General features: G+C 30.8%; 1 protein-coding gene across 1 annotated transcript; it reads right to left on the bottom strand.

Moving 5' to 3' along the window:
- Nucleotides 1–1,659: 1,659 nt before the first annotated feature.
- On the bottom strand, nucleotides 1,660–34,629 carry LOC140446357 (uncharacterized). Its single transcript, XM_072538899.1, has 2 exons — nucleotides 34,539–34,629; nucleotides 1,660–2,384 (listed from the first exon to the last, which is right to left on the bottom strand). Exons 1-2 carry the CDS (start codon nucleotides 34,627–34,629, stop codon nucleotides 1,660–1,662), a joined length of 816 nt encoding a protein of 271 aa, XP_072395000.1.
- Nucleotides 34,630–51,110: the final 16,481 nt, after the last annotated feature.

The following is a 51,110-nucleotide window of genomic DNA, read 5'->3' as shown; positions in this document are numbered from 1 at the left end:
TGCAGAGGAAATACGAAAAAAGTTTCCTCTTGTAAATACCATGATATCCAGTGTCAAAAAAGTATTTCTTAAATCTCCTATAAGAATTCAACATTATAAAGAAATGCTACCTAACATTCCTCTTCCACCACAACCTATTTTAACGCGATGGGGAACATGGTTAGAAGCAGCTAATTTTTATGCAGATCATTTTGTTAAAATAAAGAACATAATTGATACGTTAACAGATGAAAGTTCCCAATCTCTTTTTGATTCTAAACAAACTTTTCAGAGTAACTTGCTTCAACAAGAACTTTCATTTATAACATCAAATTTTAGTTTTGTTCAAAAAACAATTACTCAGTTAGAATCACCAAAACTGTCATTGTTCGAAAGTACAGCATTAATAAAAGAATTTGCGTCATGTTGTCGGAACGTTAGAAATAATATTGGAAAAGATATTTTAAAAAAATTTGAAGCTACTATGGAAAAAAATAAAGGTTACCATATTCTTTTTGAAGTAGTCAGTGTTCTAGCTGGAAATATTTCGGAAACAATTAATTTAGAACCAAATGTTTTGGTTAGTTTGAAAAATGCTCCCGTTACATCAGTTGATGTTGAACGAAGTTTTTCCATATATAAATATATGTACTCAGACAGAAGCCACAAGTTTTTGTTAGAAAATTTTGAACACCACTTGGTCATTTAATGTTACCATAATTCTAAATAAGTTTATTCATACTTAAAAATGATGTAGTTACTTAAAATAAATGTAAATCTTAATGAATAGTAGGAAATATTGAGATATGTACACTTTTTTTTTTAAATAAAATTGTTACTGTTTTACGATTTTTTTATTTATTTGTATGCATATTTTTAAAATATTTGCATATTTTCGGGTAAACACGTGCATATTTATGCGAATATTTTCTACATTTTTATTTGCATATTTGCCGAAGTCTAACAATAAGTATCTGTAATAATCACTATGACCTATTACACTAGTTATAACAATATATTATTTGTATTATATAACTTATCTCTCTCGAGTCGAGGTAACGAATCATCAAAACAAAAAAAGAGGCTCGCCTTGAAAAACATGACCGTTTGAATACTCGGTGTTCCACGTTATCAAGCGGAACCTACAATATAGGGTGTACAGATATATTTGACTGCATTCGACCATCCTGACCATCGATCGTCCTCGATCGATATGCTGAAGACTGGAAAATTATGTTGTAGTCAAAATTAGTGTTTCCCATAGACCTAACAAATATGCATGTAGATTGTGATTTACGTACTATGTTATATAAATCAGAAATTTATATAGATATCGTTTATATCTGATAAATCAGAAATTTATTCATGTCATACAAATCAAATATTTAAATAAATTTATAATAAATAAATCAGAAATTTATTGATGTCATATAAATCAGATATTTATATGGAAGTTTTACTGAGTAAATTAGAAATTTATTCTTGTCATATAAATCAGATATTTATATATAGATATAGCAGTTGTATTGAATAAATCAAAAAGTTATTCCAGTCATATAAATCATATATTAAGCAAAAAAGAGAACCATAATTGAATCTAATATTGAATTCATAGTGATGTTTCCTCGAATAGTTTTACTAATCAAGTCAGATACTTGAAGAAAAAAAATCTTACCTTAACTAAGATTTTTGAAATTCGACTAATTTGATATTTTCGCTACCTATGACGGCTTTATAAGGTCTTTGACTTCTGGTAGAATGAACATCTTTGACTCTGTATCGATCGTTCGGAAGAACTTCCACTATTCGAAATGATCCTCTATATTTGTCTAACAGTTTCTTACTTTCACCATTATTTGCAGGAAAATTTGTTACTTTAGTAATAACCAAATCGCCGACCATATATTCGATAGCTGCTCTACGTTTTTTGTTAAATTCTTCATTTTGCTTAGCCCTATTATTTTCAGGTTTTTGAGCAACTTCTTTTCTCAACGAAGTAACATCTATCAATGTTGATTCGTCGTCACTGACGTATCTTTCTTCGTCCATTCGGAGTTTATAACCGAAAAACAATTCTGATGGCGTGGTTTGAATTATTCTGTATTTGGTGCTGGCTGTACGCTTGTGAGTTTTATATCCCATAAATGTGTATCTAACGTAGTGTATCCCCGTAGTGGCTAACACATCTAACACTGTCTTGTTGGCTGTTTCTACTTGCCCATTTCCTCTAGCCATACCGACTGCCGTGGTGAATACCCTTATATCCCTTTTCTCTGTATATTCTGAAAAATGTTTTGATACAAAAGCTTTGCCAGCATCAGTAATGATCCTCTTCGGATTACCAAATAATATAAAAATTTCATCTAATGTATTTAAAATATGTTGGGTCGATGTGTCAGTTACTGCTGTTAAATAAATAAATTTTGTATTATGCATCTATAATAACTAGACTTCGGCAAATATGCAAATAAAAATGTAGAAAATATGCGCATAAATATGCACGTGTTTACCCGAAAATATGCAAATATTTTACAAAATATGCATACAAATAAATAAAAAAATCGTAAAATAGTAACAATTTTATTTAAAAAAAAAGTGTACATAACTAAATATTTCCTACTATTCATTAAGATGTACATTTATTTTAAGTAACTACATCATTTTTAAGTATGTATAAACTTATTTAGAATTATGGTAACAATAAATGACCAAGTGGTGTTCAAAATTTTCTAACAAAAACTTGTGGCTTCTGTCTGAGTACATATATAATGGAAATTATATATGGAAAAACTTCGTTCAACATCAACTGATGTAACGGGAGCATTTTTCAAACTAACCAAAACATTTGGTTCTAAATTAATTGTTTCCGAAATATTTCCAGCTAGAACACTGACTACTTCAGAAAGAATATGGTAACCTTTATTTTTTTCCATAGTAGCTTTAAATTTTTTTAAAATATCTTTTCCAATATTACCTCTAACGTTCCGACAACATGACGCAAATTCTTTTATTAATGCTGTACTTTCGAACAATGGCAGTTTTGGTGATTCTAACTGAGTAATTGTTGTTTGAACAAAACTAAAATTTGATTTTATAAATGAAAGTTCTTGTTGAAGCAAGTTACTCTGACAAGTTTGTTTAGAATCCAAAAGAGACTGGGAACTTTCATCTGTTAACGTATCAATTATGTTCTTTATTTTAACAAAATGATCTGCATAAAAATTAGCTGCTTCTAACCATGTTCCCCATCGCGTTAAAATAGGTTGTGGTGGAAGAGGAATGGTAGGTAGCATTTCTTTATAAAGTTGAATTCTTATAGGAGATTTAAGAAATACTTTTTTGACACTGGATATCATGGTATTTACAAGAGGAAACTTTTTTCGTATTTCCTCTGCAACTCTGTTTAATCCATGCGCTACACAAGTAACATGTATTAAATCTGGGAAAAAATATTTTTAAATTTTGTCCTGCTTTCACCATATAAGGAGCAGCATCCGATAAAATAAGCAGTAATTTATTAGAAGGAATAGTTGTCGGAAGAAAAAAAGTTGCTAATGTTTCTTGTATAAAACGCGAAATGGTTAAAGCATTTGTTTTCTCAAGTGGCTGGCATGAAATAAGATGAGATTTTGGTAAGGTATCTTCTTTAAGAACACCAATCAATAAATGAGCAATATACTTTCCTGAGGAATCAGTGGTTTCGTCTACAGATATGTAAAAATAATTATCTGCAATTTCTTCCTTAATATTAATTAACACCGACGAGTATAGAACGTTCACATTATTTCTTCTTAGAGACCGATCACTTGGAACATTAAGTTTGCAATATTTTTTTAGAAACGAACTAAAATTTACATTTGCTAATTTTGAAAGCGGTATGTTTGCAGACACTAATGCGCGACACAAGTCTTCATTAAAAGTTTCTTGCTCATCTAATTTTTTTGAAGTAGATTGGAAACATTTAGCCATTGAAGTTTGATGTTTTCCTCCTATTTTTCCTTTTTTGCAATGTGTGAAGCAGTTCTCACATGTTGGTCTATCTGAAATTTCTTCTCACATGCTATCTATAAATAAAAATAAAAACCTTTATTTTAACCCAACCTTTAAAATATAAAAATATACAAGGTGTTTTTGGTTAATCAAATAACTGGTTTGGAAAAAAAAACACTCGCTAAGTGTTTTAAATGCAGTATTAATCCACAAATTAGTTTTTGTTACTAACCATTAGTACATCATATAACTTATTTTAAAATTCAAAAAAAGTTTTTTTTTGTTAATTCAATTACAATAAAAATAATTGTGTTTTAGAATAGCTGACTTCATAAAAAAAAGTAAAGGTGAAAAATTTTTCTAAATACACACCATTGTATTGTACCATGGACAATTTTTTCTCGCTAAAGGAAGCTATTTTTCATTTAAAAACAACCTACGAGTACTAAATTTCAAGTAAATACGTTTATTGGTTTTAAAGTTATTGTTGTTATTAACTAAAAGAATTTAATTTTTTTTAATTTTAACACCCTGTATCTCGAAAAGTAAATAAGTTTGACCCCTCATTAACTATATCGTTTTGTTCAATTTTTCGAGAAGTATCTACAGTCAAACGTTGTAAGTGTCATTTGGAAACACCCTGTATGTATGAAATATTAGATATTTAATAGAAAATATTAGATACTTACAATTTTGCGACAGACTGAACAGTAGATTTTTCCCATATCCATAGACAGCTCTTTATAAGGTTTAATCCAAGTTGAAGCACTGGTTGTTTTAGGCATTATAAAATCACAATCTTCCTTTTTGTTACGCACAACGAGTGTTTACGCTTTGAATATCAAAACAAAAATGATTTACAAATCTGAGCATCAAATTAGAAATGTTTAGGTACCTAATTCAATAAACTGGGAGATTTTGGAAAATCCCTAAATTAGGAACAAAACTATTAGCCGTTTACCTGCTGTTAAGATACAATAAATTGTAGATAGATTTGGGGATTAGATCATAAAATGCAAATGAGCGAACCCTTAGCGATTATCCAATAACTGAATGCCTAAGTGACCGAGACTTTCTAAGAATGTGGAGGGCTACTTAAATTGATCTTCTTTGAAATTATAAATGTTTTGTACCTGTAGAGATTACGTACTTAGATCATTTCTTGATTAAAATGACTACAAAATTTTATACAAGAATTGAAATAAATTGGTATGTTTAAAAATTTTCAAATACAGTATAAAAATCTGAACTTTTATGCACTTTATGCAAACTTTTATACAAATATGCCAAAATATGAAATATTTGCATAAAATATGCACAATATGCAAAATATGCAATATGCATATTTGCCGAAGTCTAATAATAACCAATAAATATTTATTGTTTTTTTTTGTAGTTACGAAAGGACCAAGATGGTCCATATGTAAAGTATAATGGGGTCTGGCAAATTTTGGAATCGAGTGGAGACAACCAGGTTTTTTGCCTCCTGCGTGTTTAGGGTAGAGATTGTGGAGGCACGTTTGAACGTATTTTTGGACAAATCGGCGTATTTTTGGAAATCAATACCGTTCTTTGATTCTCTCCAATGTTTTATGTAAAGCAAAGTGGCCAATATCGTCATGATTTGCTTTGACTATTTGCCACCTACATTATTTTGGAACTACCCATCTTCCGCCATAAGCTGTTAATTTGTATACCTTGTTTCCTTGTAAATCATAATCTAGAAAAATATCTTTATTGCTTGCTTTGTCTCCTGATAATAAGACGTTTCGAATTTGTGAAATATCATTATCCGTGAGTTGCGCTTCACGAAGGTAATCATTTTAAAAAATTGCTGAAACGTTGTGCACTTCGGTTTCATTGTTTTGTGAATTTTATTTTTCAAAATTTCTGCTCAATGCATCAACACGCTGAAGTTGGTTTCTGGATTTATGTTTTGATTCAAATGAAAAATCTTGTAGCTAAAGAATCCACCTTGCAATTGGGGGAACAATTGTTTGTTTCAATAAAGCGTTTTTCACAGAGTTGCAATCCGTAATGACTGTGAATTGTCTGCATGCTAGATAATATCGGTATCTATCTAGAGTTTTTACTATTGACAATAATTCCAAATTTCTGTGTAATTATTCCTGCAAATCCGTCTCTGCTAGCATCAGTGTACACTATGGTTTCATGGTAATAGTTAGGACTGGTTCAGATATAATAAATGTTTTTAAACTTTCCATAATTTTCGTCCCGTTTTCTGTCCAACACCATTTACTTCATTTTTTTAATAGTTTCGTCAATTTGCTTGTCTTTCTGGCATAATCTGGAATAAATTTTCTGAAGAAACGCAGAAGACCCAAAAATTGTCGTAAATGATGCTGATTTTCAGGACATGGAAAGTTTTTGACAGACTGAATTTTGTACTTGCTAGGTGAAATTTTATTGAAATTTATTTCATAACCCAAATAACTAATATGTGTTTGTGAAAATGTAGATTTTGATAATTTAAGAGTTGAATTGTATTTGCTTAATAATTCTCAAACTTTATCCACTAATTCTAACCCTTGTTCAACTGTTTCTAATGGAATTAAAATGTCATCTAGATACGGGATAATTTTGTATTGTCTTTTTTTTTATTGGCATAGACTAGGTGTCAATCAGCCAGTTACAACATGACTAATACCTCTAACATAAAAATTTTATGACTGTAAAGTCCATAAAAATAATATCAATAACGAAGAGCTGAATAATATGCTTTAAGAGCTAAAATTAAAATAAGATACAAGTTAAATATATCATCTTTTTACCTAAAGATTCAACATCATCAGTGTGTTCAAAAAACGGTACACATAATATAATTCAAAACTCTTTTTTTTATTATCTCCTTTTATCTATATTTACATACAAACAAGATGATGAGGTTCTCAGAGTTCCACAGCAAACTCTTGAGTAGCTATCTACTCACTCCGACAGCTGCTTTGCTATGGACTGTCCAAGTTATATTTTTTTGATAGTTGACACTACAAGACTATTTTGGTACTTGACAGAAATTTTACTAATGCATTATAAATTCTCTGTTTCATCCTTATATTTTTGGCATTTGAAAAAAATATGATTAAAATCATCTTTTTTGCCATAATTTTGAAAAAGATCACTTTTGAGAACATGAATTTTATGTAGATGTGTGGGATAACAGGCTTGGCCAAATCTAAGACGTGTTACAGTTGTGATTTATTTTCTTGAATAATTATATGGCTGGAACCACCTTTTATTCAGTATTTGATTTTGTATACTGCAGTATCTAGAAGGGTTGGTATAAGTATTCTGTGACCAACATTCTTCGTTCCAAATATTGAGGTATTTCATTCTAATATAAACTACTGCATCAGAAAAACTTACAGGTAGTTTATTGGCCAAATCATTTTTTACACTTTTTTGCCAGCATGTGGATACTCGTTATATTCAAGACCGATATGTGCCTTAACCCATACAAAATTAATGTTTTTGTTAACTTTTTGCAGTTCTAAAATCTATTTTTTAATTGAATATATGATATAATTGGAAGAATAACTTTTGTATTTAGCCAAAACCAAGGAATTTAAAACAGACAGGGAGTCCGATATAATTATTGCAGAATCAATTGTAGACTGTGATAAAAATGTCAACGCTTCAATTTAGCACTAAATATAAAAAAAATATTATCCAGTTTGTAGGAATAATTAATACTTTTTGAGGGAATATAAAAAGCACATCCCACACCATCCTTGGAATTCGAAGCATCAATATACAGTGATTAGTGTCTTAACATCCAGCTTTTTAACGTAAGAGATAGAAAACACAGTTACCTTGGGAAATAAAAAGAGATGAAACTCGTAGAGGTGGGAAATAATCGGTAGAAACCTATAATTTACATTACATTACATTACCACTATCGATAGTCTCACACCTTTAGACGTTAGCTTCGAGCTAAATCACCTCGGTCATAATTATTATGTGTAACGTCGTATGTGTGACGTATTTCCATTTTTTAATTTCCCATAAAGTAAAAACTGATTGACCGCAATAAAGCAAAAATGTGAATAAAATAATTTAATTAATAGTGATTATTTAATCTAAAGTTTTAAATTATTAACCAAGAATAATTTCTACTATGATTAGAGGAGTTTTATACACTCTTGTCACAGAGTAATTATCAATCCTGCGTGGCTTAGTGGTAAGAATTCGACACTGCGATACAGACGTCGCAGACGATTAGAGTCAACCCACATTGTGGTTTTCTTTTTTTTTTTAATAATTTGAAATTATGCAGAGATCGTTTTGCTTTGAATCACTAAACATTTATGTCACTCGTTACTAGTATTAGAGGTGTTTAAAGATAAACATAAATATCTTATTGAAAAAACAGTATCGTTGTACTTCGAAAATAAAGTAAAAATTCTTCAAAATTAAAACAACGTTTAAAGAATGTTTAAATAAGTAAAAATTCTACAAAAATAAACTGTACAGAGAACAGAGAACTGTAAATCTACCTGTACAGAGGAATTGATATTAACTTGGTGTGAATTGAACCCCAATCTTCTTGTCAATAGACCACGTCTCTAACTATTACACCAATTCCACATACAATAATTGTTTTCGGACAGAACATAATTACCTTTAATTCAGTCAGATATTTCAGTTGAGTTATTTTTATTATTAAATAAATTTAAGATTTATAATTTAAAATCGCTACTAATTAATGTTTTTTACTATAATATATCTTAATTTATTCAATCATTTATTCTAACATCAAAAATTATTAAAACAAAATATTTTCGAGGTCACCCGTATAATTATGACTGAAGTAAAATAGCCACATCTAAAAATTAGCTTTATCTCGTACTATCTCACAACTTAATCTGTCTTCTATCCTTTCCGCTATTTGGCCGGGTGGTAAGACACTCATCACTGTATACTGCCACAGATTCCTCGAAGCTTGCAAGTATTGAGTATAATAAGTTAATGTTAATGCGAAAATTATCGCTATATGAAGGTTTTACAATCTTTATATTTAGAAACAATCAATTGTAACCATAAAGTTCTAACAAAGTTGAGCTGGGATCATATAAGTCACTAAGGATATCTTGAGTAGATTGAAGTGCGATACACAGTAGTGGAGAATTTTTCTTCGACCAATATTTATTTGTCAGATCTTGTTCATGGACTGCAAGGAACTGTCATCTGTGATTTAAATTAGGCTCAATAGCTTCTACATGAAGAGATTCGACTAGACTTGTTTTCATGGCATCAAGACGGAGTCATGGCAACGTTAGACTGAGTTATGCAAGATATTTATTTTGTTTAAAATCTGTGAACTAGCAGAGCCGTACAAGATACATCCATAATAAAATATGGACCTGGTATAGGAACGATAGAATAGTAAGGCGGTTTTAACGCCAGCTCCCCACCAAGTCTTAGTAACAATTTTTAAGAAATTTAAACCCTTTATACATCGGCCTAACATGTAATTAATATGCATTTTCCATGTCAATTTTCTATCAAGTACCATGTCAAGATATTTGACGGAGCCTTTAATGGAGAAATTATATGAACCTAGGACAATGTGACTTAATTTAGGTATGTCGTGTCTACTGAAAACACAAACTTCAGACTTGAAGTAGGAAATCTGAAAACCATTTATTGTTAACCATTCATGAACCACACCAAAGGTGTCTTTGAGAGAAGCCATAGTGGTATTAAATTTCTTATTTTCAGTATATATCCAGAGGTCATCTGCATACTATACTATTTTAAAAGGAATGTGAATTAAACTTAATCGATGTAAATCAGCAGTATACAAATTAAAGAGAAAAGGGCTTAAAACTGAGCCTTGTGGAAATCCGTTGTTGTTATTTCTTGGACCTACAATTGTGTTATCAAAATTTCTTAAAAATATTTTTCTATTAGTATAGAACTTAATAATAATGTTGACTACCTGATTTGGAATATGAAATAATTTCAACATCTTGTCTCTTAAAATGGTGAGGCATATATTATCATACGCACTTTCTACGTCTATAAAAAGCGCAGAAAGGTAATTGTTTCTGCCAAAATTATTGTCTACCACAAGAGCACTAAAAGCATCTAGAGAACCAACCCATTTTTTAAAAGAGAACTGGTTTTGACAATCTAATTTATTATAACTTATCCACCATTCTAGTTTTACTTTGATAATTCTTTCCAAAGTCTTCAAAACACACGACATCAAAGAGATTGGCCCATATGATTGTACCAAGTTCGGATTTTTGTTTGGTTTAAGGATTGATATGACAATAACAGTTCTTAATATATCAATTTCTATTGTATTGACTTAATGGTTGAAAAATTTCAGTCATTATTTGCTGAAATACGGCAGGTGCATTGCATAAGCCAAATAGAGGGCGTAAGTATTCAAAATGTCTTTCCGGTGCATTAAATGCGGAGTATGGTATTGAATATTTTGACATGCGCAGTTGGTGATAGCCAGCAGCTAGTCGAGTGTCGTAAAATATTTGCAATCTGACAAGTTGTCAATTATGTCTTCTATTACTATTATTGATATTGGTATTATTTTTGTAATTTTATTTAACTGTCAAAAATCAGTTACCAATTTTCTCTTACCATCTTTCTTATCTATCAAAAATGAAGGACTGTAGTATGAAGAACTTTTTCTTATTATTTGAGCTTCTAGTAATTGATTGATAATATCTTTATACACTTTCTTGTCAGCTTCTGCAACTCGATAAGGTTTATGTTTTACTATTTGCGAATTGATTAAAGTAAATATGTGTCTTCACGGATATAAACTAACATTTATGGGCGTATACGCAATAAATAACGATGCACTAGCCAACGTAAAAGACGCATTTTTTAAACAGCTTCAGAAGAAATATCGAAAATAAGTCAATCGCGGGAAATAGTATTAATGGAGGATATTAACAGTAGAGTAGGAAAAAAAGATGCGGATGAAATAGTAGGAAAATACGGAGAAGACACCACGAACAACAATGGTGAAAGATTCATATATTTATGCAACCAGAATCAACTCAGAATCTTAAATGGATACTTTCCACATAAACTGATACACAGCTATACATGGACTCAGGAAACACGAAACATAAAATCAATAATCGATTATTTTGTAACAAAACAAAAAACCCGACTAAGAGCACAAGATGTAAGAGTTCAGAGAAGCGCAACATGCGGTAGCGATCACTATCTATTACTTTCAAAAATACACTTCCCAATCCGAAGACAACAGAGAGAAACACGCATAGACATAAACACAACAGAAAAGATACAGGAACGAAGATACAACATCAGAAGCCTAGATGAAGAAAGTACCCAAGACTTATTTAAAAATAGATTGGATAAGAAGCTACAAATTCCCGCCCCCAAGAATATCGTCCAGCTATATAAACATATAAAAAACTGTCTACACGAAGCAGCATTTAAAGCAATGGGATACTACATAAAACCCAAGGTAAACAAACCATACTGGTGGGATAACGAAATAGAGGAAAAAATAAAATGTAGAAGACAATTATAATACCAACAATATTTAAGTTATAAATCATTACAAAACAAAATATCGACATCTCTAAGAAGAAGAACGAGTCTTGGGAAAGAAACTGCCAATGAATAAATACTTATCTAGGAGGAACCAGAAGCACAGAAAGCTGGAAACTGATAAAAAAATTGACAAAAGAAAAGAATAAAGAAGTAATACAGAGCATAAAACCTGAAGACTGGGAAGAGTATTTCAACGGACTTTTGGTAGAGAATAGAGTCGAATTTCAGGAACATAGAAATCAAAACCAAGATAGAATTTCAATAGTTGGCTCGCCAATAAGATTAACAACAGAGGAAATTAAAAATGTATGTAAACAGCTGAAGAGGAACAGAGCACCCGGACCAGGAGATAAACCCGGAGAATTGTTTAAGTACGGAACGAACAAATTGTACGAATGCCTTCGACAACTTTTTCAAGAATGCAGAAACACAAGCGAAATCCCTACGGAATAAAAGATATCATACCTCAGTACTATACATAAAAAGGGTGATAAAAATAATTGTGAAAATTACAGAGGAATAGCTGTAACCGGATCTATGAGTCGAATATATGGAAAGGTGTTAAAGAACCGAATCGAGAGAGAATACTTAGATTATGAAGCAGAAGAACAAGCAGGATTTCGTACGGGTCGATCCACTATTGACCACATTTTCTCCTTAACCCAGATAATAGAAAAAAAGATGGCAAGGAATCAAGAGATTCATATGTTGTTCGTCGACCTACGGAAAGCCTACGACAGCGTTCCACTGAAGAAGCTGTGGCAATCAATGGAAAGCACGAATATTAACATAGAATTAATAAAAGCCGTCAAAGTGCTATACAACCAACCAATAACAAAGATAAAAGCAGGGACACAAATAACAACAGGATTTATAACATCAAAAGGAATAAAACAAGGATGTTGCTTGTCTCCCACTTTATTTAAAATATACCTCGAAGGTGCAAACAAAAATGCAGGACAATGGGGATACTGCTCACCAATACTATGGTATATACGTTTAACTTTGCAGACGATCAAGTAAAAATGCCGAATATGACGATTTAAACTATATGGCACGAAAATTAATTGAAAAGTATGATATATGGGGTCTAGAAGTAAATAAAAAGAAAACCGAATACCTGTGCATTGGAGCAGAACAAAAAGATCTCATATTGGACGATAACACTACGATAAAGCACTGCTGTGACTACACGGGCTACACATTATCACAATATTAAACACCATTTTATAGGACCAATCCATCAGCAAAGAAAGTAAAAAGAGGATATATAAGACTATAGTAAAAAGTATCACTTTATACAGCTGTGAGGTATGGCCACTGAAAGAAAGAACACTGTCAACGCTGAAAGCGACGGAAATGGATTTTTGGAGAAGAGCCGCAGGAAGATCTAGAAAAGAAAGGATTACCAACGAACGCATTAGAGAAATAATGGGAATCAAACGAACAATCACAGATGACCTAACAACAAAACAACTTATCTGGTTCGGACACATACAAAGAATGGACGAACAACGAATGCCAAAAGAAATACTAAAGTGGCAACCAGAAGGAAAGAGAAAACGAGGTAGACCGAGAATAAGTTGGAGCGAAGGAATAAATAAAGAACTGAGAGAGAGGGCCATAGAAGAAGATCTATGGAACAACCGGTCTAAGTGGCCATTGGAAGTCGAAAAACGGCGGAGAACGTTATAAACCGACAAGTAGTAGTAGCAGTATTTGCGAATTTGTTAATTTAATCTTCATAGACATTGATGTTGTAGTTTTGAAACGGCTTAAAGATGTGAAGAAACAATTTTTATATTTGTTTAATATAAACTGTAAATTTAGCTTTTCGACATTAGTTAAATTACCAGTTGTAACATGGTTCGAAAAATCTTTCTTATACTCAAACGTTAAAGCACAGAATACTAATCACAACCAGAAGCGAAACGGAGGGCTTTTCGCAATCCAAATTTCTTTGCGCATGTGCGAAATCCGCCATGTTTTAAGTAGTTTTGATGTCTTGTTTGTTTATTTATTGAGAAGTGTTTGGTGTTTGTTTTTTAATAGTTAGTATAATTAATTTAGTTAGTTATTTAGTTAGTTATTTAGTTAGTTAGTTAGTTATTTAGTTAGTTATTTAGTTAGTTAGTTATTTAGTTAGTTAGTTAATTTAATATAATTGTGAAATAAACTTATTGTGATGGCTGCACCAAAGGAAGGATTTTATTGTGTTGTTCGGGGGGCCCCTCGAAAACTGGTGAAGAAATTAGTCTCTTTTCAATACCGACTGATCGTAACAGGTAAACAAATTAAATTTTAAATTCAAACGTATTACAAATGTTGTCTGAATGTTTATATTTTAGTTAAATATACTTTTTTTTAGAGCTGAATTATGGCTGAAAGCGGCCAATAGGTATGATCTGCTTTCCAAGCATGCTAAATTGCATACAAATTATACAATGTGCAAGAAACTTTTCGAACCGGCGTACAAAGGAAACACACGGAAGAGATTATTTCAACAAGCGCATCCAACGATTTTCTCACACACTCTTCAATATTCAAAACACACAGACGAACCATTAAAGAAAGTCATAAGGCTGGAACGTAGATACTTTTTATTTATTCACAATTATAGTGCTTTATTATAAAAGTCATATAAAAATCAGTATCTACTTACAACTATATACAAAGTTGTTTGTTGTTTTTCATAATATAAACAAGATCTGGAATTGTGAAATTTAATGATCTTTTATCAGCCTTATTAAGAACATATATCTTATGGTTACATACTGAGTAATATTAAATATTAAACATAAATTTTATGTTGTGGTTTTAGGTACAACTGAAATCTATAATGTACAGGAAGTAATTAATAGTCCAACTGATAAACAAATACTATACCTGATACTTTGATGGAAGAGTTTCTGCTAACAGGTAATTTTATTTATTGCTCCTACAACTGTATTATGCATTCAACTAATCACTAATAAGCATTAACATATCTACTTTGAACGTTTATATGTTATTTGGTTATTAAATATATTTTTATATTTCAGATGTTAATAGGCAGGAAGTGTCTAGCCCACCTAGGCCCCATACTCCAGAATGTTTCACAGCTGAAACACAAAACCCCTCCAAGTTGTCGGGAGGTACACCCAGAAAAAAGAAACTAAAATTAAAAATAAAAAAATTGCGTGCAAGTGCAAAGAAAGCATATGCGTCTTCCAAACAGAAGGAAGACAATAAATCTTTAAAAATTTTTTTTCAAATGTGTGACAAATTTTTAAACAAATCCCTAGCACAAATAGTGAACGCTCAAGCAATTTTAAAAACTAAATGTCCAAAAAGTAGAAGGAATTCTGATGAATATAAACAATTTGCATTAACACTATATTTTTTGGGCCCAAGAGCTTTTATGGAAAGAATATTGTATTTGCCCTCAAAACGAAGTCTTCAAAAAATTACTGAAAATTTGGTCTGTAAACCTGGTTTGAATAATGACCAAATATTTGATGCCCTAAAGTTAAAAGTGAACACAATGTTAGATCAGGACAAGCACTGTAGTATTTGTATTGATGAAATGTCTATTAAAAGTAATTTATTTTTTGATACAGGTCGTGATGAGATTGTTGGTCTATATGATATAGGAAATGGGAAAAAGGAATCAATAATTGTACAAAATGTACTTGTGATAATGGTTCGAGGCTTATATTCAAATTGGAAACAACAACTAGCATATTTATTTGTAAACAGTACCTTTGAAGCAAATCGCCTTCTTTCTACTATAAAAGAATGTATTTCTAAACTATTTCAATCAGGTTTATATGTGAATTGTCTTGTTACTGATATGGGATCGAATTTTCTAAAATTGAGTAAATTACTGGGGATTTCTCCAACTAACTCTGAATTTGACGTCAATGGACAAAAAATTATTTATATATTTGATCCATGTCATTTAATTAAAGCCACTAGAAATAACTTAATTAATAATGTTTTTTATTTTGATGACAAAAAAACATCTTGGTCATTTATAGAAACTTTTTATCATGAAGATAAAAAGCAGTTCTCTAAGTGTGCACCAAAACTAACACACTCCCATATATATCCTACATCTTTTGAAAAAATGCAAGTTAAACTAACATCTCAAATTTTAAGTAACACTGTTGCAAAGTCTATGTATACATATATTTTTCTTGGTATTCTTTCATCAGATGCATTGGGAACAATAGAATTTATTGAAAAATTTAATAATTTGTTTGATATTTTAAATTCTACTGATAAGAATAATCCTAACAAATTTAAAAATGTATTTGAGGGAACTGACTTTCAGATCAATAACCTAGATTCTATGATAGATTTGGTACATAAACTGAAAATATTAGATAAAACAGGAAAAGATGTAACATGTCGTTCGCGATCAAAAAAGTGTTGGGTTGTAACAATGAATGGTGTTAAAAAGCTTTGGGATAACTTAAAGTCTCATGATTTTAAATACTTAAAAACAAGAAGACTTAACCAAGACTGCGTGGAAAATTATTTTGGTAGTATAAGACAACAAGGTGGAAATTCCATCAATCCAACTCCCATACAATTTCAGAGGGCATTTAAAAAACTGTTTTGTCAAAATTTTATGCATTCTAACAAAATGAATTGCAAAGATGATTTAGATAAACGTTTAATGGATTTAAATGTAAAAAAAACTTGTAGTGAACAATACTCTCCAGTGAAGGTTATTTCGCTTCCAGATTGTGATTACAGAACAGAAAAACTAACAAACCAAAATGCTTTTCAATATATATGTGGTTATTTAATTAAAAAGGCTCTCAATATTCATGTTTGTCATATATGTATTAAATATTCAAAGGAAATAGAAGAACTAGATAGTAGTTTGTTATTGACACTTTTTAAAGCATACAATATTGATAAATGTGATTATGGGGGACTGAGAACTCCAAGTGAGAACTTCGTACAATATATTTATAAATTAGAAATAATGTTTTGTTCTTCATTTGAAGAAATATTTACTAAAGGTGAAATATCTCACTCGTACTTTAGGCTCATGAAGGAAGTTCCTTTTAAACATCCATGTGATTCATTTCCATATATATATGTTATAAAATTATTTATTCGTTTACGGTTATTTTATTCTTTAAAATATTTTAAAGCGGATCTGAAAAGTAACAAAATAAAAAGGGGGGATAGAAAATTGAAAATAATATCCCATGTTTAAATACACACAACGCAAAAGTCTAAGGATATTTTAATAATCTTAATAATCTAATTTTTATTCCGTATTTTTGACATTTTATGGTGGTATGTGAAAAATGCGTGATTTGCAATATATTTTTTTTTGTTCCAATTTTCTGTTTTTTTGCAATTTATGGTTTCTGACATATTAAACAACAATTTAAACTACAAATTTTGTATTACTTTTTTTAAATTTATTACAGATAAAGAAAATACGTCTATTTATAAAAATATCCCTATACTTCTGCGTTGTGTGTATTTATGGTGTAATTTTTTATCATACTTTGTTCAATATTACAATAAATATTGTAGAACACCTGTTTATCTATCTATGGTTAGGTTTTTATTATTAGTATATATATATATATATATATATATATATATATATATATATATATATATACTATGTATATATATATATATATATATATATATATAGCAATATATAATATACTTAAGCAGATAACATAGTGATTACGTTAAGAGGGCTCCTATCAAGATTTTTTTTATGTTTTTTATTATGCACTTATTATTGTTTTAAGATTCAAATTTTTAAATCAATTTTTAGGAATACTTCATTTATAAATTATTTATTATGCACTTATTAATATTGCTGCTAAGGCAACAAAATAATACAGAGGATTCAATATAATGTAGGATCTGATAAATAGTTTTACAATGTACGATATTGGAAAATTATTTAATTCGATATTCAAAAAATTACTGAAAATTTGGTCTGTAAACCTGGTTTGAATAATGACCAAATATTTGATGCCCTAAAGTTAAAAGTGAACACAATGTTAGATCAGGACAAGCACTGTAGTATTTGTATTGATGAAATGTCTATTAAAAGTAATCTATTTTTTGATACAGGTCGTGATGAGATTGTTGGTCTATATGATATAGGAAATGGGAAAAAGGAATCAATAATTGCACAAAATGTACTTGTGATAATGGTTCGAGGCTTATATTCAAATTGGAAACAACAACTAGCATATTTATTTGTAAACAGTACCTTTGAAGCAAATCACCTTCTTCCTATTATAAAAGAATGTATTTCTAAGCTATTTCAATCAGGTTTATATTTGAATTGTCTTGTTACTGATATGGGATCGAATTTTCTAAAATTGAGTAAATTACTGGGGATTTCTCCAACTAACTCTGAATTTGATGTCAATGGACAAAAAATTATTTATATATTTGATCCATGTCATTTAATTAAAGCCACTAGAAATAACTTAATTAATAATGTTTTTTATTTTGATGACAAAAAAACATCTTGGCCATTTATAGAAACTAACACACTCCCATATATATCCTACATCTTTTGAAAAAATTCAAGTAAAACTAACATCTCAAATTTTAAGTAACACTGTTGCAAGTTCTATGTATACATATATTTCTCTTGGTATTCTTTCATCAGATGCATTGGGAACAATAGAAATTATTGAAAAATTTAATAATTTGTTTGATATTTTAAATTCTACTGATAAGAATAATCCTAACAAATTTAAAAATGTATTTGAGGGAACTGATTTTCAAATCAATTACCTAGATTCTATGATAGATTTTGTACATAAACTGAAAATATTAGATAAAACAGGAAAAGATGTAACATGTCGTTCGCGATCAAAAAAGTGTTGGATTGTAACAATGAATGGTGTTAAAAAGCTTTGGGATAACTTAAAGTCTCATGATTTTGAATACTTAAAAACAAGAAGACTTAACCAAGACTGCGTGGAAAATTATTTTGGTAGTATAAGACAACAAGGTGGAAATTCCATCAATCCAACTCCCATACAATTTCAGAGGGCATTTAAAAAACTATTTTGTCAAAATTTTATGCATTCTAACAAAATGAATTGCAAAGACGATTTAGATAAACGTTTAATGGATTTAAATGTAAAAAAAACTTGTAGTGAACAATACTCTCCAGTGAAGGCTATTTCGCTTCCAGATTGTGATTACAGAACAGAAAAACTAACAACCCAAAATGCTTTTCAATATTTATGTGGTTATGTAATTAAAAAGGCTCTCAATATTCATGTTTGTCATATATGTATTAAATATTCAAAGGAAATAGAAGAACTAGATAGTAGTTTGTTATTGACACATTTTAAAGCATACAATATTGATAAATGTGATTATGAGGGACTGAGAACTCCAAGTGAGAACTTCGTACAATATATTTATAAATTAGAAATATTGTTTTGTTCTTCATTTGAAGAAATATTTACTAAAGGTGAAATATCTCACTCGTACCTTAGGGTCATGAAAGAAGTTCCTTTTAAACATCCATGTGATTCATTTTCATATATATATATATATATATATATATATATATATATATATATATATATATATATATATATATATATATATATATATATATATATATGTTATAAAATTATTTATTGGTTTACGGTTATTTTATTCTTTAAAAATTTTAAAGCGGATCTGAAAAGTAACAAAATAAAAAGGGGGGATAAAAAATTGAAAATATTATCCCATGTTTAAATACACACAACGCAAAAGTCTAAGGATATTTTAATAATCTTAATAATCTAATTTTTATTCCGTATTTTTGACATTTTATGGTGTTATGTGAAACATTCGTGATTTGCAATATATTTTTTTTTGTTCCAATTTTCTGTTTTTTTGCAATTTATGGTTTCTGATATAATAAACAACAATTTCAACTACAAATTTTGTATTACTTTTTTTAAGTTTATTACAGATAAAGAAAATACGTTTATTTATAAAAATATCCCTATACTTCTGCGTTGTGTGTATTTAAAATTGGTGTAATTTTTTATCATACTTTGTTCAATATTACAATAAATATTGTAGAACACCTGTTTATCTATCTATGGTTAGGTTTTTATTATTAGTATTTATATATATAGCAATATATAATATACTTAAGCAGATAACATAGTGATTACGATAAGAGGGCTCCTATCAAGATTTTTTTTATGTTTTTTATTATGCACTTATTATTGTTTATAGATTCAAATTTTTAAATAAATTTTTAGGAATACTTCATTTATAAATTATTTAATATGCACTTATTATTATTGCTGCTAAGGCAACAAAATAATACAGAGGATTCAATATAATGTAAGATCTGATAAATAGTTTTACAATGTACGATATTGGAAAATTATTTAATTCGATATTAGATATTCAAAAAATTACTGAAAATTTGGTCTGTAAACCTGGTTTGAATAATGACCAAATATTTAATGCACTAAAGTTAAAAGTGAACACAATGTTAGATCAGGACAAGCACTGTAGTATTTGTATTGATGAAATGTCTATTAAAAGTAATTTATTTTTTGATACAGGTCGTGATGAGATTGTTGGTCTATATGATATAGGAAATGGGAAAAAGGAATCAATAATTGTACAAAATGTACTTGTGATAATGGTTCGAGGCTTATATTCAAATTGGAAACAACAACTAGCATATTTATTTGTAAACAGTACCTTTGAAGCAAATCACCTTCTTCCTATTATAAAAGAATGTATTTCTAAACTATTTCAATCAGGTTTATATGTGAATTGTCTTGTTACTGATATGGGATCGAATTTTCTAAAATTGAGTAAATTACTGGGGATTTCTCCAACTAACTCTGAATTTGATGTCAATGGACAAAAAATTATTTATATATTTGATCCATGTCATTTAATTAAAGCCACTAGAAATAACTTAATTAATAATGTTTTATATTTTGATGACAAAAAAACATCTTGGTCATTTATAGAAACTTTTTATCATGAAGATAAAAAGCAGTTCTCTAAGTGTGCACCAAAACTAACACACTCCCATATATATCCGTCATCTTTTAAAAAAATGCAAGTAAAACTAACATCTCAAATTTTAAGTAACACTGTTGCAAGTTCTATGTATACATATATTTCTCTTGGTATTCTTTCATCAGATGCATTGGGAACAATAGAAATTATTGAAAAATTTAATAATTTGTTTGATATTTTAAATTCTACTGATAAGAATAATCCTAACAAATTTAAAAAAGTATTTGAGGGAACTGATTTTCAGATCAATTACCTAGATTCTATGATAGATTTTGTACATAAACTGAAAATATTAGATAAAACAGGAAAAGATGTAACATGTCGTTCGTGATCAAAAAAGTGTTGGATTGTAACAATGAATGGTGTTAAAAAGCTTTGGGATAACTTAAAGTCTCATGATTTTAAATACTTAAAAACAAGAAGACTTAACCAAGACTGCGTGGAAAATTATTTTGGTAGTATAAGACAACAAGGTGGAAATTCCATCAATCCAACTCCCATACAATTACAAAGGGCATTTAAAAAACTATTTTGTCAAAATTTTATGCATTCTAACAAAATGAATTGCAAAGATGATTTAGATAAACGTTTAATGGATTTAAATGTAAAAAAAACTTGTAGTGAACAATCCTCTCCAGTGAAGGCTATTTCGCTTCCAGATTGTGATTACAGAACAGAAAAACTAACAACCCAAAATGATTTTCAATATTTATGTGGTTATTTAATTAAAAAGGCTCTCAATATTCATGTTTGTCATATATGTTTTAAATATTCAAAGGAAATAGAAGAACTAGATAGTAGTTTGTTATTGACACATTTTAAAGCATACAATATTGATAAATGTGATTATGGGGGACTGAGAACTCCAAGTGAGAACTTCGTACAATATATTTATAAATTAGAAATAATGTTTTGTTCTTCATTTGAAGAAATATTTACTAAAGGTGAAATATCTCACTCGTACCTTAGGGTCATGAAAGAAGTTCCTTTTAAACATCCATGTGATTCATTTCCATATATATATGTTATAAAATTATTTATTCGTTTACGGTTATTTTATTCTTTAAAATATTTTAAAGCGCATCTGAAAAGTAACAAAATAAAAAGGGGGGATAGAAAATTGAAAATATTATCCCATGTTTAAATACACACAACGCAAAAGTCTAAGGATATTTTAATAATCTGAATAATCTAATTTTTATTCCGTATTTTTGACATTTTATGGTGTTATGTGAAACATGCGTGATTTGCAATATATTTTTTTTTTTGTTCCAATTTTCTGTTTTTTGCAATTTATGGTTTCTGACATATTAAACAACAATTTAAACTACAAATTTTGTATTACTTTTTTTAAGTTTATTACAGATAAAGAAAATACGTCTGTTTATAAAAATATCCCTATACTTCTGCGTTGTGTGTATTTAAAATTGGTGTAATTTTTTATCATACTTTGTTCAATATTACAATAAATCTTGTAGAACACCTGTTTATCTATCTATAGTTATGTTTTTATTATAAGTATATATATATATATATCTATATATAACAATATATAATATACTCAAGCAAATAACATAATGATTAAGTTAAGAGGGCTCCTATAAAGATTTTTTGTATGTTTTTTATTATGCACTTATTATTGTTTTAAGATTCAAATTTTTAAATCAATTTTTAGGAATACTTCATTTATAACATTAAAACTGGGTACCAGGGAAGAACGATGAATGTAAAAGAGAAGCAAGAAAACCTGATAGTGGATGAAGACCAAATATGTGAAAGGTGGAAAGAATATTTCGAAGAGATACTAAATGACGAAGTGACTACTGAAGAAAATTGTTATGTTCCTAGACCTCAAATAGTAATAGAAGAAATACCAAAGCCCACAAGAGAAGAAATTGAAGAAATAATAAAAGATATGAAAAACCAAAAAAGTCCCGGGGAGAGCGGCATTGTGGCGGAGAACATAAAATATGGAGGAGAGGTCTTAATAAACAAACTTGGTAAGCTAATACTAGAAGTATGGGATGCCGAAAAAATGCCTTAAGAATGGAATAAGTCGGTTATAATTTCTATACACAAAAAGGGAGATAGAACTGAATGCACAAACTATAGAGGAATATCCTTATTAGAAGTAATGTATAACATACTCTCCATTCTAATTAAAAAACGATTAGAAATATATATAGAGAAGAATCTAGGAGAATACCAGGGAGAATTTTGGAAAGGAAGATCAACAACCGATCAAATTTTTATGCTAAAACAAATCCTGACCAATTGCTATGAATACAACATTTCAGCACAAGTACTGTTCATTGATTACAAAGCTGCCTACGATACAATAAACAGAAACAAGTTAATAGAAACACTAAAAGAATTCCAAGTGCCAGAAAAAATAATAAGTTTAGTAAAAATGACAATTAGACAAACCGTTTGTGCTGTGAGATGCAACGGTACAGTCTCAGAAGAATTCAAAGTGAAAAAAGGTGTTCGCCAAGGAGACCCGTTGTCTACATTGCTATTCAATATAGTTCTAGAAAAAATTGTAAGGATTAGTGGGATAAATAGGTCCGGTACTATTTTATACAAGGAGCACCAATGCTTAGCATACGCTGATGATGTGGTTCTCATTGCAAGAAATGGAAAAGAACTATCAAATATAACAAAAAGACTGATTCGGGAAAGCTCTAAAATGGGACTGAAAGTTATTATTAATAAATCGAAGTACATGGAGATCTCGAGCAAAAAAGGAATAAGCACCAGGGGATCCTTTAAATTGGAGGTGGAGAATGGATCAGTTGTAGAATTCGAGAAGGTGGATGAATATATGTACTTAGGTACTCTTATTGATCAGACATGTAAAGAAGAAACTGAAATCAACCCGAGACTGACCAAGAGCAACAGGTGTGCTGGAGCCATGAGCAAAATAATGAAGGCCAAAGATATATCTCGTAATACAAAAATAAGAGTATACAAAACTATAATTAGACCCACAATGCTATACGCTGCCGAGACATGGACTATGAGCAAAACCGTACAGAACACATTGGAAGCATGGGAAAGAAAGATACTTCGCAGAATATTTGGTGGAAAAGTAGTAGAAGGAGAATGGAGAAGACGAAATAAAGCAGAAGTGTATCAGTTGTATGCTAACCCTACAATAACAAATGTGGTGAAAAAACGTAGATTAGAATGGTTCGGCCATCTAGAAAGAATGCAAGGTAATAGACTGGTCAAGAGTATTGCTTGGAGAGAACCTGAGGGCAAAAAAAGAGAGGAAGACCAAGAAAGAAATGGAGAGATGCAGTGATGGAAGATGTCAGAGAGATGGGAATCAGAGATTGGAAGCTGTTAGCTAAGAATAGAAAACGATGGAAATTATCCATCCAGCAATGGGCCTAAAAGGCCTGTTAACGCTGTACATACATACATACTTCATTTATAAATTATTTATGATGCACTTATTATTATTGCTGCTAAGGCAACAAAATAATACAGAGGATTCAATATAATCTAGGATCTGATAAATAGTTTTACAATGTACGATATTGGAAAACTAAGACATGGATGATGAAAATGTTCTTTTGACATCTCTTTAAATTAAGGTTTAGAAATTCTACCTTTTTAAGAAAGTTAATAAAACTGTGTAGCGACAAGCTAATTATGAATAATTATAACTTTTCTATTCAAAAATTAAATAACAGATCTCATAATAAAATTTATATTTTCGCAGTTAATAATTCTTATACAAAAACGGAAAATCTTATATGTATGGAAAACGAAATATTCTATTGTAAGCAATGACATTACATGAGAACAGGCCGATAATATTTGAGTTTATAGTTTGGCTTTTAAAACAAAGAATGTGTGTTTAGTTTAGTAATCAAACAGTCATAATTTGCATCAGTCCGCGATACATACAGTAATACCTTTCATTCGAGAATTAGTTACGTTTTACGATTAACAGTTTTTGTTACATTTTATTCGATTTTATTATTATTTTGTTTCCGTGGAAAATAAGTTTATCACACACGCATCCACACAACCACGGAACAGATGTAACACGACACTTTTTTAGTACTGTATGCTTTTAGTCTAGTAAATAAACCAGTCATTTTTAATTTTAGCCTCTTGAAAAACTTTATTACAAACAGCGCAATCATGCATTTGTCAAGCTTTTTTGATCAAATATCCACATATATAAGTAAAGGCATTTTCTGTACCTGTAGTTGGAATCTGGAATGGATATAGCGGTATTTATATTTTTTGTAACATTTATAAGTTCGAAAATATTATGTTTGATATTATTTAAACCTGTTAAAATAATCCCTAAGTCATCTGCTTACTTCATATGTTCCAGGAGTAAAAATTAAGACAAATTAATTTTTTGAATGATCTTTCACATTGAATTGGAGTAGAGTTTACAGAGCTCCCGCTTGTGGTCTTAAATTTCCGAAAATAATTTTCTAATCTATCTTGATTTGTTCGCTGACTTTTAAGTTAATAAATCCTGCCCTTTCCAGTTGCTGCCAAAGAAGGTTTAGACTTTTTATTGTCACCATCCAACCGATACGAAGTTTAGATCTTGATCATACATCGATGTTTTCTTTACATACGTTTAAGTTATCCAAAAATATCCATATCTTGTCGAGGTAATTGAGCTGATAATCCAAATCTTAAAAAAACATTTTTAAATTTATGTGGTGACATGTATTGGTGGAACTGAATATATCAAAATTTATTTATCATTTCAATATTACCTGCAGCATGAAGGGGTAGTGTTACTAGGGGTACTATGTAAGTCTGCATAACGCTTGCAACTGTTCCATTTAAAACTTGAGTAGATAACTTCACTTTCATTTTTTGAAAGTTTGTTGGTTGAATATGCGCGTCAGTAGTTATTTCTAGATGATTTTTGTAGATGTGGAGGATCAAAAAATAAATAAGCTTAAGCAGTGACATTTAATTTTCTGGAAAGCTTTATAAAGTTTGACCCTAAATCAGTTATTAGAATGTGAACATGTAAACCAGATTCTGATAATTTGGTAACACATTCAGTGAGAACTTTAGTGAAGTCGTTCGCGTCACAGGTTGAATTAAAAAAATAAGCAATTGGCTGTTTCCAATTCTGAAACAGTCCTCTTTCCATAATAACTGTAAAGTTTTATGCAACTACAGACTGATTTTTTTTCTTTCTCCATGTTTTGGAATCCAACAATTTCATCACAACTAAAATGAAAATAAAGATTTGACTTAAGCACAGCTTCATAAATGCATATAATACAATGTTTATCCAATTCTGACATAGTCTTAACTTTAAACTGGATAGCATTAAATACTGAGGTCTGAGTTAATCCAGGTTTACAAACAATGTTTCCAGTCATTTCTTCCAAACAACGTTTAGTTGGTAAATAAAGAATTTTTTTCAAAAAGTTTTAAGTTTTGGGTTCATAAAGTATAATGTGAAAGCGAATTGTTTGTATTTCTTTGAATGCATTCTGGCCTTTGGTACTTTTTTCTGCAACAGTGCTTGAGATTTCACAATTTATTAGGAAATTTGTCACATAATCTTTTAAACTGTTCTAATTCTTGTTTTGAGTCGTTTGGTTTTTTATATGTTTTTGTATTTAAAAGTTTCCATTTTAAAAACCTTATTTAACTTTTCAGCTTAAACCTGGTCCGACTCTAATTTACTTTCTTTTAACCTGGATAAAACAGTAGCATTATCCTATCAAGGAGCTCTTCAACTCTTAACAGCCAGATCAGTACCGCTGATTCTGTAAAATTTCTTGGTATTTTTTGAGACAGCAACCTTAAATGGTCCCTTCATATCGATTTGTTAAGTAAGAAACTAGCCTCAGCCTGCTATGCAATAGGATCTGTTTCGAAGGCGATCAATTTAGAATCTTCCAAAATTGCATATTTTTCTTTCTTTGAGTCTCATCTTCGATGTGGTCTTTCTTTTGGGGGTTCTGGTACAGCTGCCCAATCCGTTGATATTATTAAATAAAAAAAGTAACAAAGTATCTGTTTGGCCTCAGAAAAAAAAAAACACATTGCAGAGTCTACTTCAAAGATCACGGGATTTTACTTCCTTCTTTATATATTTTAGAAACTGTTTGCTTTGTTCGTAAATACCTACTTGTCTTTCCAGCAAGACCTTATCATGACTACTAAACGAAAATTCAACCTTTGATGTTTATTTACCGATGCCGTTCACAGTTAGTAAACAAATCTATATTATATTCTGCAAAAAAACTACAACTATCTCCCTTTACGACATAAATCTGCAACATCGTTCCCTAAGTTTTCCTAAAATGACAAAAGCCTATCTATCTTAAAGACCATTTTATTCAGTAGAAGAGTTTCTTAATTAATAACTAAGAAATTACATTATCTTAATGTACAGTTCCATGGTTTTTTACCCGTGGGTCATCATTACCCAAAGTAGCGTAAACTTATTAGTTCCTACGGTTGATTATGCAATTTGTTATTGTCTTTTTCCTCTGAGTCTTTGTAAGCTTCGTCCATAAAATTGTAAAATTGTCAATGACAATAAAGCATATATTTCTATTCTATTCCCATCCGGGTTATGTTTATCCATGCTTATGATGGTCTTTTAGAATGGGGCGAAATAAGGAATATTTACTTGCATTCTATAAACATTCAGAAGTGGTCAGCGAACTGTTATACAATGAGAATAAATTTTTAACTGTACGTAAATTGTCCTCTTACAAAGCAATTATACACATACATGAAATAAAAAAGGATACTATTATACATTAGCAGTCATGCGCATCAAACTAGTTATATAAGGAATAATGCAATTTTATCTAAATGTAATAAATCCATACTCCAGAAATATGTTGGCTACATGGGGCCCAAATGATACAATTGTCTACCGGAGAATTTAAAACAAATTAAGAGATATAAAAAACATAGATATCAGTATAAAACTAAACAATGAATTGGAAACAAAATAACACAATTCTGCGAAGAGCAGATTAATTGATAATAGTAATAAATAAAAATATCGAAATATACTTTGTTTACCAACTACAATATTTCTTGAATTTATTGACATATTTATGTCACATGCTAAATTAAAATGAATGTATTTTTGTAAGTGCGCATATGTAACTGTTTATATTAATACATTTGTTGAATATTTGCTTTTTTGTACATATATTTTTTAAGTATCACACCCAAGGGGTGCTACTTTTATGGTAGCTCTATTTCAGTGATTTTTCATGTTTATTTAGTGTTAAGTATGCTTATTTTTTGTAAATCTATATTATAATCTAAGCTTCCTAAATAAACATTATTATTAGTATTAATTACAATAAATTTCTATTATTATTATTGTGTTTTATTACAATTTTTTACCCCTTCCTACCACAAATGTGATATATCCAGGCGAATTGAATGTAGTACTGTACAACCAGAAGTTTCAGAGACCTCAGATGCACAGAAAGAGAAATCGAAGAGGTATACGTGTATATTAATTACAATAAATTTTTATTATTCTGTTTTATTGCTACATTTTACCCTTTCCTACCATAAATTTGATATGTCCTGGCGAGTTGAATTTACTACAATACAACCAGAAGTTTCAGAGACCTCAGATGCATAGAAAGAAATCTAAGGGGTATACAGTCATTCTAGCCGCAGCTGCAGAGTTTTTACGCGCTGCGAAAATATCGTGGTATTGGAGGTTAATAGATATTCACATTCAAAGAAATTCCTCAACAGGAAACAAAAAAAGTTAGCAACTTAAGACAAAGTTAATAGAAATTTCAAAAGTATAATTCTGTATTGATAAGTAAAAAAGTCTTGAGTCAAAATGTAGATTTTGAGTGATGAAGTGTTTTATTAACCTTAAAAAAACGAGTCAAGCATACAATAGTTGATGACATAAAAACAAAACAGTTAATATGGTACAGCCATGTACAGAGAATGCTAGATGACAGGATTCTAAAACAGATTTTGACGTGGACACCACAACGGAGAAGGAAAAGAGAAAGGCCAAGAAAAAGCTGGAGAGAGGGAATTGAAAAAGAACTAGAGGAAAGAGAAATCCCTCCAGGCCTATGGCTGAATAGAGAAGAATGGTGGTTAGGAGTCAGAAGGCGTCGGAGAACGCTGTAAACCGATAGTAGTAGTAGTAGTAAAAAAACGATAAAAAGTAATAGAAATCAACTGCTTTTCATCTCTATTTTGAAATTAACTCTCAAATTCAATCGATTTTTATCGGTTTTTTAACGTACTAAAATACTTTTAATACGTTAATTTGTTTGTTAAAAAAAACAAATCGATATTTTTGACTTAACAACTTTTTAATTACCAGTACAGAATTGATATATAAGTTATATTAAATTTTACAGAAAAAATAAAATTCATATAAAACAGATTACTTAAAAATGATTACTTCATTTCTCAGTGTAACTATCATTTGACTACAGTTTTGAACGACTTCCTCACTACTTTTCTTCGTGTACTAATGAATAGTTTTATTGCCACTGTCACTCTGAATTTCTGTCCTCCCAACATCAAAGGTTCCGACAAAGCTTTCGCTTCTTGTTGTGATTAGTATTCTACTGGTTAAAGTACTACAATCCATTTCAGTAGTGTATAAAATAATATTTAATTTAACATTATCAATTTTTGCATTAGTTTCAACGAACTTGTTTATTGTTGTTGCATTGCCCAAAAAGCCTGATAGATGTACTCTAACTTCTAAATTTTTAATATCTAATTTAAGATGATTAGCTAATTTCAACGATATTCAGGAACAGTCACTTTCAAAGTCAATGAATGCCTCATGTTCTTTATCTTTAATAAAATAACTTTTTTAAATTTATTTTGGGCGTTATTAAATTTTATTCGTTTTACCGATTGGGTTACTTCTCTGTCTGTCTCGTCTAAGAAAAGTTTGATTTATTTTCTTTGCTATAGCGTAAATTTGTATTTTTCTTTTTTAAAACAATTCTTTGCAATATGTCCAAAAAAATTGCAAAAATTACAGATTTTTTTGCGATGTATACAATTTTGTTTAGCATGTCCTAAAGAGCCGCAGCATTGGCATATTTTTTTATTATAATTTTTGTGTTCAGTATTATCTACAAGTGCATTTAATTTACTAACGACGTCTTTTGTTTGTATTTTCTAATATAGGTTTAGTCGAAATATATTGTTTATTTCTTAAATAGGTAGCTAATAAATTGGGATCTTTAATTTCGACAGCCTCAATTGATAAACTTATACTAGTATCATTAATTATTGCTCCAAGTATTAGGGAAACTTTATTTGTATTTTTAAAATTGACACGTAATTTGTTTGATTTTCGCCAGATATTCAAAGTGAAATACATATAGAAACTCACCGACTCAGGGTTTATGATTTGCGATATCCATAAAAATATCATAGGTGTTTTTTGAACTTTGGAATGTCTCTTGAAAAATAGTTTTTAACTAAGACCATAAAAATTTTGACCAATTCGGTTCATTTTCTATAAAACTTTTGTACCAAGTTTCGGCAGTGCCACGAAGTTTACTAATAGCTTGATAAACAATAAAACTGTCAGTCCATGAATATATTCTTCCGATATGTTCTAATATTTCAATCCATTGATATACTTGACCGATTAAACGATCAAATTCAGGTATAAAATTTACAGACTCTATAACAACAAGAATTATGCTTTCTTATTCAAGAAAGAAGGTAAACACCAAAAAAATTTTTAATACCTACCACAATTATAATTTATATTGTGTGGCTCATGTAACAATCCTTTTTATACAAGCAATTAACATTTTTAAATAATATAACTGCTAATTTTGTAGTTACTGGCCTTTTACATAGCTAATTTTATTGTAGAACTGGTGGTAGTTTATGGGTCAAATTTACTGCTTTGTTACCTTTGTCTCCCTTATGTAATAAATCTCACACTTATTAAAATCAACAACTTTTACGCCTTAACTAACTATAGAGTTTTAAGTAACTTTCTTTTTATCATCATCATTGATACAAACTTTTTTGGTTCTTGGTCTGCTTAAGAATACTTCCCAATTCTGTTCCGTATTTTATAGTATGTTTGTCCAATTTTTGATTTTTAAAAGTGCCAAGTAATGTTTTATTTGTTCCTTATACATACTCTTCAGTCTTCCTCTTGTTTTATGTCCAGCTAACATTTATTTTTGAAGGTATTTCATCTTCTATCCTTTCTACATGTCCCTTCTACTGAAGTTGTCCTATTTGTATGAATTTTATGATATCCAGATCCTGGTATACAATTTATTTTTACTCATTTATATGTATGGTTTAAGATTATTTCCTTGTGTCATTGCTTGGATTAGATACCCTCCATTTATGTTATCATATTAACTTTTAACTTCCATGATAAGATTGTGTTGGTTGATATTACATTTAATTGTTTTGAGAATTTACTGTAGAAAAAAATATCTGATCTATTATTGATTTTTGCCTTTAGAAATCACATTTGTACTTGCCTAAAATTTTTTTTTGCATATGATCTCATAAATTACGTAAACATAATGTGTTTAGAAGCATGATTCTGTGGTAGTTTCTGTGTTCCAACTAGTCTCGTTTTGTATTAGTACAGTATTCCATTTATCAGGTAATTGTTTGTTTTTCAATAATATATGGTTTAGTTTCAGTATCATCAAATAATATTTAGTCTGATGATGCTGCTTTATTATGTTTTAGTTTATCTATTGCTGTTCAAATCTTAGCCATTGTTGGGAGATTTTTTCTCTGTTATCTAATTGGTCAAATAATTCGCATATCTATATATATATATATATATATATATATATATATATATATATATATATATACACCGGTATTTAGGCGCCTCGCCCTTCCGGTAGGGATCTATGGAGGAGTATCACTGAGCCGCAAGCCTTTATCTCTTGCCGTACTGCTCCACCATAGGCCGATCAGACACCAGCATGTTCAAGTCTAAGCCGCAGATTCATTTAGAATTTTAAACTGCTGCGTTAGCCTTTTTGTTTTCTGTACACCGAGCTGGGGATCGAACCACTGAACCACTTGCAGTGAAGCGAATGAGAACCGGCCGCCCAGCCCGCTTGGCTATCTGACCGACTGGTTCACATATCTGCTGTCTTTAATTTTTTCCTTATAATATTCTGTCCATCTTTTAATTTCGTGTTGCTTTGTCAATGTAATGCTTGTAATCTCAGTACATCATGGTCCTAGGTTTAAATTCTGTTCTTCATTTGCTTATTTTCATGTAGGACTTTTTTGCCGCTGCTCTTTTACTTAGATTTTGTAACTCTTGAAGTTGTTGTATATTTATACTTCCCTCCTTTTTTTTGTGGACTTGTTTCTCTTCCTTTCATAACTGTTTGTCTTTTTTTTGCCTGCTTAATTAAGCTTAACTGCTTTTACTTAGCTGGTCCTGTGTCACTGCTGCTTTATATGCTCTGTTTTTTTTTTCAGTTATTCTTCTTCAAACCATTCACTTTTGTTTCTCCTCCATGCCTAATACTTTTTGAATGCATATTTTATGGCTTTTTTACAGGATTCCCTTTCCTTATTTATGTTTACACGACTTGCTTTATTTTATAGTCTGTTGTTGAAGATTCTTTTGTTTTGCCTTCGAAGGTTCAGAATCTACATTTGTCCTCAGATCTATCATATCATGGGCTCAGTACTATAACTAGGTAACTTCAATTATGAGAGTTATAAATTATCTACTTTAAAACGTAATTTATATTGTAATTGACAGAGTAAGCTTAAAAAATAGAAGTAATGATTATCAAAACATTAAAAAAAATTCAGTCTCTTAACATTTATCTTGAATTATCTCTAAACTATAAATTTTGAGTTAACTATAATTTTGGTGGTTTATTTTTATTAGGAGAACTTGTCTTAGGATTTATGAATTCTGTAATGGAAGATAAATTACGAAAATTGTCTAGCATAATTTGTATGGATGGAACACATAGCACTAATAAGAGAGGAATGTACTGAACAATAGTTCTCATTAAGGATGACAAAAATGCCGGGTTTTCAGTTGCATTTTTATTATCAAACAGATTGGACCAACAAGTTCAAGAAGTTTTTTTAGGTATGTATTATATGAGTAGTGGCAATTTATGACTGGTAAGGACAATTTTCAAAAATTTTTAGGTGCCCTCAAGAATAAGATGCAGACCGAAATTCAGGCAGACCATTTCATGAGTGATGATGATCCTAAATATTATAATGCACGGGTGAAGATAATGGGAAATCGGCCAAGGAGGCTGTTATGCACCTGGCATGTTGTAAGAAGCTGGAATATTCAAGAGAAGAAGAAAATACAGGATCCAATTTTGAAAACAGAAATGAAAGATGAAATAAAGAGAATTATTAACGAAACTAATGAAGATCGATTTATAGACTTATGCAATATATATTTACGAAAATTACAAAAAGCAAATGAGGTTAATTTTTTTAATTATCTGGCAGGATAAATAAATATATGAAATCATACCTTTTGAGTCACCCTTCAGTATATTTTTGTGTAGGTATTACTTTCAGAATGAAGAAAAAATCAAAATGTGGGCTCATTGTTACAGAAGAAATTCAGGAATAAATGCCAATATGGCGATAGAATCATTTAACAACCTATTAAAAACCAACCATCTAGTTGACACCAAAATGTGGAAGAGAATTATAGAAATGGAAAGACCAAATGCAAACAATTATCAAGATAAGATTATAGCAAAAGCACACAAAATAGCAGAAATGATAAAAGAAAAAGTAGAAGTTAAGAAGAATGTGAAGGTGTATGGGCAATTTCAGGTAAAATCCTTTGTGGATTCTAATGAATTATATAATGTAAGTATAAGGCAACTGTGAGAAAATGAGTGTAGGACATTTTGTAGACTGTGTAAAATTTGTATTCATTGATACCAGTGTGATCGTGCTAAATATGTGGTGAGGAATACCTTGTGTAAGCATGTGCACTAGGTAAGAATGTAAGATGAGCGGGTGTGTACTATCTCTGTTTTAGATGATGCTGCAAGGTGTTTGGGAGAAAATTCAATTATCAAATCAAGTTATGAGGAGAAAATTAATGAATTCGCCAGAAAGTAGCTGGAACAGAGAAATGTGATCCAGGAAAACACCATCCAACAACGTCTTCAAAACTTACAACACTTAAAAAATGTCATAGTCAGCTTAGTTGACTTAGATGATGAAACGTATACACAATTACATGACAAATTTATGAGAGAAGTTCAAGAAGCAAAGCGTAAGGTGAAAGAAAAATTTCAGGAACCACTAAGGATATTAGAAAGAAGTAAAAAATGCAAAAGCAGGAATATTTTCCTTCAAATAAAAAACGAAACTGATTAAAAACTAAATTTGAATTTTATTATAGTTTTATAGGCCTATTTACAAGTTGGTTAATTTATCATTATATGTTTACTTGATTAGTAACATAATAAAATTTAATCTTTTAGACGAAATAAAACATTTCATTTTTGGTGGTAAAAAAGTATCTTAATTTATCTGGAATAAAGGTCTTGAATATGCTGACGGACGATAGATAGATGGAGGCAACGTTATTAAAATTTAAAAACCATTGTGTTAAGAAAGAAACTCTAGGTATTAAGCAAATAGCTATGAAGTACCACAAAAACGGATTAGTAAAAATATTACAACAAATATAACAGAAAGAGTAAAAAGAAAGGTGAGAGAAGAATAATAAGCATTTAAAGATTAGGACTCGGTGATATATTATTAATCATATTACTTAATGCAATATTGGAAATCATCAGAAACACTAAAACTAAAACACTATCACCAGAACTAGAACCTTGTTTGCCAGAAGTCGTTAGTATCACACTTACATATGTTAAATAAATGGTGTTCTCTAAAGCTTAAAAACGCTGATTCAAAATAATTTTAATATTTACCTCCCAATTTTAATCCTTGTTCTCTAAACTCATCATAAAACTTCTTTGTTATGGCACCTCTTGGACAAACCTCTTGGAAGTTTACTACCATGATTCCCAAAAGGAAATTTAGGTGTCAACTGCACGATTCCTCGTCTTTTCCAATAGTTATAGCGATACTTTATGTAGAGAGTAGCCGATGAAACTATCGTAGCTATAAGTATAACCAAGTCTATAACGATATTATTTTTTATGATCATATTTGTAATGGAATCAGTATAACATACTATAACTATTTATTATACGATCTAGATCCGATTGATCGCAATAAAAAAACCTAAAAATTTACAGATTATAGGGTCAAATGATAATAAGTACTACAAAATAAGTTTATCTAAAATTATTTAAACATAACATTAACTAATTACTGATAAAAAGTAATAATTGCAAGGAGCATATTGTAGTGACTCTACAATATTTCGTGAAGCACCTTTTTTAAGATGGTGTTGATAACCAAAAATAATAGTTTTACAAATTGATCAAGTGTATAAAAATAATATAGATATGATAATTTAGACGCAGCTAAATTAGTCCTGCATATAACTCTAATTCACAATTAAATTATTTATTATATCACGTGTTATGTTCATTTTTTCATTCATCTAGTCTTCAACATCCACTACTGACGATAGGTCCCTCGTTTGATTTTCAACTTAGTCCGATTTTACACCACCTGAATCTACATAATTTGTAGTTACTCTTTTTATGTTATCGGTGTATCTCTTAGGGGACTGAGCTCTCTTTCTCTTAGCTTATAGAGTTGCTAAATACTAAAGTGTAACTGGACAGAACGGGGAGTGCCCAGTTACACTTTAGTATTTTTAATCTTTCAATATCATCTACTACTCCTGATACCTTGAATATAGTAGCATTCATATCACGTAGAAAAAACCTTAACATTGTGTAAACAATACTCTATATCAAAACTTTTTGATAGACTTATGCACAATCAATTAAAATTTTATTGTAAAGAGCGCCTAATACACAATCAACACGGATTTTTTCAGAATAAATCAACGGTAATAAATTTAGTACTTTTTAAACAAAAAATATTAAAGGCCTTGGAGAATAACACTCAAATGAATACTATTTATCATAAACGATATATCATAATGTTTTAGAAACTGCGATTTCCTGATGTTTGCAGATTATTTGAAATTATTTAAATCCGTAAATTCAAATGATGACATAATTTTAATTCAAGAAGTTTTAGACCGGTTTAGTATTCGGTGTGGGAATAATACATATTTTTTAGGAGTCCCATTTGATGAACAATTGCGTTTTTTACAATATATAAATGATGTAACAGTTAATTCATTAAAATCTTCAGGCTTTTTCATTCGCAACTGTGTGAGACTATCCGTTTGGGCCTAAAAACGATTTATAATGCTTTATTCGTATCTAAAGTGGAATAGGCATCTATTGTATGGTCTCCACAATACCAAGTTCATTCTGCTACATTGGAGAGATTGTGCATGTAAATTAAATATATGCATTATTAACCAAGATTATACAGATATTTTAAAAACACTCAACATAAATTTATTAAAAACCCCACGAGGTATAGTTTGTTTCACGAAAAATGGTTGGGTGCTTAACGGTTACCTGAGTTGATCCTATTGTGTATACAAGAGTCTCTCAATAAACTACCGAAGTACACAGGGTCGCACTTCAGAAAGTTTGTTATTTAATATATTTCATTGGTAGCCGTGTAATACACGATTATAAAAATTTATTAAATTATTTCATATGGTATTTTTAGGTTGTTTAAGTGAATATACTTGATAATTGAACAATTTTTAACATGAAGAAAGTAGTTTTTTTGTTCTACGTGAATAATTGTAGTATATGGATCTAAATTCAGAAAGGTACTTTCCTTCACACTTTTTACAGGCTTAGGACTGTCAGCAAAAAACTGGCGTGTTTAAAAGTTTTTGCTCTTCCTAATCGGATATCGTTACAAATGTACAGTAATAATAGTTCTATTTACAGTATATACATACAAACGAATACATAATGTACAAAAAATAGATGAATTAAAAAATCATATAGAAAAATATATAGAAGTTAATATTTACAAAAAAAATACCCAAAATAACCAAAATATATTTATGAATTCCTAAATACCCAATTCTGTTTCGGTGTCGCTATCCTCTTCAAGATTAATAACAATTGGTTTCATTATATGATTCAAAGTAACATATGAATTTTCTACGTTCATTACATGGCGTACTGAATTTTTCCAACTTTCTGGGGAGATATCATCAACACATTTCCTTATTAATTCGACTACACTACCACTTAAAGTCAGAGAAACATTTTGTGACCTAACATTTGACTTTAGTTGGTGCCACATATGCTCTATGGGATTAAATAAACAATAGTAGGGCGGAAGCCGTAACACTGTATGTCCCATGTCCTCGGCCAATGCATCACAAACATATACTTTTTTAATAGAAAATGATTTTAACACTTCTAACAGTTCTTTTTTTTTTAATAACTTTCTTCAAAATATATATCGTTTTCTAACAGGTAGTTTTAAATTTCAATTTTCGTGTTATTTGCACTTGGAGACTTATGTAATTGACGACTGTGGTAACTTGCATTGTCCATTACTATCACACTATTCTGAGGAAGGTTAGGTATAAGACAATTCTTAAACCATTGCTCAAAAAGCTCTGCCGTTGTATCCTCATGGTAGTCCACGCAGGAGTCTTTAATGTTATTTGCAGAAAGCCATAACGCATTTGGGACCCAACGATTTTCTGATCCTGCATGTAAAATTGTTATTCGTTTCCCATTGTTTGATAGAGCTTTTGTTTGACACCTGTTGGAAGAATCGGACCATCCTTTGAATGGGGTTTCATGAGTGTCAAACCATGTCTCGATCTTGAATTGTACGATATCTGAAGCCCATTTTAGACAAAATCCTCCAAAGACTAATGCGGCTACAGTTTATTTGTGTATTATCATTAGTAAGCCGTTGTTTTAAAGCATCTGATGTAGGTATCCGTTGCTCTTCGTACATTGTGTAAATTTTTCGTCTTATTAAGTCCTTATCACTTTCGTCAATACATTTGGTAGAACCGGCATCCTTACTCTTCCTTATTGACTTAATGGGATTTGATGTAATTCTTTTCACTGTGGTTAGAGGTATTTTCGTTAAATCAGATATTTCACTGGCAGCAGTATTAGCAGTAAGTCCAGTAAAGAACTATATATTGTTTTTACGATTTCTCTAGCGTCAGCAGACAAATGCTTTTTCTTTGCTGGAACACTGAAAGAAGCACCATCAATGTTTTTCCACGCACGCCACATAATGCTGTTTTATAGGTATAAATAGGTATAACACTGGTAACACTTTCAACTAAATAAAACAAAATGTATATTTAAAAATTTTTAATCGGTTTTATATACTTTTACAAATTATACAGAATATAGGGAACCTGTATAATTATTTCAGGAAATACTTAACGATCAACAAATTTATTGTGGTCATTAAAAGATCAACCGTTGATAGTGAAACTCACTGTTAAAATGTTTACAACTTTATAAAATAAAATGTATTCTAATTGTTTTTATAATTTTATACAATTTTTTAATCGTTTTTATATTACCAGGAATTTATTATACAAACAAGATAACGAAACTTTACAGTAGCTTCAATTTTACCTGAATACTTACCTGCTCAACTAATGTTGACTAAGCTGGGGTACTTGCGGTCGGGTTTTATTGCAATCATTAAGCACTCAACCATTTTTCGTGAAACAAACTATAACTCTAATTTAGCATTTGTGTTTTAATTAATAAATTATTGGTTTAATTTGTTGTCCTGAACTTCTCTAATCTATTAGCTTATATGTTCCTGCTAAAAGTCTCAGGTATGTTGATCTGTTTTATATACCTTTTCACCGTACAAATTATGGTATGCACTCACCCATTGAGCAAACACTGAAAATTATAAATATTAACAATTTAGGAATATTTGGTGTCTTCTTGGCTTCATTTAAAAATCGGATAAAAAGAGCTTGGCAAGCTATAGGTACTTTTTTGTTTATTTTATTTCATCTTGTTTTATACATAATTAATATTTTGTTTTATTTGTAATCAAGATTTTAATTTCACTTGGTTTGTAAGGAATTAAAGAGGTTGATTTTTATACTGTATGCTAATATATATTTTTTTTGTAATGTGGGTAATCCCGTGTATTAATAAATAAATAAACAATATTCTTTGTAATTGCTCCTTCCACACACATGATAGATCTACCGTTTCCGGTAGAAGATAGATCTACATAAGAGATGCAACCCTGCCTACATGAACCTAAATATCTCAAAATTTTCTAGTAGCTGGGAGAAGTTAGGTCATAGAGCCATTTTTCCACCTAATTAAGTTTCCGTTACTATATCCTATTTTAATATTGGGTAGCACTAACATCAGTACCAAGATAGAGTGTAACGGAAATGCTCCTGGATCGATCAATTATTGCGATGGACAAAGCAACTACAAATTACTCCATTACTTTTCTATAATCAAATCACTATAACAAATAAAATACAAGCTAAGCCGCTCAGTCGCCGGCAGACTTTTGATAGTCGGAGGGTTCTAAGAATCCCTGGGAGAAATTTAAAAATTGAAACGTGGAACGTAAGAAATCTTTTTCAAGCTGTTAAATTACATATTGTTAAAAGAGAAATATTTAGACTGAACATCAATATTCTCGAAATAAGTAAAGTCAGATGGATGGGTAAATACCTCACAAGCAATAGGATGAAATACTATTCTTAAAGCGACAATTAGCAGACCCATTAAAATAAAGTCCGTCTCTAAAGATCTTTTAACTCATGTATATGTATTTTGCGTATCCTGTTCCAAAGAAAAATTTTAGGAAAGCGTCACGTTGGGAGGTGAGGAATATTATGGCTGCGCAATCTTAAAAAGTGATTTAATTGCTCATCTTACCAGCATTTTTTAGCAGCTGTAAACAAAGGACAAATATTTATGATGATTGTTAACCTTCGAAATAAGACGTTACCTTAAGAAGAACAATCACTCAACCATAGAGAATATTTCTTTGAGATTGTGAAAGTCGGAAAGTCCGTTATTGAACATGAATGTGAAATAGAAAGTGGAATCAAAAAGTTTTGTATTGAACTCAAATATATAAACTAGAAAGCATAAGACGAGATAAAATCAAAAACAAAACAAAGCAGAAAAACTTTGTGACCCAAAAACTTCCAATTTGCGTACAACAATTCATTACGGTCAAATTGTAAAACCTAAAAAAAAAAAGTTTTCACCAATTAAGGCTTATAATTATGGCTTCTAAATCATAATATATAAATTATTGGAAACTCTACACTAAAGAAATAATAAAATTCAGTACAAAATTAAAGATAAATGGATGGCCAAGTGAAAAAAGGTGTTAAGTTACAAAAATTGATTTTTAAGGTAATCAACTTTTAGTGGATGATGCTGGCATGGTTTTATTAAAAACACTGGAACTATTACATTATAGTGTTTGTATTAGGACATAAGTAAGTAAGTTTTTTTTTATATATCAAGTCTTTTATATCAATGTACATAACAACTTCTTCTATTATTACCAAATACCAAAAGGAATAGACTTACTTAAATAAAGAGTTAACTACAAAAAAATAATTTATATATTCACAAAAGCAGTAAAAGATTAGGATTATTAATAAAATAATAAAAAAGATTATATTATTTGTTTTGTATAAAAATTAAGAGGTCGCTGGTTAAATGATATTGGAATAATATTGTAAAAAAAATGCAATATTTTGACTGTAAATAAAAGTAACGAAAATAAAAAATAATCAATTGTGAATAAATTACGAGAACTAACTAGCTTTAACTCATTAATGTTAACTGTACAAAGAACATCGACTCACCTTTTGAAATATTGGTATATTCGTAGCCAGTGGAGGAGCGTTGGTACTACGTCACGATGCAAAGGGACGCCTGACAACAAGGCTCAAAAGAACACACTCGATACACTCGATGTTTTAAGTACGCTGTCTCGTGATGAAGTGTTTCAACACTGCATCATGCTACTACAAAAATAACAAACGATGTCAAATTTTTTGAACTAAGACTAAATGTGTTCAAGCCATTTTAGCAATGAGATTTTACGAAATAACAGTAAACAACATATTTTAAAGCAAATAAGTTGCAGTATACCATTAAATTAAGTCATATTATAGAACAGTAAAAGAAAGTAAAAAAATCTAAAAATAAAAATAAATACTTCAAAAACGAATGTTTTTAGGAACAGCTGAAAGTACAAGTATAAAGAATAGACATGAAAAGAGCGATATACTAATAAATAACTAAGTAAGAATAAAATATGAATTGACAAATAAGCAGCAGACATATTTTGACCACAGGACATTGTTGGATGCCACCTGAAGCTGTGCTCAGATTAACAACGCGTACAATGTCATCCATTATAAAAGAATAGCGTTGAATTAGTACAATTTTTCGACCTACTAAACTAGAAAGACTGTGTCAAACACAATACCGCTGGCCCTTTTTCCTATACGAATTCCGTGGGGTGCGAAAAAACAAGAAGAAGAACAGCGTCGAAATCTCGGCCTGGTGTCGCATTTCAGTCTTTAATGATAGCCGAGAAGTAATCATATTTCGACGAGCTCCACGGTAGGAAAATGTCAGTTTGGTGAAAAATGTAACAATTGTGCCAGTGATAAAACACGACTAACACAATCAGAGAGGTTTTAATTAGAAGGGATATTATGCCGAGTAGAGTATGGTATCCGTTCTTGTATGTATTTAATACGATTGGAAATTTATGGGTAGAAAAATTAGCTCAAGGGAGCCCAATCGTGGAGTTAGATCAAATATCGGAAGCATGAAAATTTGACGAGACTCGTTAAAAAAAGTGACTAGATCAGTCAGCAGTAACGCTCCGATCTTGCGATAGATGTTCTTGTATAGAAATAACACCAGAAATGTAACACATACAAGTACAGAGGTCAGATGTTCAGATATTTCTTCATCCCGGGATACATTAAAGTACCACAACGGTTGTAGAAGACGTTTGACTAGAAAAATAACATAGAAAAAGGATAAAAACAAGGGGACAAAAACAAAAATACGACTGATTTACGAATAATAGCCCGCTTTGTACAAGGTTTGTCAAAGGGACGAGAAGAATAAGAAAAGAGGTAAGTCGTAGGATTCCATTTTAGGCCCAGTACCGTAAAAATGGAAGGTTCCTCTTTGTCAGCGAATAACATGTCAAAATGTCTTAGTCAAAGCCTTGAAAATAAACGAAGATGGTTGCTGACATTGTTGATTTGTCTAGCGAAAAACCATCGAGCTTTAAAAGCTGAGCGACTGCTCACTGCAGAATGTGAGTAGATAAAAGAGGATCACTTAAAGCGTGATTCTGACGGAAGGCCGTCGAGATGGTTGCTGATCCATTGCCTAGCGAAAAACCATCGAGATTTAAAAGCTAAGCGAAGTGAGTAGATAAAAGAGTTGCTCTTGTAGAGTTTTTAAGCGAAATAAAACAAAGAAGTACAGTAAGTAGCGGTAGGTAATAAAAAATCTTGGAGAGGTTTAGAAAAATCCGATCTCCAGAGAACCCCTTTATAGTTCCAAAATTCCTTATTTACCTTAATTGCAAATAAAACAACAACGAAAATATCGAAAATGAAGTAAAGAACGAGATGCCCTTTTAGGACCAGTATAAAAAGCGTTGATTAACGATACACCTCGAACGTCATATAGATTGGCGTCGAAGCTATTACGAATTTTGGAGAAAAGAAGCGAAATAAAAATTTGTTTTTTAAAAACTGTGTGAGAGATATAAGAAATAGTAGATTTCAAATCGGATTCAGGAACCGGCATCATATATGTTGATAAGTAATAAAATATTTCAATAAAACCATAAAATACATATAAAAATAAATACTACATACTTTCCCAAACATTATTAGTTTCGTTGACGTTTTCTCGGTATTGGAGCATTTTTGTTTTATTCATGTTCACGAATCACACGTTCCATGATTTTCTTCTGAAATATATGGCAACTGAGTAACAATATCAGCAATTTTTTATATGATATATTTACAGTCTTCTCTAAAATTATAGAAAGGTGGATATTTTCTGTGGGTGCCATTGGTTTATTCTTAAATATTAAAACCTCATGAAATTGGCTCGTGCAAAGAAAACTGTAGTATCTCAATCTTTGTATAATTGGAGTTACTACATTCTTCGGAATTATTCAATATGTATCTGTAACATAGAGTATTCTGGAAACTCTAGCAGCTGTATACTACCTGTTAAAAAAAGAAGTCATAACTGACAAAATCCCTATTTTAAGATATTGTATGTTTAAGATTTGATTAATTGCCATCAACTATAATGACTCATTAAAAATCTTGTTACAACATAGCAATATATTTTTTGAGTACAAATTTAATGAGTGCGTGTAATTTTTATTCAGAGTATATGAAATTAGACTTTTGATAGATGCGACATTTAATCCTAACAAATCATAAGAATAAGGTAAAGTAAAAATCTTAATCAAAGTTATAGTTTATTAAGATAAATAAAATAACATAAAGTCAAAATCAGTTTTTTAATCATCTAAAGCTTCAGGTTCCATTGAAGTAGGTAAATTATTCCAAAACGTTTGTCTGCTTTTAGGCATGTGTCTACACAGTTTGAATATAATTAGTTGTTTTCTTTCAGTCGTTATGCCTCTAGGAATGGACTTGAGTGAAGGTTTTGTCATTCCCTGTTTTGCAATCTTTGCATTTACAATCTTTACTTCACTTTCTGTCTCTGAGTAGAAGCTGGTTTTATACGAAAAAGTATATTTACCTGTAAAAAAAATTACTTGAACCATTTGATTTAGGTATGGCCTGGGATTAATTTTATTCAGTTTATATGCAGAAGTACCATCTTGTTATTCAAAAACGTGAGCTAATTCCATAAAAATTACTTTAGCATTACTTGCTGCATTTGCTACTGCATCCGAAAAGTCTTTAAAATCGTATATTTTACCCATTTGCTTCATGAAGCGTTCCACTTGGTGGTAGAATGAGTCCGCAGCCATGAAGGTATGGCCAGGCTCCAAATACTTAGTACTTAATTTTTTAAGTGCGATATCCTCAGAGTTTACAACAAACGTAAAGAAAGTAAACAAAGCCTGGATTTTATTTTAAGCAGAGCAATTGTCAAGCCACATTATAACATTTTTAGCATCTCGGTGAGAGAAAATAAATTTATAGAATGTGCTGGAAATATCCGACTTACTCCATCCGGCTATTCCTTCGTGCCATAAAATTGCAGTTGGTACTGTTGGCTTTCTAGCAGTGACGACAAAACTTTCATTAAAAGCAATTATTCTAGCTGTAAAAATAATCTCCTTAAACATTCCCATTCTCAAAAGCATTATGACCTAGAACATCACAACAATATAAAACATTTATAATTAATATAATATTTTATTACCTTTTGCAAATCCGCATTGGTAACTACCATTGATGTATCGTTCCAGTTGCTTTTTCAGACGAGTCAGTTTGATATCCTGATCTGGCAGCAGTGTATTTATTTTGATGTACACCAAAGTTGGTGCATTCTTCAGAATTATCACCAATGCATCCTTTTTGTGAAACGTGGATTTTTTGAATGCAAGTCAAATGATTCACATAACCAGCACTCTTCGTGTCCTAATTTTACAAAAATGAAATATTTAAAGTTGAGACAACTTCTCGATATAAATAATACGAAAACTTGATATTTGGATATTTTTCAATAAAATTCTGGTACATGATTTTTATTGTGATGTCACTGGGAAGATAACTTCCTTCTGGTGCGTGTACCCGACGGTAGTGTGGTTCTGTGGGTTTGAAAGTTTCTATATCTTCTTTAATAATATTTCGATCTATTTTAATTTTTCCTGTCTTTCCTTGTTTATTTCTGTTGACCGTCACTTTTAAGGGTTTGAGGTGAGGTGAAGGTACTTTTGTTTTAGTAAGGGCATCTCTAATAACTCTGTCATTTTTCTTTTCATATCCCAGCGTTCCCATAAAAAATAGTATGTAGACACTTTGTTTGCATCCGTCATTGTCTTTAAGAAAATATAAAAAACTTTTCGACCTTCTAGACACAACACTAGCTGTGGTTTTCCGTTTGGTTACTTGTTCAGATGCGTTATTAAAAATAAAATTTTTCTGTTCGTCTTTTTGCAATTTCCAAAATTCTCCATTTATTTCTGTTAGTCTCGTTTCTGTAATAGAGATACAATATACAAGATGGTTTTACACCGTGCTTAGCAATTGTGCCTGTTAATTTTTCATTTTTTTCTCTTTGCTAGGCTCTCTTTAAATTTCTTTCGTTTACGGATTTCCCCTGTTTTAGTCAAATTATCCTTTTTTTAACAAAAAAATAAAGCATATAAGAGACTTCAAGCAGCGCAGAACGAGGTCAAACCTGGAAGACTATGAAAATCTTAGACGAGAAGAAAAAAGGACGTTTAGAAGGAAAACGAAAGAGCCATACGAAAACGCTCTAAACGAGATTGTTAACCGCCACAATAGAAAAGACTTCGCGAAAATTCTACCAGAAGATAAACAGCTGCAGAAAAAAATTCAAACCTAGAATAACAGCATGTAAAGACAGAGATGGTTCCATAATTAGTGACAAAGAACAGATACTAAACAGGTGGGCGAATCATTTTGAAGAACTGTTTAGCGATAGTCGTGAAGAAGACCAAATAGAAATTACTTTGCCTGAAATGGATGAAAACGCTCAAGAGCCGCCCCCCACCGAAGAAGAAATTAGAGAAGCCATTTCAAAAGTGAAAAATAACAAAGCTCCCAGTTTGGACAATATTCCTGCCGAACTCTTTAAGAATGGTGGTGACACCCTTTTTAAACACATGCATAAATTAGTAACCAAAATCTGGCAACGGAAGGAAACGCCTGCGGACTGGAAATTAGGTGTAATGTCCCCTTTTCACATAAAGGAAGACATTATGGTATGTGATAATTATAGGGGCATCACCCTACCTAACTTGGCATATAAAGTATTGTCCAACGTATTGTACAGAAGATTGATCCCTTATGCTGAACAAATAGTTGGGAACTACCAGTGCGGTTTCCGACCCAATAAATCAACAACGGATCAAATCTTCATAGTTAGGCAGATTCTTGAGAAAACGCTTGAGTTAGGAGTCGACACCCAACACATATTTGTGAATTTCAAAGCCGCATACGACTCAGTCAACAGACAAAAATTTCTACAGGCTATGGTGGAATTTCAAATGCCGCTTTATCTTGTTCAACTAACGGAACTTACACTTACAGGCGTAGAGAGTGTAGTCAGAATCCAAAACGACTTTTCCAGACCCTTCCATTGTAAAAATGGACTAAGACAGGGAGATGGACTGTCGTGTCTCTTATTTAACCTTGCACTAGAAAAAGTAATTCGAGAGTGGCATATTAATACGAATGGCACCATCTTTAATAAATCTGTACAAGTGGTCGGATATGCAGATGACATAGACATTATTGCTAGGTCCACAGAATCTCTGATCGAAGCATTTCGATCACTAAGGGCGTCTGCACTTAGAATGGGATTAAAAATAAACGCACAGAAAACCAAGTATATGTATTGTACTAGATCAGGCAACCAGATACCTAGACTATTAATTGATGATCTGGAACTGGAAGGTGTGGACACCTTCGTCTACCTGGGCTCGCTGCTGACCAAAGACAACAATGTCAGCGAAGAAATTAAAAGAAGAATAGTGCTTGCCAATAAGTGCTATTATGACTTGAGGAAACATATGGCCCCAAAACTACCCAGAAAAATTAAAGTTACCATATATAAAACACCAATAAAGCCAGTGTTAAAATACGGGTCTGAAATGTGGTCACTTACACAGAACGACCAAGAATTGCTTAAACGTTTCTAGAGAAAAATTCTAAGGAAAATATATGGAGGAATCCAAGAACAGGGTTTGTGGTGTAGGCGCTACAACTTTAAGTTATATAGAAGTTTTGGGGAACTTGATGTTGTAAAATGTATTAAATTAGCACGCCTTCGATATATAGGACATGTAATTAGGCGAGATGAATATGCAACGATCAGAAAAATTTTCGATCGAAGAGAACCAGTGGAAAGACGAGCCAGAGGAAGAATAAAACTTAGGTATCAAGATAACATAGAGGTTGATCTAAAATCCATCGGAGATAAAGCATGGAGAAGAGTTGCCAGAGACAGGGGCGAATGGAAGATTATTCTGAAGAAGGCTTTGGCTCATAACGAGCTGTAATGCCACTGATGATGATGAATATTTCTTGAATAAATGGGAGACAGTCTTCCTTACCGTCTTCTTCACCTTTGGAATCAGATTCTTCAGGAACAACATTTGCAGCTCTCAAAGTTATATCACTAATAATCTTCACTTTATTTCAACCATTTCTATTTAATTTCGGTTCCTCAATTTCTTCCGTCTCTGAATCTGACAAAATAAAATCGGGGTCATTATCATGCTGAAGTTTAGGTTTCTTCACGACATGTCGTCGTAAACTATGTATTTTCTCCCTTTGTTGGTTATTTAAAATATGCAGCATTTTAAATGCTCTGCTATTTCTGGCCATTGTTACTGGTTTAGTTAATAAACTTTAATGTAAACACACTTCCAAACACTATAACAATAAGAATAATACCAGTAAATACCTGAAAATCACATACGCTGAATAACGCTTACAACCGTTCAGTTTTTAGGTTAAGCAACTAAAAAGGCGGGAACACTGTGAATGATTAGAATAGATCTTCCTGTTGTTAGAATATTTTGTCGAAACTACACAATTGTTAAGTAAATTTGTCGTAACTACAAATCGTCTTGTGAAGATACGACCAAAAATGTTAACAAATGGAGATTTGACAAATTGGCTCAACATAAACTGTAAAAATGCAGATCCGACAAAATTTTAAAGTGGAATAACTTATTTTTAAACAGCAGATAGGACTTTCATTCTTAACATATAGGTAGATTAGTGTTGGCGTTATAACCTAAAAAAACTCAAAATTGCAGATACGACTTCTATTCTTAACAGCTCAGTATAGGCAACTTAAAATACACAATTCAGTTTTATAGTATCCCAAATACCCTATCACATTTTCAACGATAACTGCATTAAGTTGAGTTACTGTTATCTTCACTGCATAATCATCATATTTTTTAAACAATATTTGTCGTATATTGAGTTACTACAGTTTTCTTTGCAAAATGTCTAAATAGTGCTGTGTCTTCTTTAAGTTACTATTGATAATTTTTGTGAATAACTTTTTGAGGTTATGCACCTATATAAATATTTGCTTGAGCTTTTTGTGAAGAGTGTTTGAAGTTGTATTATTGTTTGAAGAGTATATTAATAAAATTAAATTTATATTGGAGTTATCTAAGAAAATTATTGAACAACCTGACCTTGGTAAGTCTAGTTACAAATGCAATAATATTATTACTTCGATAACACTGTTTGTTTATATCTGAATTCTTATAACTATCAGAAATATCATAAAATATAGCCATATAGTTTTTACTCTTATTTTTTGTTACAGGCTGTCTTTACCAATACCGGTGAAACTAACAGCAAAGATAGAAAGTGATTCTATCGTGATAATTGAGGTGTTGAATAAAATGATTAATTATGCAGAGGAGCAATGTCCTTTCAACTATCATGATAACGAAAATTCCGACTGTTCTGATGATGATCCCCATTATGTTCCTACTGATGATAATGCTGAATTAGACGATGAAAAGCAACATAGTAGTAATAAACCCAAACTAAAAAGAAAATGACGACGACAAACACGAAAGGAAGAAAGCGTGTAAGAAATCAACAAAAGTGAAAAGACAATAAGGCTAAAAAAGAACTTAATGTAGGAAATAAACATGAAAATAGAGCAGGCAAAGTAATTCCATCTAGGACCATAATAGCACCATGCAACGAGAATTGCAGAAATGGATGCACGAAAAAAATTTCGAAAAATAAGAGGCAAAAAATATTTAAAAATTATTGGGGACTAGCAGATCATACCAGACAATGGAGTTTCATCACAAAATGTGTTCATCAAAGAGAAAAGAAACAGCTAATAAAGAAAACTGAGTCAAGGCACAATTTTTCCCGAGAATATAATTTTCTGCTTGATAATAAAAGAATAAAAATTTGTAAAACGATGTTTTTAAACACGCTGGGTATATCGGAAACCTGTCCATGGGCCTGTAGGACCCATCGCCGGCTCTGCGGACTTCTTCCTGTCCTCGGAATTAGACCGGGTGTTGACCATCTTTGCTTGTCACTGATAAAATGGTTTAATACTTCTACTGGTATAAAATAACGGTTACCGTGACAAGTATCTGTTATAGGTAACAGTTCCAAGGAGCAGTTACAAAATAACAGATCAAAAATAGAAAACAGAACAGGTAAAACAGTCTAAGTATTCCTTGACTTACGGAAGGAATAACTTAGTAAACAAGAAAAATAAAATGGTATAAAAGTACAATGCAAAGAAAATGTTTCTAAGTGTTTCTTGACTTACGAAAGAAACAACTTAGAATGAAAAGTAAAATACACAAGATAAAAGAATAGAAAAATGCAGAAATATTCCTAAGTGTTTCTTGTCTTACGGAAGAAACAATTTAGGACAGAAATACAGATAAATGAAATATGTAAATATGAAACAAGGTATGGAAATATTTCTAAGTGTTTCTTGACTTACGGAAGAAACAACTTTAGCATAAAATAGAAAATGAAAGAGACAAATGTATTAAGTATTTTCTTAACTTAAGGAAGAAAATATCTTAAATAAAATATCGGAAATAATAATGCAACAATGATTATGAAAATATTTCTAAGTGTTCTTTTGACTTACCTGAAAAGAATGGCTTAGACGCACAATTAAAATAACAAGTCAAATATTCAGAGAAATATTTCTAAGAGTTCTTTGACTTACCGGAAAGAACTACTTAGACAAAGTACAAATCAAAATATAAAATAGAAAAAGCAAGATAAATATTTCTAAGTGTTCTTAACTTACGGAAGAATAACTTAGACACAAAATACAAGAAAAATAAACAATCAAAATAATCAAATTAAATATCAAACAATCAGTACATGAACAAATATAGATCAATGTATTATTCTAATCTGAAAAGGTCTGAATATACAAGTATGCTAAAATAAAATGGTATATAAAAAAATCAGAAATAAAACAATAACTTAGTAGGAAGAATAATAGCACCGACTAGGTCTACAGTAGAAGAGGCAAGCTCGACTGACCGATGAGAGAAAATCTACCTGCTTTTATGTAAAACAAATCCTTTGTTTTACGTAGCGAAAGTGGAATTTCCCTGCATCGAATCAATTAGAAATTTGGATTTGGCCAACCTTGGAATTCCCAAGTATTTTGACCGATATCCAAATTCCTTGATGCCTCCGGCACGGCTGTCACGCCTCCGGAGGACAAGAAAAGGATATACCGGGACGCCATACTGTAAGACCCATTTAAATTGCAGGAGATATTAAGGAAAGCGTGAGAACTCATATTACATTTTATTTTCATTAGTTTTTTCCCATTATATTAAAAAACATTCAAAGAAAATTTATTTGGAAGATGATTTAAATATTAGTAAAATGTACAGAATGTACAAAGAGCATATTGGAACCAATTCAGTACAGATCACAAGTGAACGGCAATATCATAAAATTTTTTACTCAGAATTCAATATAGCATTCTTTAAACCAAAAAAGGATCAGTGTCAACTATGCACGGGTTATACAGATGCTGATAATGACATAAAATTGAAATTGCAAGAAAAATATAATCAACACTTACCTAATAAAATTGCAGTCCGAAAATTGAAAGATGTGGATAAAGAACTAGCTACTGAGGATAAAATTTTATGTGTTGCGTGTTTTGACCTGCAAAAGATATTAGTTGCCCCTCAATCAGAAGTAAGAACATTTTATTATAAAAGGAAAATTGCAACCTATAATTTTACACTCTACGACACAGGTAACAATAAAGGATTCTGTTACGTTTGGTATGAAGAGATTTCGAAACGGGGACCAAATGGAATTAGTAGTTGCTTGTTAGACTTTCTGAGGACACAAAAAACTAAAGGAGATGAAATTGTCATCTTATACTCCGACAATTTGCATATGCTTCTAAAATTCTCAACATAAAGATAACACACAGGTTTTTGGAGGAGGGGCATACTCAGAATGAAGGAGATAGTACGCATGCAGTAATAAAAAGAGCTAAAAAGCGACAGGGTGCTGTCTACACCCCCAGTCAATGGATAACATTAATAAAAATGGCCAAAGTAACTGGCCAACCCTACACAGTAAAAGAAATATCCCAAGCAGACTTTATACAATTTTCTGACATGGTAAAAAATCGGAACTGGAGAATGGACGAAACTTTTAATCCAGTAAAAATTAATAAAATGTGAGAATTGTCGTGACT

The sequence above is a fragment of the Diabrotica undecimpunctata genome, chromosome 7 (genome assembly GCF_040954645.1).
Source record: "Diabrotica undecimpunctata isolate CICGRU chromosome 7, icDiaUnde3, whole genome shotgun sequence".
Taxonomy (NCBI): Eukaryota; Metazoa; Arthropoda; class Insecta; order Coleoptera; family Chrysomelidae; genus Diabrotica; species Diabrotica undecimpunctata.
The sequence above is the reverse complement of the archived record's forward strand: the minus strand, read 5'-3'. Positions and strand labels throughout refer to the sequence as shown.

What these genes read in the sequence shown, in the direction of transcription:
- LOC140446357 (XM_072538899.1), bottom strand. Translation starts at nt 34,629, where the DNA reads ATGGTAGTAAACTTCCAAGAGGTTTGTCCAAGAGGTGCCATAACAAAG. An exon ending in ACAAGGATTAAAATTGGGAG is followed by an intron (nt 2,385 to 34,538) that starts GTAAATATTAAA and finishes TTTATTTAACAG; the next exon opens with CAGTAACTGACACATCGACC.